Source organism: Cavia porcellus, unplaced genomic scaffold (genome assembly GCF_034190915.1).
Source record: "Cavia porcellus strain 051 isolate PalLab524CR breed Dunkin Hartley unplaced genomic scaffold, mCavPor4.1 scaffold_16, whole genome shotgun sequence".
NCBI lineage: Eukaryota > Metazoa > Chordata > Mammalia > Rodentia > Caviidae > Cavia > Cavia porcellus.
Genome location: NW_026947499.1, coordinates 2,957,403 through 3,029,491, shown reverse-complemented (window position 1 = coordinate 3,029,491; position 72,089 = coordinate 2,957,403).

Genomic DNA, 72,089 nt, shown 5'->3' with positions numbered 1-72,089 from the left:
TTTTTTTTCCCCAAGAGGAAGGTTTTTTAAATATCCCACGGTCTGGCAGTGAGTCTGTTGAAAGGCAATGTCAAGGAGGTCCCTGTAGAGACCATGAATGATGCATGGATTCGGAGGAAAAGAGGTGTTGGAGTTTGAGCTGCAACTCTTATGGGATGAAAAGAAGCCAAGTCCAGACCCATATGGTTTGCCTTCTCCATTTACTAAAAATGGAGAAAATGTACCAACCAGTATTTCATTCTTATATGCCTCTGCTACAGTGTCTTGTTTCAGACATATGCAAATATGACGACCTCAAAGACATAAACAATGGGCTCATCTGTGGCCTTTCGTGGGTTTGGGACCTGTTTCTGACATTCCCGTTCTACTGGGTAGTTTTGGCACAATAGGAGCCAGCCTTTTTTTAAAAAAAAACTAAAAGTCAAAAGGTCTTGGAGAACTGAAGGAAATAATCCTTCAAGTAGATAGCAGCAGTGTCTACACGGCCCAAGACCACCAGTGTGCATTGTTCCTCTGGTCATGTGCACATGACTGAGTCGCAGACATGTGAGATGGAGCCAGTGGCATGTGGATGTGGCTCCACGGTTTCCTCTAAGGTTCCCCAAGGAAATGGAGTCCTCCTTGTGGTGGCACCACTGAGAGAGGGCAGAACCCCTAGAGGTGGGGCCTGGTGAAACCCTCAGGAGGGATGAGTGCAGCTCCTTGGGGCAGCTGTGCTCTGTTCCCTGGCATCTGACCTGGCCCTGAGCACCTCGTGCTTCCTTCTCATTGTGTGATGTCGCCTCACTCACGTGTTCCAACCGAGATGTTGCTCAGCATATTGTGATGGAGCCTGGAAGCCTTCACTACAGCCAAACACACCAGAGATCTGCCCTCAGGTCTTCAAAAGTGTGAGCTAACAAACCTTCTCTTCCATATGAATTGTCAGCCTCCGGTATAGTGTTACAGCAACAGTATATGGACTAAAATACGAATCCCTCACAACCAACAGTGGTGAATGGCAATGAATAACCACACTAGGACCCCTTTGCACTGCACTACCACCCTATCAGCCAGATGACCAGTATCAGGACCACCTCTGGAGCCAGCTAATGGTGAGTTGTTAACAGCTGCTGGAGAGCATATCCCAGCTGCCACTTGGTGAAGGACTTCTTGCACTCTTTAAATTTTGTCTAAGGCTTGTTGAAGAATTCAAATTCAACCTCAAATGGAAGGGATTCTTTTTTCCTTTTTTAGATATACAGATGTAGCTCTTCACACAGAAAGCTCACATACCCAGCCTTGCTGTTTGTTTTCAGGTTGAAGCCCATCAGACAATGTTCTTACTGCGTCCCCTGTGAGATCCAGGCTGTTATACTCCCCGCCTCAAATATAGAGGCTGCGAGGCACAGCTGGAGCAGTATCTCACCACTGCAGAGAAGAGAAATAGCAGTGTGATTCCCTACAAATTCCTATCTGTTCTTCATGAAAATTCACTGGTAAGGAACCAGAAAAGCAGAACCTCATCAGGAAGTCAAAACAGCAAGATCCGGAAAGAATGATTTGCAGTATCGTCATCTTTTCTTTCAGACCTTCCCACTTCAGCATACATTCATTCCGTCTCACGTCCTCAATGTCCATCTCTCCCCTTATCAAGACAAAATGATTTCAGTAGTCATTGGCCAATTGTTCAAATTTGTAAGGTGGTTTTTATTTTATTGGTTGCTTTTTAGACAAGTAAGGGTGATCCTTTGGGTGGAAACTTGGGAAAGAGTCACAAGTACGGTGATAAAACACCATGTGAATGCTGCTGCACTTCCCGAGAATCTCAGTGAACCACGAATATCTTGTCACGATGCCTGTGCTCTTCCCTCTCTCTGGCACCTCCACAGGACATGTTCCTGATGAGCCCTGCAAGTGCTAACGTCTTTGGAAACCACTAATCAATGTTTTTCAAAATGTTCATGCCTCATTTAGCCTCTATTCGACTGGACAGCTGGGGAGAGGTCAGAGTAGATCACATGCAGGGAGAATGCTTGCTCGATTTCTATGCATGTTTGAAGCTCTGAGAACCAATACTCATTAGCTTATTAAGTCAGAATAACCCACAGACTCCACTCAGGCCCTGGACACATACACACCATACCACAGACAGCCAAAGAGTGGCCACTGGGAATATTTCCAGCAGTAGAATCTTTGGTATGAAATAATGACACTCTTCAGTTCCTTACAATAAAACTGTGTGGCTGGGAATGGATTGTGAGCTGTTTTCCATATAGAATCCAACAGTTAAAGTTATACAAACACAGAAATATTTTCCAAGTGGGCCAGCTGCACACTTCAGCCCCAGTGTAACATCAGTACTTGTGAACAGTCATTATGTAAATTTCTGATGCATTGCCGAAGTAAAGTTCCTTTGCCCACTGTGATGTCACCACACTGACTGCCAGATCACTGCTTCTGCTAAGAAGCTTGGCAACAAGACTGTGGGGTGAACCAGGAAAACCGCACCTTGGCCCCGGCAAAACATGGAACTCTGTTTCTTGTAATTCTGCCCCATTTGTGTACCCACATAGCAAACATTTATCCAGAATGTGCAATGCTCATCATGAAACACAAGCTTTATATAGTGTGGATGTGTCTGCCTCAGAACAATATTCCAAGGAGGACCAATTTCACACCTCGGTTCTCTCAGCAAACATCTGCTTAGATTTCTGCAGCCAACCCCTGTCGTCAGTCCGCCTGTGGGCACGGGCTCCTCATCAGCCCTCTCAGCTTCCCTACATCTCCTCTCTGGAGTGTCTTATTCTCCTCTCAGATCTGCACTGCAGTCTATGTACATCAAGTATTTGATCCCGCTCGAAGACCCCCTAGACATCCACTGTCTAGATCCCTGTTTGCGCCCCGTCATCAGGAACTGGGCTCTTGCGGTCTTCTCCTCTAACTCAGCTGATTCCAATCAGCTGACAGTAAACAGAAGAGAAGGGAGTAACCATCTCCACTTCTGCTCTCCAGTGTTTGGTAAGCAGTCACTTCTTCATGAGACCCTTCAAGTCAGAGGGCAAAGAATTCCTCCTGTGGAGGGGAACCAGGTGTTGTGAGGCTGCTTTGCTCAGAGTGACTGGGGTGAAAGACCCGCAGACACCGGAAAGCACACCTAAGGAGGTGCAAGTCTGGGATGGGATCAGTGAGTCACAGGAAATGCTGCAAAGACCACCAGAAAAGTGGATCACTGAAAGAGGTGACACACATTCTGTCCCCTCTGCCTACAGACCCATGTTGGCTTCCCTTCCCTGGCCTAATTCTCACTGTCTTTAATGCTAAGCTTTGTGTGTTAACTTCAGAGAAATGACTTCTCTGGCTTCAGGTACCATGGCTAAGACATCGCTGCCGTGCATCCCCCTCCTGTGGAGTCCTGACCTGCCATCAGAGAGTCATTACATTTCCTATGACAACCATGCAGGAGACTGGGTCTTGCAAACCTCATGCATACTGAATACTAGGCTTCCAGAACAGATACAAAAAGCATGCCAGGTAAATCTGCATATCAAATAGACAGCAAATCACAGTTTTGATTTAAGCTTCCTGTGTCCACATCCTATCTGAAGAAAATCTCCTGGACTAGGGCACTAGGCAGGACAGGTGCCAGTCTTAGTGAATGAATGAACAGAGCATTTCAATGATATTCGGCCAACAGACCCAAAGGCAGATCCACACCTGATTTTACCTCACCGCAGTGAACCCTGCAAACCTTTATGCATTACTTTTTCATGCAATGGCAAAACATTAAGGTGCACCAGCCTCAGAAGACCCTTGGGCTATACATTTGATGCCATGACCATGATTCAGAACATTAAGATGGAAATTACAGAGCATTTCAGGCAATGAGGTGGGATAAGCTTGTGGGAGGAATAACCTGGTATCTAAACATCCACACATACCCAGGGTCTTTGTATTAAATCACTCATGGAAATGACTGGATTGAAGCAGTGAGTAGAACAGAACAACAGCTCGCTGTCCCACGGTGATGATTTCCACCCTCACCTGGGCAGCTAGAAGGTCACCCGTGACATCCCATCACAGTCAAGTGTGTCCTTCTCTAGGTAAAAGGTCATGCCAGTGCTGGGTGCAGGCTGGCACTTTGGGAAAATGTGACAGAGGATGCAGAATCAGGGAAGTAAGCAGACAAGCACAGACAATGCGAAATTCAAGCAGGAGTCAGATTCCATTAGCTATTTTCACTGCACATTTACTTCATTAGGGAACATCGTACCCGCAGGTCTTAATCTGTTTTCTTCAGCACAGATTTTCTTGGTCTCTCACACAGAGCTCCTTGTCATAGTTTGCAAACATCCTTAGCTTTCAGGAAGTAGGGACAATCTAGATAAGTAAGTTGGTGGTTACCTAGAGCCATTTAGCAACAATAGTTTTACTTATCAGTTATGTAACTTTTTATTTAATTAGTTTTATTTTGTGACACTTCTTTTTTTAAGAGAAATTTTAGATTCACAGGTAAAGCAGAATTATAGAAATGTCTCATAGAAGCACCTCCTCATGGCCAGGAGAAAATGCCTGACAAATGCAGCTTGAGAGTGAAGTTGCCTTGTGGCTCATGGCTTCGAAGGTTTCCATCCACGGTCACTGTATCCACGGCAGAGCCACCACAGTAGAAGGGTGTGGAGGGGGAGAGCTGCTCCCCTCAGGGAGTCCAAAAGCAGAGTGGGCTGTAAAGAGCCAGAGGAGAAGAGGCCAGGGATCTTGTTCAATGCTCACGACCCATTTTCTCCAGGTAGACCTCACCTCCTAGAGGCTCACTCAGCCGTGAGCTCACTGGTGGTGTGTTTGCTGCTCTCACAGCCCAGTGACCTCCTGGGAGTCCCATGAACAAGCCAAGCTGGCACTCCAGACTCACCAGCACACCCCGTGCTCACACATGCACAGTGCTCCCCCTTGTCAGCCCTCCCATTCTCCATGGATGACCAACATTCTTTGACACTTCCTTGTCACCCAGAGTCCACAGCTGCAGTGAGTTTTGTTCTTGGTGCTGTACTTTCTGTATATTTGGACAAATGGAAAATGACACATACCCATGTATTTCATATTTCAAAAGTTTATGGAGATATAAAAATAATACCCAGCCAGGCTCAGTACAATAAAATGATATCAGCCAGGCTCCTGGCTGTAATCTGAGCTATTTAGGAGTCTAAAGCAGGATTCCTTGATACCAAGGCTTCAAGATCAACCTAGGAAACACAGTGAGACCCTATTTCAAAGTGCCTTGTCTGTGGTTCGGTTTGAGAAAAATAATGGGAAAGGATACTATTGTCATGAGTGTTTGTGTCAAGCCCTTGGAAGGGGTTTGGCATAGCTTCTCTTAGCCCAGTCTTTCCATGAGCCGCTAAGGAAGAAACAGCAATTTTTCTCCATCATTGGAGAAACAGCACAATATGGAAGTCAATCCTAAGGGTCACACAGGAAGTGAGTCTCCAAGCTTGGGTTTTACCATGGTTCTTAAGGATCTGTGTCTCTAAGCACCACAAGGGGAATTCCATATACTTTCTGAAGACCCACCTGGACAGGTGGAATTCTGAGAGTGTCTCTAATTTATAAAGCTCAGTAATCTCTGACCACATCCTGGAAGTCAGCAAAGACAAGGGCCCATGGGGTGAGGGAGTCTTGGCTTGTTTAAGAGGCCTGGTGGATGGGTCTCACTCTGAAGCTGGATTTGGCATTTCTCACGTGTTCAATCTTTATCTTCTTTTCTCTGTCTTACCACAAAGAGTCTGGGACAAATTTGGCTTTTAAGAGGCAAATACTGTCCTTGATTTCCTTGAACCCAAGGCTGAGTGTCCCTCAGGAAGTGGAATTGCTTGATTTCCCTCGGCGTGCAGAAGGTCCAGCCTGCAAAGCTTCTTAACAAGATGATGGCCTCAGAGTCTGAGGGAATCGGAAAGCTCTGGGATATTGGGACTCGTGTGTTTGCCTTACTACAGCTTCACATTAAGGCGCAGACAGGGTACACCAGGTCGATCTGGGCTGCAGGCTTTGCTTGGCTCTGTCTGGGTTAACATCCTCAACCTCTCCCCTGTGCCTGTGGTCCTTGTTCTTCTCACTTGGTTCAAGAATTTAGGATGCTTGAGAGATCTATGAGGATTGCGTGTTTCCTGTCCCTTTATGTGTATACAGACACGCTGGTTAATATTTGTAAGTATTCTCATGTGATGCTTAAATACAAGTATTCCACTAGGAAGACCAGACAGCTCTTCCTTCTTTGGAGATGTTGGGGAGATTCCTTCCTTGATGGCTCCAGAAGAACACTGCTCTGTGCAGACATGGGCTACTGAGTAATTCTGATGCACAGCTGATGTCCACTGGGACACAGCACCCTTGGGAATGAGCCCTGTGGATGGAACTCAAGCTCATCCTCCTTTAAAGGCAGAATAGGGAAAAACAGGCTTACTGAAGCATTGTGTAATCTCTTAAGATGTGACATGTTTAATTTGGTAACTATTACTAAAATAAATGCTTATTAATAAGTGAGGTTTTGCAGCTTGGTGATGAGGTAGCATTCCGTTTTTTTTTTTCAACTGTGGATAATTAACTATGAAGGGAGAAATTATAGATCTTATAAGTAAAAATCAAATTAAATAATTGTATTACTTAGATAAGTATAAAATATTTTCCTCATTCATTTTTATAATTAAGAATACTAACCTAAAACTATTGAATGGCGTAAGAGTATATGATGTAATTTTTTATTTCAATTGTACTTTATGGTCAGGAAGAAAATGAAGACAAGAAAGGCTGACACACATCAGCGTGGAGCTAACATATCAGCCAGAAATCTGGAAATTTGGGTCCAACCAACCTGGAATCCATGACTAGAGAACTTTCTGAAGTCACCCTGTGATCCAAAAGAAATTCAAACTCAGTGATCCCTTTGGTCAAAATTAGGTCTGTGTACAAATCAAAGGGAGAGAGAGAGGGAGAGCGAAAGAGAGGGAGAAAACTATTGCTCCTCTTTTGCTAGTTGAATGAAAATAAGCAAAGTGTAGAAAGTTGAGCAACACAATCAATCAGACACAAATGACATCTGGTAACCGCTCCACACCCAAAGAGCAGGATAAACATTCGTCTTAGGTATGGATGGAGCTTTTGCCACTACAAACCAAACTCTGGGTCCTAAGAGATGTACCAATAAATTCTAAAGGATTCAAATAACATACAAGTTGCATTTCATAGTCTAAATGGAAATATAAAATAAGTCCATAAAGGCTTGGAAATTAAATAACACAATTTTAAAAAAGAACTCAAGCCCGAAATTGTAAAGTATCGTGCAATGAAAAGAAATGAAGAAGCAATATATCAGAATTTATGTGGTAATGCTAAAGCAGTGCTCAGGGGACCTGTGTTTCAAGAGTGTTCAATATGGCTTATTATCAGAAAAATAAAAATCGTGGCCCCAATGTAATAGAGCTCCAGCCCAATCAGAATGAATTTTATAGAAATTCAAAAAAAAATCCTCCACAAAAAACAAAAACAAACAGAAATACAACAACAAATATTGGAGAAGATGTGCAAGGGGGGAAGTCTCATATATTGTTCTTGAGAGTATAAACTAGTACAAATGCTACTGATGACACTAGGGAGGGAGGATCCCCAAAATATTTCGAAGCTTAGCTCCATCAGACAACTGGGTGTGCACCCAGAAGAAAAGAAATGGCTGAAGAGACACCCACACTCTCGGTTTATGTGGCACTGTTCACAGCAGCCGAAGTATGGAGCCACACTTGGGTGTCCAGCTATGGATACCTGCACCAAGAAATTACGGCAGAAGGCCTCGGGGAGCTCCTGTGCAGCCACGGAGTGGACGGAGTCCTGTCATCAGAAACTGCAGATATTATGTGATGTGAAATAAGCCAGGCAGAGAAAAACAAACTCTGCATGATCTTGAAATGTGGAATCTAAAAAGTCCAACCTCATGAAAACACAGAGCATTACCAAAGGCTCAGCAGGTGCAAAGGCAAAGGGGGTGAAGAGGTTTTGATTGGGTACACAGAGAAAAACAAGGTGAGTAAATTCTGATGACCTGTTAATCCCTGGGGTTATAATAATTAACAGAAATGAAGTGACTAGTCCCGAAAAGCAGAAGGGATGAGTGTGAAGATCCATGTGCTAAGGGGACCCCATGCATGAGCAGCCAGATTCACAGCAGAGCCACGTGGCTGAAGGGTGTGGCGGGGAGAAGTGGCTTAGTTCACAGTGGCTTGGAAGCAGAGCAGGAGAAAGGCCAGAGAGGAGGGGGCCCTTGACAGCACAGAAACCCAGAGTTGGGCCTCCGTGACCCCCAGAGACCCTAGAAGTGTGCTCCCCACTCCCTTGGGAACATTCCAAGCCAATGAAGCTGCTGCTCCCTCCTGGCCACCAGGACTCCTGCACACCCAGCTTACTACTTTCTTCCCTAAGACTCGATTCCTAGTGTAGCAAAACAGTTGCCATGGGCCCAGGCTTCAGGCTCCAGCAGACAGCGTACTGTCAGTGACCAAATGCAAGACAAGAGAGTCACACACACCATGTTGTCTTTAATCAGACAGCTGATTTTTGTCCCCAGAGCTCACAGGTTCTGACTTCTTGTGTCCTGTTCTCCAGGAGTGACTCACAGCTTGTCCCCAGCCCACTGAAGAGTTTTGGAGTCGGGTACAGTGTGGAAGCACTGGGCTGGACAAGTCACGGTGGACCCACTGGGTGTAAAGGAGCCCAGGAGAACTGAGGCTTATTTTGTAAACAGGAAGAAGTTGAGGATGTTGCTGAGCGGGGATTGAAGGATAAGGAGGATCTTAGAGTAAATTTAATCACAGTGGAGCTTCCTGTGGGTCAGGAGAGGATGCGGAAAGCTGTCATTCAGGATGCAGACTGATCCAGGGTCTTCCCACTGTGCTACTCCCCAGCCCTTTCAGGTTTTATTTTGACACAAGGTCTCCCTAAATTCCTAAGTATCCAAGCAAGGCTCTGGCTTATGGTTCTGCCGACTCAGGCTCCCAGAGTGCTGGAATTACAGGTGTGTGGCACCAGGAGGAGAGAATGCAGGGGAAGATTAGCTACTTCCTCAGTGTGAACTTCAGCTTCCTTAGGGTGATCTTTCTGCTCATGTCTACTCTAAAGAAATGAATGCATTGTAACAAACATTCCTATCATGAAGTTACATCAACCCATAAGTATGTAACAGGACATTTTTATGTGAGAAAAGGTAGAAAGATGTTTGATGGAAAAATAAAATGAAATTTCAGAACAAAATAATGGGAGAAGAGCAATAGTTAACACATTGCATATTGTTATCTTCAAAGTAGTTTCTCAGAGTACAAGACACAGACATAAAAAATTCTCCAGACAAAAGGAAGTCTTTTCAATACAATTTAGTTTTAAGTGTGGGCAGATAAAATTCCTCACAGTTGCCTGAGATAATCAAGAGCTTGGAAGCTACATTTTAATTAGAAGGGAAAAGGGAGATTTCTTTCCATTAAAAACAAGCTAGCTTGATTTGACTACCAATTATGTCAATTTTCCAGATTAAATGTGATCAGTTAAGGGTAAATTATATTTCACAGTCATTTAAAGAGAGCAAAGTTGATCACTGCGAGGGGGCTTATGGCTATGTGTATAAAGTTCACAATGAGCCAAGTGTACCCTTAAAGTAATATGCAAGGCTTGTGCACCTCGATGGTACTAATTTTACAAAAGCTACATCTGCTTCTGTGGATGACTCAGTCGTGACGTGCCAGGCATCTGTGTAAAATCAGCCGAGATGAGCTCATTTTGGCTGCATTAATAGCTGAATATCCGATGAGATGCATCAGGAAATGATTACCAGAGTCATCCAGAACCTTCTGCTGCAGATGGGAAGCTGCTAAGCAGTGATTCACATATCTGTGACTTTTGAAAGGGATAAAACTCCACGCCGTCTTCGGAGGCGTGAGCCCAAGTGAAGTTAGACAGAAAAGGGCACAGCCGGGTTCCACTCTGATGCTTCCAGGAGCCTCAGTCTACCAAGGGAGAGGTCAGGAGGTTAAGCAGTGTGGGCCTGCTGGACACACTGCAGCCTTTTGCGAAGTGTTGTCCACTACTGTTCTTTAAAAAAAAAAAAAAAACACACATTTATTCATTTTATTTTTGAACATTTTAACACAAATATGCACCTATTAGATAAGTAATTAAAAATCACACACACACAAAACCTTTACGGTTCAGGATAAAAGATGATACGGTACTGGAGAATTTCTCTCTCTAAGCAAATATAAAACACATAGACCCTGAGCATGTGAGCTCACACGTGTGGACTTTAACTGCAGCGATGTCCTCAGTTACAAGCAGCACATTCACAAGCAGCATTCCCAAACAAAAAATGAGGGGGTTTCTCTAAACAGAGAAATCCTTTAGAGGTGACATGATTCATGTGCCCCTGACCAGCTGGCACCACTGTTGTGAGCTCCTGCCTGTCCCTGAGGAAGTGGCCATAAAGCTAGGGCTCTGCACCTTGGTGCTCAGCTAACTCAGCTTCCTGAGCTGCTCTGGAATTAGTCACCAGTAAAAAATCAACCCTGATAAATGCCTCCCTTGGCTTGAAATCCATAACCATTAGCATAAAAATATTTTCCAAGTTCCTCTACTTCAGGTCAGTGTTTCATTGCCCTAAATGGGCTCACCTGGATATAAGCTGACCACCTGCAGGTGACATTTGCCCCTCACTGTACACTGGAGGCTGGGTCAGGTTAGAGAAGGAGACTTTGGTAAAACCACAAGAAACAAAAACGGCACCAACCCTTATTCAAGAAATTGACTAGTACTTCCCAGAATCATTTCCTCTGAAGATGGGCACGCAGGTGGCTGCAGTTTATTTCAGTTAAATTTTACCCTGCCGCTTCCACTTGTCCTTCCTCACTGACAGATCTGTAACAGAACAGCTAATGTGCAAGTGTGTATGCTGCCTCACTTTCTCTAGGCATGTGTTCTTCATCTCTACCCTGGACATTTTAATCAGAAATCTAACTACCATCTGCCAGAAACCTGGGGTGGAAACAAATAATCAATGCATTTCCTTGTTGTTTTAAGAAAAATGCATGTCTAAGTGGATCACTTTTGGAAAATTAGGAGCAGGGAGAGATCGTTTCTATACACTGTGGACTCGAGCAGAACTGTTCTTCTACTCCCTGAGCTATCATTATAACCAACATTGTTTTTTCTTGGGAACGCCAAGATGGAATGCTTAAACTTCTCCATGGTACAACAGGGAGATGGAGTCAGCTCATGCAAAAAATTAATAAAAACTTAAATCTGTGGACAACACTGAACAATCATAAAGGTGATAAGACTTCTCATAGTCTAGTCCCTGGAATACTTTTTCTCCTCTTGCAGAAATAAATGCTCAAGGACTTGGAAAATCAAAGGAAGAGAAGGAATTCACGAGGTACAGAAGGCTGCCACACTGCCCTTGTCTCGTGCAGGTGGGGCACAACTGTGCAGCTGGGATTTCCAATGCAGGGCGCCACCCACACCCCTATCACCACCTCCACAACCCACTCTGCTCTACCCCTGAAGTGCCATCTCTTCCTTCAGCATCTGAGAGGTGACTGCTCAGTCCCGTCCACCTGGAGATGCCTGTTTATCATTGTAATAGACTCATTTATGCAGTGGGGGTTTTTGACCATGGCACTGGTGAGACAGGAGGATCTTCTATTGGAGGTGGCTGTCCTGTGCACTGTGGGCTATGGCACCTCTGCTCTCTGCTCTCTGCCCACTAGAAGCAGTAATCCCTTCTACTTTGTAACAATCAGAACTCTTTGCAGATGTATCGGAATGTCCCTGGAAAGCAGCAAGGACCTAATGTCAGCTACATTGCTGTTGATGACCCAGTCATTGGCTGCGTTTTATCAGATAGAGTTGTGATTCCTTAATGCAGTACAGCAGCTTAGCCAAGGAAGAAGGCCTGGCACTGCACAGGCTTCTCCCAGTTGATAAGGGGAGATGTGTCTCCCCCATTGTGGATTCAGCCCAAGCCGTGCAGCCTATGAAGAGCTGTGATTCAGTCCCCAAATTCTGTGACCACCGTGCTCTTCCTGTAGTTTCACTCCCATGGGGAACTCCATTGCTAAGTTTCTATCTGAAGTCCTGGGTGGATTCTCTTCAGGTGCTTCTTCCTGCTCTTCTTTATGAGGGAAGAGGAAGCAGATTCCTGCAGACACCATCCCCCATGCTGATTCAGTACCTTGAACTTTCCCATTTCCCTTTCTCCCCCGCCCAGAACCCATTAAACTGCAGGAGTCTGTGTGTGGTGCAGGACTTTTCAGATGGCGAAGGCAAATAGGAGATGGCTTTCTACACTGCACAGAGCTTTGTGTTTCAAATCCAGGCTTTGCCTGGTAACTTGGCCTGGACCTGGTAACCTTCCCTGGAGTTGGTAACCTGCCCCAGACCTGGTACCTGGCCCTGGACCTGGTACACCATTTGCTGGCAATGGGCTCAGCAGTGTCTCCACTAACCATCACCTCTGTGGCCTCAGTCACAGTACCAGGATCTGGGAGTGCATGGGACCCTTCCACTCTCTTTCCTCTGGGCCCAGTCCTGTCTTGAAGACTCTCCAATTATATCCTGTCAACTTTCTCTGTCCATGAGTCATTCTGGAGTGTGTAAGTTACTTGTCCTCACACTCAGTGTTTGTCACCACAGCCACTCACTGAAATGCCCTTCTTTGTCCATGTGAACTCCTACCCCTCCCCTCCACATGCTCCCTGGGCCTGGGCCTTTGCAGTCACCTGAGCACCTCTTCCATGGTATACTGGTATTGCCAAGCACTGTGCACAGAAGGATGGCAGTGATCTGTGTGAAATATAAACTATTTCCTTGCTCTCATGCATTTAAGCCTACCGATGATTCTCTCATTGCCTGTAACTTTGTGAGTCCTACACATCTTCTCTGGGGTGCTGGTCACTGGCCTCTCCATTGCACACCAAGATCCTGGATTTCTGCATCTTCCTCAGTCACTCCAAGCTGTGCTTGATTCAGGAATTTTGTATTTGCTGTTCCCTTTTCCTACAATTCTTTTCCTTTCAGACTAGCGTGTCTGGTTTTTGCATCTTCCTTATCTCTGCTCAAATGTTACCTCATCAAAGCAACACTCGACCAAAAATACTACATAAAAGCACCACACCTCTCCAGCCATTTCCATCCCTTTGCCCTCGCTCATACGCTTCCTGTTCCCAGGACTCTCTGGAGTCACGGTCTTCACTGTCTAGCTCAGTGATAACCACACACGAAAGGTCAGGTCCCTAACAGTAGTGACCTTGCTGGCTCTATTCCACTACGTCCCCAACAGCTGACCAGTGGAGAGCGGACGCTTGTGAATATAAGTAAGATGATGACTGTTTTCCAATAAATACATCTCTCGAGAATGATCATAAATTCCTACAATTACCATTAATTCTTCCGGTTTTAGGCTCCTGTCACCGTCTCCTCCCCAGGACAATTAGTAGCCAAAGGCAGCTACCCAGCATGTACTTTTGGAGGCAGATGGTTCTTAGTCATGGCCTTGAGCTGCCTTTGGGGAGGCACACACCATCCAGCAGGGCTGCTTGGCTCTGTGATGTTCTTCCTTAAGTCTGCACACGGGATCTTCTGGTGAGACGGATTCTTAGTCCACTTGGGTACCTACAGTGAGGGCACTTCCCCTCCTAGTAACCAAACCCCAGGTTGAATATGTGGCAGAATCACAAACTACTCTTCATTTCTGTTCGTATTTTGTGCTATGAGTTTGTGGATCTGTGTACCACTTCTCCATCCTCCCTGCATGGCCCTGGACTAAGTGCTGTCTCAGTGTAGTTAACACAGACATGAACAAGACGGCCCCTTTCTCTCAAGGAAATTAAAGTCTGTAGAGAACAATGGATACAAACCCATAGGAGATGCCTGTATGACTCACGCTGCCAAAGGACATCACGACTGGGCATGGTTGGGTTCCCAGCCAGAGTGTGTTTCTCCAAACAGGCATTTACTTTTCTTCTCCAAAAGATTGGGCCATTGTTGAGTATCTCCCCTTCCTGACCTTAGGAAACTCTTTCATGTTTTATGCTTTTATTATCATCATCTACCACATAAATGATGCGAGTGAAAATCCCTGAACCTCTACCAACAAACACACCTGTGGGTTCTCTTTATCCCCTTGTCTCAACCTCCTATGCACAGATAAGATTTAACAAAACACTGAGCAACATCTTCACAAGGGGAAAGAGCATCCTTTGCAATGTTTACAGGTGGTACTGCAAAGTCACTCTTCACTTGGAAATGTATCTATCTGCGTTATGCAGACCTTGGGTTCTGTAAGTCTGTGCTCCTGAATGTACCTGAGAGAAATGAAACATTGCAAGTTTACAAGCACCATAAGACATAATGGAATTAGTAAAATGTATGTGGGTGAATGTGCGGGTGTGCATGTGTGTGCCACTGCGCTCTGAAGCCATGTTGGTGTTTATGTGTTTACTTGGTCACAGATGATCCATCTCACATGAGGACCAGCTCCATAGCAACTGAGACCTTGCCAATCACTAGCCACTGTGCCTTCAATTGTAAGAAAGGACACTGAGGTGGTGAGGATGGGTTTGTGAGGACATACATAAGATGAATGCTTCCTTGGTGGTATTTTTCAATGTATTTGCATAATTATTTTATTTAAAAATAAAATATATCAAAATAAGTGCTATTTCATTGCTTGTCTTAGGTTTCCCATTTGAGAGATCTTATATCTTTAACATCAAGCTGGATAGGAGCAGAATGGACTTTACAGAACAGTTCAGGATGGGGAGTTCCCCTGCTCAGTCTTGTCCGTTTGTTCTATCATCCGGGCCATAGTGACCCAAGGCATTCAAGACCATGTTTGATGTCCAAGAGTGATTGATCAACAGTGCCTCTTGGGACCACTGGAGGAACAAGCAAAAACCATTGTACTATGCATCTTCAACTTAATTTTAGAACACTAGATACTAAATAGCATTGGTAATAGAGATGATATCTCCCAAGGTCTTACGTCATACTAATTTTAATGCTAAAAATATTACAAGAAAGTTCTGTTTCGAAGTAAATAATTGGAGAGTTGAACATACCAAATTGTACCCAAGGATGAAAATTACACCAATTGGATTCTTTTCCTTGGGAGCAACAGGGAACCTATTGAAAACATTAATCTGATAATCTGCAAAGCGAATTAGATTGATTAGTGTACATTTTAAATTTAAATATAATCAGCTGTTATAAAGAGAAATAATGTGTATTAACTTAGATCTGCAGGTAAATGATGTTGAAAGAATCATCTAGAGTATCTTTCTTTTTTAACTATCTCTTTTAACTAGTATGACATTGGTCATGGTGAATTAGTACACATATACAAAAATATTTTGATCTTTTTTGCTTCCACAAGTTTACCTTTTAAAACTAAAGTGATATTTTAAAATTCATGAAAACAACCTTTAATTTATGCCACAAATATAAGTTTGTCTTTACATTCAGATGGAAAAAAGAACCATTATATGGGAATATAAATAAGATAGAACATAAATTTTTAATTTTCCTTTGAAAATGGAAGATTTGACACAAGAGTTTGTTTCCAAATATGAATTCAGAAAGCAAGTGTCTGGTTCAATGATTCCATCATACATCAGCTTCCATGTTTAGCTTTGCACTTTCTTGCAAGCTTGCAGTTGAAAAAAGCAACCATAATTGTTAGGTTCCATCATGCTTAGCTGATTCCCAGCAGCCTGCCCCTTCTAAGACTCACAGGGGCAGTCGTGTTCTTAGTGTATGAGGATAACAGATCACTAGAGGTTGTTGGGGAAAATCATCTCGCAGTAACTTTTAAGTTTCTAGAATGCTATTAATTATTTTGCAGGCAATCTTAACTGTCAACTTGCTTGGTTCGAGAAACAACTAAGGAATTCATCAAGCACAATTTGGAGTGTGCCTAGGGGGTGTTTCTAGAGGTGACTGGCATGGATGAGAGAAAACTGAGCAGGAGACAGCGCAGTCCAACACCCTGGGAGCTGGGTTAAAACAAAAACAGATGGCAGAGGAGGCAGCTCCTGCCATTCCTGCTTCTCCGCCCCCTGTGCTCCTTGAGGTGAGCATCCTCCCCTGCTCTGGCTCCTGCTGTGCTGTTTCTGCCTCACCATGTGCCTGGAAGTGATGGAGCCATCTGGCCAAGGACTGAACCCTCTGACACCGTGAGTCACAACAAACCTTTCAGCCACTATGTTGTTTTTCTCAGGTATCTTGTCACAGCAGCAGGAAACTGGCTGCTGCAAGTATGATCCACAGAACTACCCTTAATCTTTAGTGCCCACTCCCTGTGTTTGAATTGCTGTCCAGAAAATAGCTTCCTCCATGCATGTGAATAACTTCGTAAGCAGTGAAATTCACTTTTGTAGATATATAGCAAATGCAAAGAGTCATACTAAGTGATCTGAAGACATATTCCCTATTTTCCTATACTGGTGCACTCTCTGATAGGTGTTTTCTGACCTTAATGTTTCTTTTGCTATTTATCTCATTCAGGCTATGCTTACAGAGGAACCACCTGTGCTCTGTTGCATGTGTACTGTGGGCTGTTATTTCCTATAGACGTATCTACAATTATTTTCTACTTCAAAGTGAAATCTCCAATTTCCCTAGCTGTGCAGAATCACCATCATTCCATCGTGCACTCTGTGCAGCTCTCTATCATCACAAGACTGAAGTTCATCAGTAGGATGCAGGAACACAATGCATGCATTTTCTGGCCCTCAGTTTTGAAAGATAAAACATATTCTCCTCTCACTCTGTTCCCATTTCCTCACTAGCTATAAAAAGGAAGCGATGACCATCTAGGAAGGCTTATGTAATGATAACAGAGGCCAAACCACTCGGAGCTGGTGGTGATGTCAGAATGAGAAGTCAGACTTCCCACCAGGTCTCTGGACAGGGTGGTGACAGAAACAGATAACAGATTTTTGGAAGCCAACCATGGTATCATTCCTAGGAGAACCGGTATTTCATCCTAACCAGCAATGCAGGAAGCGGTGAGATGATCCGTCTGCATTGAAGACAGATTTAAACTCCTGGATAACCATCAGTGTCTCAAATCCCACGAACATCACTGGAGTAAAACCCCTCCCTCCCAAAGCTGTCTGCCGCAGCAGGCAAGGCTACTGCTCAGGGTCATGTCGGGCAAAATAAAAGTGAGAGAAATAAATTTACTTATGTTTCTTTGTCCGAGACCATATTGGGGAAATAGCTTTCCCTTTCCCCATCATGAAGCCCTTGCTTTGTTCATGCATGGGGTGAACATGGGTAGTGTCGATCAACACACAGTACTACCTGGGGGCAGTGCATTTTTATAGAATCAGTGAGGGGAAAAACAAATTCACACACACACACAAATGCACATATATAATACCTGTCCATCTATATTAATCTGTCTATGGTCTGTCTATAATATTTATTTATCTAATATACATATATATAATATCTATTATCTACCTCCCTAATATGTCTATATATCTCTTGATCCACCCACACACTCACCTATTTCTCTCTCTCTCTCTCTCTCTCTCTCTCTCTCTCTCTCTCTCTCTCTCCCTCTGTGTGTGTGAGAGAGAGAGAGAGAGAGAGAGAGAGAGAGAGAGAGAGTCTGGATTCCCCTTGATAAGTTACACAGCTGAGAAAAACACTCACAGTCACTTTGCACACCATGTGCCCTGCACTATCTTAGAAGCAGAGCTCTCTGTGCATTTGCACTGAGCTATCATTTGCTTTAAGACCATGTAACAAAGATGCTAGAACAGTGGAGATCAGTAAATGCCCAGACAATGAATTTGCATGTGTACACAGAAGACCAAGTGATAAGAAAACACTCACTGTGGCTTCACTGATGTTTAATATTAGTTATTATTATTTTTGGACCAACTGTGAAATGATAACCTATTTTTTAATTGTAAGAAACAAAGTCATCTCAATTTTCATCATAGGAACTCAAATAAGAGATAATTAAGATATGTCTGGGAATAGTGTTGTGCATAATTTCTACTGTTAACACTTTATTTAGAAACCATTCTTAAATCAATAGCTTTGTCGCTTCAGAGATCAAGACTCCAGGAATTAAGATTTTCCTTAATTAGAATACAGAGTGGCTAAATTAAAATTTTGTTCTAAGGAAATCTCACCATTTGTTTACAGGAGGCCAGTTTTGAACAGTAGGATGAGACAAGCGTTCTAAACCCATTTTAAATAAATTGAGTGCACTGTGATTCATAACAGATTATTCCGCTGTGCATGGTAAATAGCTCCAGTGTGACGTGCTGCGTGGAAATGCAAGAATGAGAAGTGCAGGCATCTGGGCAGCCCGGTGATGATGATGGTCCATGTGTGAGACACTGTGAGGTGTTAACATGCCTAAGCAGGAGTGAGGAGGGGGAGGAGGAGACAGGAAGGGATTAAGATGTGGTGTGGACGTGCGCCAGCTCTCCACCAGGAATGTAATCACGGTGCACTGCCCACACGGACAAGAGAAATTAAAATTACAGAATGTGGCGATCAGGCTTTTCCTGCATCTTTCTGATGTGTGTTGGTGCCCTTCAGTTCACCACATTGTTGTGGAGATTAATAGAGGGAGGTTGGCCCACAGGGAAACAGAAGAACCAGCACCTGAGATATCGCTGTTGCCTGTGTGCAGGGAAAGCTTGGTTCCCGCCAAGCTGAAACCTCTGCAGGGATGTTTTCACAGTGGCGCCAGCAGTGATCTTTGTGCTGCACCGAAACGGGCAAAGCACAGTGACCCGCCCACGCTCAACACAGCCTGCATGGATGGGAGGAGGTGATTTTTTCGCATGATGTTTTAAGCCTTTGATTAATTAGGAATTTATTAGAATCTATTTCAGGGTGGAGCTGGGTGGGATAAGGCATATGTGGAGATGCTTGGTGATAAATACAGAGCAGCTTTGTCTGTGTGGACTTGGATTTAGACCCTGCCGATGGTTGAACTGATGTCCTCTGACAAATCGTTAGATTTCTGAAACTCACACTCCTCATCTGCAAAATGAAGCTGGGGGCTCATTCGACTTCCGTGATTCTTCAGCTCACAACACAGCAGCAGGGGCGCTAATGGCTGTTTCCTGCCCTGTGTCCTTTCTCCAGGGACACCGTATCTACCTCTCCTGTGACTCTGCTGCTGCTCCAAGTTCTATGCGGTGCAGCCCATTAATTAGCAACATCCACACTATCCCTGGTCCCCAGCATCAAGTGTTTCCCCCATGCAGTTCAGCAGTTTTCTGTGTCCGTGTTTATTACCCAGGTATGTGCCTCATTCTGATTCAAGTACTTTGCAAGGATAAACATTGTTTGCAATACATAGATTTTGTTTGTTTTTTTTTTTTTTAAACACAGCAGTTTTGTTGGCCTCTTGCCTTTGCTGTTCTAAGTCCCTTTTCACGAATGTTCCTCAGGACACTTTCCACATGAAGAGTTTGCGTTTGCGGATTTGTCTCAGGGCTTCATCATGAAGGACTGGCAGATAACGCATCATCTAACTTACTCCCAGTTCACAGAAAGAAAAAAGAGCCTCCTGCTAGCTCAGGGAGGAGAGAACCTTACCACCCTCCTCCTCAATCCCTCCCAGGAAATTCTCTCTGACATGCAGCCCTCCACAGCTTAGGTGTTTCTGTGGCTTCAAGATACTCAGTGACCTTGTCCTTTAGGTGGTTCTCAGTGGTTATCCATCAACTCCTCGTGAGTTTAGTTCCCCATCTCTGTGGTAAACCATGAATTTCTTCCTTGTGACACCCTATTCAAAATGTAAGGCATCACATTAGGGCTTTAGGGATAAAACATCCCAGTACTGTTGAAGATTTGTGGGGAACCCTTTGTCTCCCTCCTCTTGGTGTGTTCACCACCCTGAATCGAGCACTAATCATGTTTGGTAACCTGTTTAACGTTGCGGTTTGGTGTGTTTCTTGGCACAAGAGCTGAAACAATCACTCACAAGAGGAAATGAGAGAACCCGTAAAGGAGAGATTTTGAGTTTCAACTTACAATTACCAGGCCTTATGCACTTTAAACTTTAATAAAAGAGCATTACAACCTAATTTATTTGACCTACAAATCCTTGTTCCTAGCCTATGCTGACAAACTCAGCAGACTTTATAAATCACTGGTCAATATCATTTGTTATAAATTCATTCCGAACTTAGAAACAGGCCCAGGAGCTGATTTCATACTTCTTGCAAATGCTCCATAATTCAGAATTATGACTTGCTTCAAAAGTGGCAGGTGTTTGATTTTGTAAAATGGTGAAGTTTGCAAAGCACATGGAAGTGTGTACGGGCATGGAATTACACATGACACAAACATTTCACTCTACACACAGGTGTGCTTGGGTCAGGGCTGCCGGCAACGCTTCTAAGGACACGGTAGGGGAATCAGGCAGGGTTTAGAGAGACAACAGTGCATTTTTCCAGGAGCCTCACTGCTAGGGAGAATTCCCTTTGTTTACTTCAGCAAAAAGATGTTAGCTTAAATTTTAAGAGTGTTGGTGGTTTGTGACCTAGAAAAACTTTTTCTGTCAGAAGCTAAAATGTATTTCAGGTGTTCGGGTAGGTAAATTGAAAGCACTGGGAATGTTTAATGCCATAAATTCGTAACGGGTCTTTGGAATGAGTGGGAGTCTATTGACTTGTGTCCTTCCTTTATACCCCGGGAGGTTATTTACTGCGCAATGGCACAGTGCATTCGATAGCCAGGATGTGATCACAGTGGAGAGAAAACCTGTGCCCTTGTCCCCCGTTGGGACAGTTTACTTTCCCTCCAGTGTGTGGAAATGTCTTGATAAATAAGTCACTGTCTCCTGAACTCAAAAGAGTGCAAATTAGTTAAGCTTCAGAAGCTATAGCAAGTGCTTCTTTGTTAAAAATGCAGCACTAAAACCAATGTGCTCTCTGGAGGATGGAAGGCTGACGGGTAGGGGATTTTTTCTGCAGAAACACTGTTATTGGGCTACTGGAGGAGACAGAGAATATTTAACCAGGTGACCCCCAATCAAACGACTGTGATCTGTGCTGCTATGGCCCCTATGCCTGTTCAGAAGGAATCTGGCCAAATTCTCAGTCAAGTCTTCCGACCTCAGAAATGGTATCTTTATTTAAACAAACACATGAGTCTCTCCACCTGGCAGCACATGTGGAATCTGCTGATTGCCTCCAGGCTAAGCGTCACTTTAGAAAGCCACCGTGGTCAGTACTCTGTTCATTTGACTTGGTTAGTATTTCTAAGAGGGGCACAGGCTTCTTTCTAATCAAGTAGAACTCACAAAGCATAGGGGCCTGTGAGTGGGTGACCAGTGTGGAGGGCAGTGAGCAAACAGGCCGCTGGGGTCAGGCTCTGATGATGGTTCCCTGTGCTCTGGGGCCCTGCCCAGCAAGTGTGTCCAAGGCCACCAGCACAGGGCATCACAGCTGTGTCCAGCGGTCCCTTGAAGGCCTGGGTCCTCAATGCACTGCTGCCAGGGGGAGTAGGCCCCTGTCCATCTGCTCTGCAGGGCTCTACTGCCCTGGCTTCCTTGTGGGGAAAAAGTGGACCCCACCTCCCACTCATCTTTCCAAAACTGAACAGGAGGCTGTTCCCTGTGACTGGAACTCAGCATCTCCGCAGGAGAGAAGGGGGCAGTTCTCTAGGAGGGAGGCTCGTGGCAGCTGCCCTGGGCCAGCACCAGGAGTCTGCAGGGCTGCAGTTCTGCTTCAGGGGCTCCAGGGGAGGGGATTCTGCTTGCCTCTTCCAGGTCCAGGAGGCTGCCCACCTTCCCAGGGCTGCTGCCTTCTCCTTCTGTCTTTGTCTTCTGTCCCCTCCCTTAGCCACAGCTTCCTCGGTCTCCCCTCTGGAAAGTTTCTCCTCTTTCAAGAATTTATTGGTCCCACTTGGGAATCCCAGGTCTTCTTGTCTCCAGGTCCTAAACACAAATCACACCCACAAAATCCTTGTTGTCAAATAAGGTTCAGCGTTATAAGTCCAGAGACTGGGGTACAGACTGGGGCGGGGGTGATTCCACTTGATGGGGGGGGGGCGTGATTCCACCTACCCCAAGCCGTGAACACTTATGGGTGGAAGCACAATTCCGTGGGTGAATGCTCCACGCCCCTGTCCTGAGTGGGGACAAATTGTCACCAGCGCATCTGACACAGAAAGCCCAGAGATGGCTGCGGCCTGGAGGTGCCCATGCTGGCAGCAATCCCAGTACCCAGGCTTCGCATCCTTGTCCTCTCCTCTGTCTCCCTGTTTCCCTCTGCCAATTCCTGCTCTGCTGGCCACCCTAACATCATTCCATTTCTGAGCTGCCCTCTCAGGCTCTGCCTTGGACAGACCCTGAGCGATTGAGTCCCAGCCACCTGTGCAGGCAGGTGGAGGATGGTCCTGATTCCTAGTGGGGACACCTGCCATGCAGCCTGGTCTACACATCCAGAGCAGTGTAGCCCAGGAACCGGAGAGCCTTGGGGCAAGGACAGGGCCTGGAGCTGGGGAGCACTTTGAGGTGGCTGTTAGCGCGCTTCCAGATCACCATGATATCCTGCTCACAAGCCTTTGAAGAGATTTCTCTCTTGGTCTTTTTCCATCCAGTCAGACTCATCTTCACACAGGTCAAAGCTCATGACTGCTTTCATTGCTCAGAGAGTATTTAATTGTGTGACACAATTCCAGTCATAGGAAGGCTGCAGAAACACTCTGGAGGAAGTGCACCGGTGAGCAGTCTGTGAGTACAGATAAATTTCTATGTAAATTAGATTAGATTTATGAAAGGAAATTAGATTTATGAAAGGAAAGGTATTAGATTTATGAAAGGCAAAGTGAAGATTTAAAAGTTATAAAATAAGTTATTCTGCAGAAAAAAGGCCCTGTCACTTTTTAAAGGGCCAGGCTTGTCTGTTAAGCTTCACTCTGCCCGTGGAAGGCAGCATACCAAATTCTAGGATGGCACAGAATCTGAGAATATAACTCACATCAGACGATGTATGGTGTTTGATAAAACAAGTGATCCTGTGGGACTGGGTAGGCTGAGCTCTACAGAGATTCCCTGTGGATATAAAAAGCCTTGACAGATGAATTCATGGGAACAGGAAGCTGTGTAGACACTCATTAAAAGTGGGTGAGTGAGGGGCTGGGGATTTAGCTCAGCGGCATAAGCGCCTGCCTTGCAAGCAGGCAGTCGTGAGTTCGATCCCTGGTACCGATAAAAAAAATGAAAAAGACAAAAAAAAAAAAAAAAAAAAAAAAAGTGGGTGAGTGGAGGCCTGGCCCGAGGAAGGACCGCTGACCTGGTGCTGAGTGGCCATAGAGCTGTGACCATAAAGCACAGTGAAGGGATTCACTTCTACAGATTTATTCCAGTGAAAGACACACGGCTGTGAGTGCTTCTCACAGTTCTCTCCCTCACTGCAGCCACCTTCTCCCATGGTTAGTGCCGCTTTCTGAAGCAGCTCTGAAGTCTTCTTCCCAGAGAGTCTTTAGTTGCCATGTTGTAGTTGCTTTGATGTCCTAAATCTCTTTAAAATGTTTGCTCTCCATGACGATTTTGATCTTAGGATAAAGTCAGAAGTGTCACAGTGCTGCATCTGCTGAGTAGGGTACACGAGGACAGTCCCCCAGGTCTGTATGAGCCTGCGTTTCTCAGATGACACCTGGTAGTTGCATTCACTGTATTTATGCTCCTAACTCCCAAAGATGCTCACAGAAAACGATTTCCAGAACTTCTTCAGTTATTATTCTTACAAAGTGATGAATGTTTTTAAAATGGAGGGGAGTATTTTGAGAGAGATCCGTGGCCATGTGTATTTTACTGTAACAAATGTCATTTCTTTTGATTACAATGTGCAAATGAAGAAAAGAAATATGAAAATTTCACAGGTCTGTGTTGTTCATTCCAAAACCTCAGCATCTTGAATGGAATGACATGGCACTTATTTAACTGTCTATTTATTTGTCATTTATTTATAGCTCAAGGTTTCAGCTATGAGTGTCAATAATCAGCCAGATGTAATGCTAATTTTCAGTCCCCAAACTCCCCCATATCTCTAAGGCCTTGTTGTTAACAGCACATATTTGTGCTGAAAAACGATGTTCTCAGAGTGCAAAGGATGACCCCTGAACTCAGATTCTTGTGTTTTTGCCAACTCAGCATTTCTAATCAGTCACCAAAAAGAAGGGAAAATACTACGTTTATTTGGAAAAAAATTGAATGTATGTAACTAGCTGTGATATTACAACTGATATTGCACCAAAAGTTTCAAGTATGAAAATGTTTACTGATGTCAAGCACTGAAAAACAAAATCAGAAAAACAAGAATTTCTGGTAACCATGTTTCTATAAGCACTGTTTTCTGAGTCTGACAACAAGACAAAACACAGGCTTGTGAACCAGTTACTTGAGGAGTCTCCTGAATGCAGTGGAATCTTGGCTCACAGACAATCTGTTCCACGAATCTGAGGGAGACAAGTGAGTTCATGTCAGCACTGAGGAAATGGCCCAGCCAGCATTCATCTCCAAATGTGGAGTTCACAAACGGAAGCAAAATTTTGCTGAACGTTTCTGTTCATGAACTGAACTATTGAGGGATGGAAGCGTTAGTGAACCGAGTCATTATTGAACAGAGGCTGAAGTCTGACAACCTCACAGAGAGGACTTTCCTGAGAAACATGGGAAGCTGTGCGACACGGTAAAAGTGTCCATGACATGCACCTGAGATGACAGATGAAATAAAGAGAATTCCTACCAGAAAGACAGATTACATTCACAGTTGGAGATAGGTAAGTTTAAAATGATCTCTTTGGAGTACTACCTACAATAAAGCAAATAGATAGTGTTCAGAAGAGATGATTTTAAAGCTTCTTAAATCCCTTTTGGGGCCTGGAATCTATGCTTTAAAAGGCTACCCTTTTTAGGGTACACTTTGTGTACAGAAAATCCATTTGGCTTCCTGGAACCAATTTTACCATGCTGCACAATTGGATCAATAAAAAAGCTTATTGATCAACCAAGAACATCTCACAACTGAACTAGAGATGGAACAGATTTCTTGTTTCAAGATGCGTGGCCAAGAGGTCATCTGATTTTCCAGACACAATTATTAACATGAAACAAATAATATCTGTACCCAGATGCAGCAAAAATAAACCAAACACGGAAGAGCACCAAGAAGTGACAGGGGACATCAGGCAGCTAAGGCTGCACAGTTCACAGAGAAAACCACCAGCAGTGTTGTCTGCAGGGTTCAGCAGAATGCACAACAGATCTCAACAGTATTCCTCGGGTCCAGCTAGACCTCTGTGCTGTTTGACTGACAAATCCCTTTGCCTTGTCACCCCAAGCCTCTGGTAATCACCCCCAAAATAAGCATGGGTGATGGGTACAGTGATCAGCCTGTTTTAATCACTCCATAATGCATACATACACCAAAAGATCACATCATATCCCAAAAATGCATAAAATCATGGTTTATCAATAAAAATAAAATGAGTGAGACATAAAAGACCTTATCTGTTTGGCTCCTTAGCCAAAAGACACAAAGACTGAGACCCACAGCCCCTTTGAATGTTCAGCATACCTGTTCCACAGATAATCACCCAGGGAACGTGCCCTGGCTCCCATCACGCACATACCCACTAGCCTGTGGTCTCACTACATCAGTATTATAAGAAAAAGCAAAGTGTTGGGGCAGAATCCTCACTAAGACATAATTTTGATGTAGTATTAGTTCTCAGAGGAACATAGTTTTGATACATACAGTCACTTGATTTTACTGTTCCTGGAAACAAAAGGTTTCTGATCCTGCATTGCCTGACAGATTCTCTCCTTTTGATCTCACAGCATCCTGATTTGTTTTCCATCTGATATGATCTGTGACTGCAGGAGAGAGAGAAAGAAAGATGGAGAGGGAGACAGACAGACAAACAGAGACAGAGAGAGACAGCCAGACAGAGAGAGACAGAGACAGAGAGACAGAGACACACAGAGACAGAGACAGAGACAGAGAGATCCAAAATATCTCACTCATCAAGGATGGTCGGGTTTAGGAATCCAAGGCAGTGACCCATCCCCGTCCACTCCTGGCTGTGAAGCTAAAGTGTGGCCATCTTGTGGAGCACAGAGTGTCCTGCATTCTTTCTGTCCTGTAGACAGGTCTGAGGATCCAAGGACAGCGCAGAGCATGTACCTAAGAAATCAGGGCTCCGCCCAGAAGTAGGTTTATTGCTGAATAGTCTTCAGAACTTTGGTTCCTGGAATTCCGCATGAAATAACATTTTTATTAAATGTTATTCTAGGAACAGAGCCATTATTATTCTCTAAATTGTGGCTGGGAAAAAAAAAAAAAAAAAACCTATGGTCTAGGGTGTGCTGAATGTCATCATTGTGCTCCAGAACAAAAGGTTCTGAAATTAGAAGCTGTGAATAGCCATGCAATCACCAGAGGCCCACTGTTATAATATGTATGATATTATTTCGTTTTCTGGAATTTGAGCTGGGCTGAAATTGGTCTCTGTGATGATCCAAAGAGCCATAGGAAATGTACAAATTCCAGCCCAGCATGCAGGCTTCTGGTCTACCTGTCAGTCATCAAAGATGAGGATGCGTGAGAAGCAGATGTCTGACATCTCCACAGCTGGCCTCTCCAAGATCTCTCACATCCTCGGGTGTGTGGCAGTTAGCTTCCTCCCTGGGATTCCCTTAGCTTCCTTTAATCACCAAGCACTCTTAAATATGTTTCCTTTGGGGAAGTGTATGGCCATCACCCTGAGAATCCCTGAATGTTTTCAGCTTTCAAGAGAGGAAAATTGGGGATTCTTAGGAAAGGAGATTTCAGATACTGAACATCAGCAGAAGGCCAGGCACATAGAGTGAAAATAACCACCTGTGTAAGATGTGTAAATATTACACTAGACATTTAAAATGATGGATGCTTTGTCACACTCGAGGGTCAGTTATTTGAATAAAATCAAGACTGTTGTTTCCTCTGTCTGTCTCTTTCGCATTCTCAGAAGGAAACGAAGCACCAAAGTGTAGGGGAAGGAAGGGAAGAAGAGGAGAGGAGAGGACAGGATCTCTGCCCTGGAGTATTTTGCCTTTAACCTTGTCAAAACACAGCTGTAACCCCTTCAGGGAAATAATTAGCATAAGTCTTGTGAACCCCACCAAAATCCACCTCCTTGCAGGAGTATATTGTTTCACTCTTTGAGAGTATAATTTTTCATTAATCCCGACCACAAAAGTAGTACAAGAAAAGATGGAAAGGTGGAACAGCATCTGAGTTGTCATGATCCGATGAGCTGCTCCTTCCCTGGGAACGCTGCACGTTTACGTAATTGTTTAAGATTTTAGCGTTTCAGTTCACACGCTGTCCGTGAAATGATAGCTACAGATGCGCGAGTTCATACATCCAGCGCTGTTTAGGATCACTGCTTCAGTGGTACACTTTTCTCTAAGATGATGCTTTGTGGGCAACACAAGTTCATGATATTTAGGCTGCAAGACCAAATGCAGAGAGCTCACGATCCACCCGGATGTGGGTCTGGGTAACTGTGAGACAAGAGAACGGGGGTTTTGGCAGTGTGGTGGGAAGCCCTTTGATCTGCAGCACAGAGAAAGATACAGGTGTATCAAGCAGGAACACCTGGGCGGAGCTTCCCCTGGACAGTACAGACGTAGCCTGCAGTGCACAGAGGAACAGAGAGCCTCGAGGCCTGAGGTCCCGGATTGTCATGCCTGCCCCCTGTAAGCTCTTCTGGCTCTGCACTGCTGCCCCAAGAGGACACTGTCAGGTTCCCATCGAGCCGTCTGCGAGGGAATCCTGCTGCTTCTATGCTGGGCTTTTCTCAAAGAGGCACAAAACCCTTCAGCTTGTGAGCGCAGACTTTGCTCCTTTTTAGTCTCCTCTTCTTCATGCTGGTGTAACTTCACACTGTCACTTTCAAAAGCAAGGGAACGAATTGTTTGTTTTGTTTTGTTTTGTTTAAAATAAGCAGTTGTTTTTTTGTTGCCAGCTCAGAGGTTTTCATTATTTTTTGCTCTGTGTAATCATAAAGAGCCAAAATCTGGGAATCCGTGTCCGTGCAGTGGATCACCCATGATGGAGTTCTAAATATCTTCCACTTGAATCCAGGACAAAGCTTCTACAGAAGTTTCTCTTGATGCACGAAAAACAATTACATTTAATTGTCTTTAGAAATGGAATTGCTGCTGTATCGCATTAGAACAAGCTTATTTATCAAAATCCTCTGATCCAAGTAATTCGCATCTCTGCTAAAATTACTTTCTGAAATACTAATGGGATTCAGAAGGAGGAGGCTGCTTTCACAGCACCATGGGACACCATGGGCTCAGACACAGTGCATTTTGTTTTGGGAGCTTCTCTTGGGCAGAGCACATGGCTGTGGAGACTGTCACACTGCCAGCTCAGTCTCCTTGTTCCTTACGTGGACTATTCAGCTAAAGCCTAGATATTAATCCTGATGCCTCTTACTTTCCCTTCTTCCTTTCCTTTCTGTCCTTAGACATTATATTCTAGTATCTCCTTACGTTTGAAATTAAGATGATTAATATGTAGGTTCCTTTGGCATCTATCAGTCAACTCTCTTCTCCTTACAAGTGATAAATGTCTATACCTGGCTTAAAGTAAAAGGAACATTTTCATCTCACCTAGTGGCCATCTGTTGAGTGTTCAGTGGCAAATACAGCTGTATCCAGGGTCTCAGGTGATGTCACTTCTGTGGCTCTGTGCCCCTCCTTTTCTCTCGCTGTGTCAGCCTTGCTGCAGACAGGGGCTGCTCTACAAGTGGCAACATGGGCTGGCTGTAGATCTGGACTGAATTCACTCTAGATTTACCTTGAGTTGGGTAGGGTGGGGGATTTTTTTCCTTTTATTCAGCAGTCCCCACCCTATTCTGGGATTCCCTGATTGGAGGGCAGACGGAAGGGTCTGCCTTAGTCCTGCTTTGGTCTTGAGTAGATAGTGTCTGTCCAAGGATTCAATACTGTGATCAGCAGCAGAATGGACTGGGTGATCTGATATCTGCTAATAATCGTGCATGACCTACGGGTAAGTGAGGAAAACAGCACCGGAAGTGTAGCGAGCAGCTGAAAGTGAACTTCGGGATTGGATTCCGATAAGAGAGCCAACCCAGCTGGCAACCCAGGAGATCTCTTTTGGTGATGGTAAACTAATTAATCAGGGGGCATCAGAGGGAAAGTTGCAGGGACTAGAATTCTAGCAACCAGTGACATATCCCAGACATCTGCACATTATATGGAATTCCAGCATTTCTCATTACTGGGGGCTTACTGAACTGTACTTTAGTGTTTTGCTATGCAAAGGGTAGAGTTCTCAGGTTCCCTGTCCTCTCCAGATCACCCTCTGCTCACTGTCACTGGTATCAGTGGCATCCCTAACTGCACACACCATTTGGGGTGCTGGCGGCAGAAGGCGCTGTGGGCCTCCCTGGTCCAGGGGCTCTGTTGTCTGGGGAAGAAGCAGTTGTGGCTGTTTCTGGGCACAGCACTGCCCAGGGCAGGCAGGGGCTGACTGCTCACAGAGTCGGGGCCCAGCTTCCTGTCATCTGCGTCTCCATCCATTCTTAGGGTTTCTTTTGTCTGTGACATCAGCCGATGGGTGAGACAGACTGATGGCTGAGAAGGCAGGTCCCTCACTCAAACTCAGCTCAGGTGCATCATGCTGAGACCTGTGGATGTTTCATGGTGAGAAAATGTTTTGTGTTTCCTGTGACATGGGGCAATGGGGGAAGGTGATCATGTATGCTTCAGAGGAAAGTGCAGACTATGGTAAGCACTGAGAGAATCTGCCACCATGATGTACAACACGACACAAATGGTACAGTGAGGGTCTAAGTGTTATAGAGGAGGCATGACTTAAAATCCCCACAGAAATAATGTGCCATGGGCAGAGCATCGGAGGATTTCAAAACCTGATCTGTAAATTTTGAATGAAAAGACATTTGGCCAACTATTATTACCCACAGAAGGTTTTCTTTTCCTTTTGGGGGTGCTATCGAAACCTGTAATTAGATTAATGATTGATTTAAATACAAGGACCTTAAAACATTGCAAAAGAAATGCAGCTTTCAATGAGAAGGAAAAGTGATGCTTCTCTCAGGGAGAAGGCAGCAGCCTGCGGTGGGCACCGTCTCCCTTCTCCTGCTCCGCTCCCAAAGGAAGCCGCAGTTGTTGGCAGGAGACAACATGCCTCGGGGTGCAGACTGCACTTCCAGCCTCCTCACAGCTGGGCTTGGGCGTGGGCTTGGGGCCTGCCATGGGGACGCAAGGGCTTCCATTTTAGGGGTCCTCTTAAAATTGGCGCCAGAGCCTGAAGATGCAGCTATGGTAATAGCTGGGGAACAGCGTACTTATCACGGACAACAAGAGGGAGAGAGGATGAAAGGGAGGCAGAGACGGTTACACAAGACGAAGGGTTACACTTCTGGGGAGTGTGGTGGTGGCCTCCACTTCCCAGACCGTGCTGTGTTTTTAATGAGTGCATAATAATCAGCTGTTTAATCCTTTCATTTAGATATATATATGATTTCAACATTATATTTTGTGATTAGTAAAGATATGTCAGCCAACCTCTCCACACATATTGAGCATACCTCTATTTCCCTAACATAATTCAAAATCAACTAAATCGCTCAGCTTAGGATATGCTCTATTCTAAGTATACTCTTTTTCAAGAGTGCAGAAACCTGCCTGCCAGCCGAAAGAGTTGAAAATCACTTTTATATTTTGGGAAACTATTAGCTCTGTGGTTTGCATAAACTAATGGCTGGTTATTGGTTTCAAGTATTTTCTGTCCATTATTACTAAAGTTGACTTTTAAAAATACTTTTGAAACAGGGTCTCACTGTGCAGTGTAGAGTGGCTTTGAACTCACTTTGTAGCCCAGGCTGGCTTCAAATTCACAGAGATCCTCCTGCCTCAGATTCCTAAGTGCTGGGGTTATAGGCATGCACCACCACACCTGGCACATTTAAATTTTTTCTTTAATTTGAAAAAAAAAGGAAAACATAAAAATGGATAGAAATGGTACCGAATTTTAAAAAAAATTAAGAAATCATGACTAGTTGATATGCTACATATTGTTATCTTAGAAGCAGTTTTTCAAGTCACAAAATCAAAGCATAAATACTGAACAATTAAAAAATTGAAATTAATAATAATATAATAGACATTGGAATAATGAAAGGAAAAGAAAGTGCTTGAAAGGAAAGAACAACTTGTACACGTACACTTATAACTGTGTGTGCAACTGATACCCGTACTACTAGTACTACTAGTAGTTTTTTACTAGTACTACTGGTAGTTTTTGATAGGTCACCAAACAGGATAGTTTTAAAATGTGTCCTTTTGCGTTTGCCCTTTGCCCCTTGCAGATCTCTTATTCAGTCCCTTTGCAGTTTTGTCCACCTTCCTATTGTGGGACATAGAGCAAGGTGTTGTTTTATCTCCTTCCGACTGTGTCTCAGTCCTGCATGAAGTGCTTTGTGCAGGGTGTGATCTCTGTAGCCAGTTAGTACAAGAGAGGAAACCCCCACCTTCCCCAACACTGCATGTGGAGGCCCGAGGACCTGAGCTTAGAATCGTAAACCCTGTAGTCACTCTTCCGGAGTCGCCTTATCTGCTCTGTCACTCCTCATCTACAAACCGCCCCAGCCAATTGCTGGGCCAGGTAGTGAAGCAGGAAATACACAGGAAGTGGGGCTGCCCTTGTGCTTGCAGTGTGGGGGTCAGAGATGTGCATGGGGTGGTGCTGGGGTCTGTTCCAAGATCCCCAATCTCCCAAACGAGTGCACGGCAAAGGCCCAAAGGAATGAGACAAGCGGCATAATCTTTAGGGCTCCATGAGGACTAAAATCCTCTGCATAGTTTGTAACTCTGCTAGCTGACCAACTGACTGATGCTGGGCAGCCTGTATTTAATCAGAACAAGCAAGGAGCTGAGTGGACAGTGGAAGAAACCTGAGCAGGACCTTGGGAGGGGTACAAGGACCCCTCAGAGCAATAGACAATGCTAATTAAGGAAAACTATCCAGAACGTCTCCACGTGGCCTCAGCTGTGGCCTATCTTGCCCCCTGAGGTGTCTCCTCCTTCTTAGTTCAGCCATGCCTGGGCCTTGCCACAGGCCTGCATGTGTATTCAGCTTCAGCAGCCCCAACAGGGTGACATGGGGTGGTGGGCAGCATTGGCATGGGACAGGAGTCCCGACAGGACTCACTACCTGAGCAAGCCCTGACCTCTCTACACATTCCTGCCCTCAGCTGCAAGTGGAGGAAATTATATCCTTCTTGCTTACCTACTCCCAGTGACAATCAGACCAGGATGTCAGGAGGCCAGGAAAACAGCATCACGGAGGTGTGGCCATAAAACTAGGGGTCATTATGAGGAATAGCGAGGCTCACTTTCCTCCGAGTTCCAGCAAATGATATACTGCATGGGAAGTGATTTTGAACTTAAGAAATGCCCAGTGTAAATGCACATGTGCCTTGATTATTAACTCTGCGGGTAACTGTGCTGTCAGGCTTAATGACATTAGTGAATTTATGTGTGGTATAGATGGTTTTACATGCCATACGCTCATCTTCAGAGGCCAAGTTTCTCTGAAGTCAAGTAATGTGAACTCAGTGCTCTTGGAAAGTGAGAATTCGGTGAATGTTGAAGGTTTTCCTCAAATGAGAGAGATATTCCTTTTTGAAGGTGACACAGAGCCCGCTGCTTAACCCGGCATTCCATAAACTTGATGTCTGAACTCAGACCCTCCCAAAGAGCAGGAGCCAGCCCACAGGCATAGGGTCCTCACGTGCTATTTTTTTTTAAATTTTATTTAAAAGGAAAAAGAGAAAAACACAAAACAAAACAAAGCGGTGTAAGGGTACACGTAATACAGAACTACAAAAAAAAAAAAAAAACAGTAAGAAATCACCTGTTAATAGATTACATATTATGAAATTAGAAATAGTTGCTCAAATCACAGTATCAAAGAATACAAAGTGGACATTCAAACCTATTAAGTCGGGTTATTTGGTGGTGAAGCACTAGGTTGCTGAAACAGTCATGCTTTGACCTATATTGTTATATTGTCATGTCCTGTTTTACCTCACGTGCTATTAAAACAAGCATTGTTCCCAGTCTCCAGTTATTGTCTCTTTCCATGACAGCAAATTCCTTCCATCTGCATATGGTACAGTGTACACAAATACAAAATGTCATAATAAATCAAACACACATATGTGACTGCTAAGCTCCTATAAAACCAGAGTTTCAACAAACTCCATTAGGAGGACACACAGCATTGAAAGGTACCCCGTTTAACCTTAGATAGAGCTTCTCCCCATGATGCCGTAGAAGTGCTCCATCTCACCTGTCACACAGCCATATGCACACCCTCCTGGACGCTGAGGGTCAGGGATCCCTGATTTGAGAACTATCTGGTGTACTAGCACATAGCTGCAGTGATGTGAAACCTGTGTTTGTGTCAGGTGGCAAAATATGTCCATGAGGATCATCCCTCCAAGCCACATCTCTTAACCTCGTCTTGGAAACAGTCTGTTCACATTGTTGTTGGTGGTCCATGTGGTACCACAGAGCATGGGTTTCCTCCTGAGAAAATGGAGGCATAGTGTTGGTGTTTGTGACACTCTGATAGTCTGTGATGATGTACTTCTGAACTTGGATCTTTGTAAGTACATAGCGTATGGGCTACAAAGCACAACATTGTCTCTAACCAAAATTTCTTCAAAATTTTTACAAAGAAAATATACCAAACACTGTTTATCACATGCCCTGTTAGGTATCAAAAGGCTTGAGTATTTAAAACTTTTCATGGGAGATTAAATAGTCCCTTTCTTCCTTGTGGATCATTTGCTTCATATTTAAGCCAGTGAACAGCAAACCGATCTAATCTTACCTCCAATGAGCTCCATGACACAAATACTCAGGAGTCTCAGCACAGTGCCTTCCTGGTGACAGCCTGGGTCAGAGCAGGTTTTGCTCCTCGGGGTCAGCCAAGGTCATTGTTAACAAGGTCATTGTTAAAGGCTCTGTGTCACCTTCAAAACGGAATATCTCTCTCATTTGAGGAAAACCTTCTGTGCAGTGGACCCTTCCCTGTTGGGAAATTTCTAAATAAATGATGCTCACTATTGTCACACACATGCAAATGTCTTTTACCATTTTCCTCAAAGCAAAAGGGAAATTGTGAAAATTTGAGAAATGTTTAAAATATTTATTAGCTGCAACTGGTGTTTCCTAGAGGATGAGAAAAAATCTCTAAGTGAGAGGGCTTCTGACTTTCTCTTGGGGGGTTGTGGGGAGAGGATGTGGCACTTGGATCTTATTTCCATCAACGTGCCTTTTGACTGATGCCTGTGTTTATTCCTGTTGATGAGACTCAGCAACCATGCATACACTGGGTGGTAACCAAACCTGGGTAGGTAGCATCTCCCTGGCCTCAGGCTGTCACCATTTCCCAATGGTGAGCACATTCTGTTTCCTCTCTTACTATTCTGGGACAAGTCTTGGGACAGGCCAGGGGCTTAGCTCCCAGGGTGTGGGTCTGTGTGGCCTCTCTGGATATCAGCCTCCCTGGTTTACGGGTAGTCTCTGGCACCCCATATTTGGCCATAGGGTTGCCGCTCACTCAGCATACCTGGGTGGACCCCTCTCAGGCCCTCCTGCTGCCTGCAGCTTTAGGACAGAACTCTTGCTCACTTGTGGCCCCAACTTGGAAGGGAAGATGGGAATACTCAGGGCTGGCAGCACAAGTGTCCCCACTGTACTGTCCTTGTGACCACCTCTGTTGAATGCTTAAACCACCCCCCCCCTTCTGGATCCTCCTCATTCTCAGAGCAACAAGGTGGTGAGTGTGTGCGTGTGCTTGTATGTGTGCATTCTCACAGTCAGTTCCCTTTCTGTTTAAACTGCTTTATTCCAGGTTCTTTTGTACATAACACAAGCAACATCCACCAACAGGCACCGAGCCTTGCTCTTCCCAAATCTGGTTTAGGTAGCATAGAACCTTTCAGCTAAATCTCAAGGCCACTGCTAGGATTTACACTGAAACCAATGGACATTTCATTGTTGGCCCAAAGTTCAATTTACCAAGAAAGGAACAGAAAAAAGAGAGAGGAAGTAATAAAAAATGAAAGGCACAGATGAGCACAGGAACACTCTGCACAGTGGAGCTAGGTTTGAGCATTGGCTCCAGTCGACCGAGCCTGAATCAAGTGTCCTTGACAGACCAGGGGAATAGGTGTGATCCGCTCACCCAGCGGCCCTCTGTGCCTCCTATGGAGCGTGGAACAGAGCAGTGCTCAGTGGCACACATTGAATATATGAGTATGAGAAAGATGAGGAATAAAATACTAGATCCATGCAAGGCAGAAATCCAAGCACATTAATCAGCAGCCCTCCTTGGGATCAGGGTACGGCCCGATCTCTGAACACAGCTCTTCTGGCTATTGATGGCCAAGACAGAGGCTCTCTCAAGGGCATCACAGCTCTGTCTGGCATTGAGTCGTTTCACTTATTTAAATTAGTTTTGCATTTTGCCTATTGAGCCAGAGCACATTTATAAGGAAAGCAATAAACAGATGTCTCTCGGCGCAGAAGAGCTTTAGTCCTTCACACAACTTTAATTTTATTTTTGTTTAATATTCATCAATAAATATTGCAAAATAAGACCCCAGCCCAAACAATCCAATTTCACTGGAAACTGCAGAGCTGAGACAGAGGAGGGGTCCAGTGAACCAAGCTCAACCGGCACACGGCCACAGTTTTAAATTTGTCCTGTGGCCAAATGATGTTTGAAAAAAGTAATCTAAAGAAAACAAAATTTTCAGAAAGCAATGTTTGGCAACTCCTACAATCACAGAAGATCAGCAAGAACAGGAAAGGCCCAGTGTTGACCTTAGTGTGACCTTGAGGTCGCCCAGTCAGCAGTGCTCAGGGAAGGCAGGAAACGGTCCTGCCGACTCTCCAGACTGCACAGTGTGCCCACGTGCACCAGTTAGCCAACTGCTAGTTCCTCATGTGAACCCCTGAAAGGCCAGGACAGCACAAAAACTTGTGAACCACGCTGGCCTGACCAGTTCCTCAAGCGCAAGCTTCCCAGATTACTAAACACACAGCCATATCCTTCGCGTTCTCAAAGAAACAGGAAATACTTGATCTTCTTGGCCGAACCTATGTTTGTCAGTGTTCAATTAAATAAGTTTAAAACTTGTTGCACCTCCCTTGGGACTGTAGTGTCAAAACAAAACAAAGCAAAAAAATCCCAAATATATAGGTGCACTGTGTGTTTCCATCAACTAAGGAGACTGAGACAGAATTATTTGATATCAGGTGTTTGAAGCTAGAATAGGTAAACTAGAGGGAATCTATCCAAAAAGAAAAAAGAAAGAGAAAAAGAGAAAGAAAAGGAAAGAGAAAAGAAAAAAGATGAATGATAAAATGAGAAAGAGTAAAAGCACGAGAAAGAAAGAAAGAAAGAAAGAAAGAAAGAAAGAAAGAAAGAAAAAGAAAGAAAGAAAGAAAGAAAGAAAGAAAGAAAGGAAGGAAGGAAAGAAGGAAGGAAGGAAGGAAGGAAGGAAGGAAGGAAGGAAGGAAAGAAGGAAGGAAGGAAGGAAGGAAGGAAGGAAGGAAGGAAGGAAGGAAGGAAGGAAGGAAGAAGAAAAGAAGGCGGCAGTAAATTCGGTGCACAATAACACGGAGTGTAACATTCGGGCATCGGAAGCGTCTGTGGACTGTGCAAAGCTGAGGGCAGATGCCTGTCTCAGGTTGGCAGCCTCTCCTTGTGCCCAGATAATTGCGGACAGACAGGAACAAGAGCCAGTGGGATCACAGCTCTGAACATCTGAAGTCAGATGAAGATCGGGCCGGGGATTTAGCTCAGTGGCCCAAGCACCTGCCGGACAAGTGCTAGGCCATGAGTTGGATCTCCAGTACCAAAAACAAAAAGCAAAAAACACAGACAAACATGTGGACTTCAGCATAGACTCTTATTTTTTTTCTTTTCTTATTGTTTTTTTTTATTTAAAGAGAGAAGAAAAAAAAGCACATAAAAATGCAGTAAAAGGGTACAAATAATACAGTATTTCTAGAAAAAACATATATATATATATATATATATATATATATATATATAGTATGAAATCACCAGTTAACAGGCTACACATTATCTTCCCAGAAACAGTTGTCCATATCACTAAATTAAAGCATATAAAGTGAACATTCATGCAGTGGAATTGGAGACAGTTCCATTCAATGATCCAACAAAAGCTCAGTAATATGGTTTTCCATCCTACACTCTAGAACATACCTGCGGTTATATCCCTTAGTCCACATTGCTTTCCTCTCTTTTTTACAGTAACAATTAGACTTTCAGGGTTTTATTACTCTCACAGTTCTTATTACTGTTTTGAAGAGAATAAAAACAAATGTGACAAAGCAAAACAGAGTCACTTAGAACAGAAGGGTGGGCATAGCACGTGATGCAAAAAATAGAATAGCAGGTGATCACAAGTGGTTACCATTGTGCCTCTTGCATTTTCAAATTGAGTTGTCTATACCATCAGGTATAATAGAATTGATCAAAACAATATGGAACAAAACCAATAAAATCCACACTGAGGACCTTACAGGACTTCAAAAAAAGGATGATAGTCAATCCATATTGGGCATCATAGTATATCTTATTGCCTTCAAAGTGATTGCCTATACCCTCAAACGTTATACTATCAAACAAAATAGAATATGTAATAATCAGACAGAACAAGATGGGGAGAGCAATACTGGGGTTCAAGTCAGGTTAATAGGACAACAAAAATGTTACTATAATACGTCCCGTTATTCTTTAATTTAGTTTTCCCTTAATTAAAAAAAATGAGAGAAAATAGATTAATTTAAAGATAGGGGGAAGATTGAGATAAGAGAGGATATTGTAATAGAACAATGCAGGGCAGAACCGAGCAATTCAAGCATCATTGTGTTTCACCACCAGATAATCTAACATAATAGTAGTCACCATAGTGCCTCTTTCCATAAATTATTTGAGTGTAACTTCGCATGTTATAATATCAAGCATATCTAGAGAGTGTGAAGCCTTTAGGGAATGCAAGAATTACAAGGTATTGATCTGGGGGGTGGGGCTAAAAAAATTACAGGGTATTTAGAATCTGCTAATAGAAAACAAACAATGGTTTCTATATTATCTCTTTGCCTATAAAGAGTTTTGTTTATACTATAACATATAGTGAAATGTAGTAAGATACAACATGTTAAAAACAGTGGAAACAGATGTATTACAACTTGATGGGACTTTAAAACAAGGCGATATTAAATCAGCGCTAGATTTTATGTTGCGTTGCTTTGTTCAGAACAGCTATTCGTGCTATCATAGATACTAAAATCAAACAACCCAGGATAAAACCACTGCGGTTAATGAGTGAAAACATTATATGGCTTCAAACCAATATGATTGGGAATCATGATTACCACATACTTCTATGTATTCTTACCATTTCTTACACTATGGAAACTATTCGGTATTTATACATGTGAGATTGATTTATTTCACTTATGAGTATGGTCTCAAGCTGTGTCCATTTATTTATAAATGTCTCAATGCGGTCATTCTTTATAGCTGAGTAGTACTCCATTGTATAAAAATACCACAACTTTGTTATCCATTCTTCAGTCGATGGACACTTAGGTTGTTTCCAAGATCTGGCTATTACAAATTGTGCTGCTATAAACATGGGTGTACATATATCACTGTGGTATGATGCTTTCAGTTCTTCTGGGAATATGCCTAGAAGTGGTATAGCTGGGTCATATGGGGCTTCCAGTCCCATTTTTCTGAGAAATCTCCAGACTGACCTCCACAATGGTTGCACTAGTCTACACTCACACCAACAGTGCAGGAGAGTTCCTTTTTCCCCACAGCCTCTCCAGCATTTGTTGTTGTTGGTTTTCTTGATCTAGGCCATTCTTTCAGGAGTGACATAAAATCTCAGTGTGGTTCTAATTTGCATTTCTCTAATGACCAATGATGATGATCATTTTTTCATATATTTATTTGCCATTTGTATTTCTTCATCTGAGAATTGTTTATTCATTTCAGATGCCCATTTTTGGATTGGGTCTTTGAATTTTGTGGGTCTGATTTTTTTTTTTAATTCTTTGTATGTTTTAAACAGAAGTCCTTTGTCTGAGAGGCAGTTCATTAAGATATTTTCCCAGTTTGTGTGTTTTCTTCTCACCACGCTGGAGACTTCTTTTGATGTGCAGAAACTTTTTAATAAGAGGTGATCCCAGTTATTGATTCTGGGAAGTATTTCCCATGCGTTTTGAGTCCAGTAACTGAATTCTCTACCTACTCCTATATCGTCAAGGTTTTTACCCAATTTGTCTTCCAAAAGATTTAGTGTTTCTGTTTTAATATTTATATCTTTGATCCATTTATATTTTATTTCAGTACATGGTGATAGGCATGTGTCTAGTTTTAGTTTTTGACATATGGAGAGCCAATTTTTCCAGCACCATTTATTAAAGAGACTGTCATTCTCCCAGTGAACATGTTTGGCCCCTTTATCGAACACAAGGTAGTTGAGTGTGTTTGTAGTTGTGGTTGTATCTTCTAAACTATTCCGCTGATCTTCAGCTCTGTTTTGGTTCCAGTACCAGGTTGATTTTACTACAGTTGCTTTGTAGTATAATTTCAAGTCAGGGATTGTGATACCTCCTGCCTTGCTTTTGCTGCTTAGAACTGTCCTTGTGTAGGTTTCTTCTCAATCCAGATGAATTTTAGGAGTGATTTCTTGAGTTCTATGAGGTATGTTGATGGTATTTTTATTGGGATTGCATTGAATCTGTATAACAGTTTTGGGAGAATAGCCATTTTCACCATATTTATTCTTCCTATCCATGAGCAAGGGATGTTTTTCCATTTTCTGAGATCATCTTCAATTTCATTTTTCAGTGTAAAATAATTTTCCCTGTACAGGTCTTTCACTTATTTCCCCCTGTACAGGTCTTTCACTTCTTTCCTGAGAGTAATTCCTAGATATTTCACTTTTGGGGATTGCTAGGGTGAAGGGTGTGGTTTCTCTTATTTCTCTTTCTGTGACTTTGTTGTTAGTATAGGAATACTATTGATTTTTGAGTATTGACTTTATAGCTAGCTACATTACTAAATTTACTTATTATATCTAGCAGTCTTTCAGTGGAGTTTTGGGGATCTTCTACATAGAGTATCATGTCATCTGCAAATAATGATAAGTTAACTTCTTCTTTTCCTATCTTTACGGCTTTTTTTTCTCTCTCTTGTCTAATTGCTCTGGCTAGTATTTCCAGTACTATATTAAATAGGAGCGGTGATAAGGGACATCCTTGTCTTGTACCTGATTTTAAAGTAAAGGCCTTCAATTTTTGGTCATTTAGAATGATACTGGCTGTTGGTTTGTCATAGATGGCCTTTATTATATTGAGGTAAAACCATCTATTCCAATTTTCTGCAGGGTTCTTATCATGAATGAATGTTGGACCTTATCAAAAGCTTTTTCTGCATCTATAGAAATAATCATGTGGTTCTTATTTTTGGCTCTATTGATATGGTGTATTACATTTATTGATTTATGTATATTGAACCATCCCTGCATGCCTGGCATGAATCCCACTTGGTCATGGTGTATGATCTTCTTGATGATTTGCTGCATCATATTTACCAATATTTTATTGAGGATTTTTGCATCTGTGTTCATTAGGGAGATTGGGCTGTAGTTCTGTTTTTTAGTTGGGTCTTTCTCAGGTTTTGGTACTAGAGTAATATTTGCTCCCAGGAATGACTTAGGAAGGATTGCTTCCTTTTCAATTTCATTGAATAGTTTGAGGAGTGTCGGCATTTGTTCTTCTTTGTATTTCTTGTAGAATTCTGCAGTGAATCCATCTGGGCCTGTGCTCTTCTTTGTAGGTAAGGATTTAATTACATTTTTATTTCATTAATAGAAATTGGGTTATTCAGTCATTTTACATCTTCATGACCTAGCTTTGGTACTCATATGCTTCTAGGAATCTGTCCATTTCCTCTATGTTATCAAACCTTTGAGAGTAGACGTTTTCAAAATAGGTATTGATGATTTTCTGTATTTCTATAGGGCCTGTAGTGATTTCTCCTCTTTCATTCCTTATTGCATGAATTTGAGCTTTTTCTTCCCTTTTTTAAATAAGGTTGATTAGGGGCTTATCAATTTTATTTATTCTTTCAAAGAACCAATGCTTTGATTCATTGATTTATTGGATTTTTTTTTTTTTTTTAGTCTCTATTGCATTGATTTCTGCTCTGATTTTTGTAATTTCTTCTCTTCTTTTGGCTTTGGGCTTGACTTGCCCTTCTTTTTCTAGATGTTTGAGGTGTAACATCAAGTTATTTATTTGTATTCGTTCTGTTTTCCTAATGTGTGCAATCAGTGCTATAAATTTTTCTCTGAGGACAGCTTTCATTGCATTCCACAAATTCCAGTAAGTTGTATTTGGGTTTTCATTTTCCTGTAGGTTGTGTTTAATTTCTTGTTTTATTTCCTCTGTGACCCACTGATTACTCAAGAGTGTGTTATGCATTTTCCATTTTTTGTCGGAATTTTGTAGTATTTTATCGTTAATTTCTAATTTCATAGTGCTGTGGTCCGATAGCATGCAAGGGATGATTTCAACCCTTTTGCATTTATTTAGATATGTTTTGTGAATTAATATATGGTCTGTTTTAGAAAATGACCCATGTGGTGCTGAGAAGAATGTGTATTCTTTTGTTGTTGGGTGGAATACTCTGTATATGTCTATTAAGTGCATTTGTTCAGAAGTGCGATTCAGTTCTTTCATTTCTTTGCTGTTTTTCTGTCTGGTTGATCTGTCCATTGATGTTAATGGTGTGTTAAGATCTCTTGTTAGAATTGTGTTATTGCTGATTTGGTTTTTTATTTCTGTTAGTACTTGTTTTATATAACTGGGTGATCTGAAATTTGGTACATATATATTTAAGATAGTTATCTCTTCCTCTTGGAGTTTTCCCCTAACCAGTAAGTAGTGACCTTCTTTATCCCTTCTGATCATTATTGGCTTGAAGTTCACATTGTCTGCAAATATAATAGCCACCCCTGTTTTTTTTTTTTTTTGGGGGGGGGTTCCCTGTTGCATGCAGTATTTTTTTCCATCCTTTGACTTTCAGTCTGTGGGTATCCTTTTGGGTTAGATGGGTTTCTTGTAGACAGCATATGGCTGGATTTTGTTTCTTGATCCATTCTGCCAGTCTGTTTCTTTCTTTTTTTTTTTTTTTTTTCTTTTTTTTTTTTTTTTTTTTTTTTTCTTATTTAAGAGGAAAAAGAGAAAAACACAAAACAAACCAAAGCGGTGTAAGGGTACACGCAATACAGAACTACAAAACAAAACAAAACAAAACAAAACAAAAAACCATAACAGTAAGAAATTACCTGCTAGTAGATTACACACTATTTTCTTGAAAATAGTTCCTCAAATCACAGTATCAAAGAACACAAGCTGGACATTCAAACAGGGAGACTGCAAACAGCTGTATTCAATGTTCCAAAAACATTGATAAAGTCAGCTATTTAACACCCCCAAACACACTTGCTGTTATATCCATTAGAGCTCTTTTTCTTTTTTTTTTTCCCTCTCTTTTTTACAACAAAATTTACACATCTTGGATTTTATTACTCCTTAGTGCTTATTACTTTCTTTGGGGGGGGGAAGAATACAGTCAAATATGGCAAAACAAAGCTGTCAGTCAATACCAAGGATAGACATAGCACATGGTGTAGAACAGAGTACAAGTTTATCAACAGTGGTTATCAACGTTGTCCCTTGTTTCCTTAAAAAGAATTGTCTATCTTATTAGATATTATAAAGTTGGACAAAACAGTAGAGAACAAGACCAATAAAACTTAGGCATTGTAAACATTACAGGACTTCCAAAGAAGACAATAGTCAAACCAGAATGGGTATCTTAGTGAATCTTATTGTCTTCAAAGTAGTTGCCTATGTCTTCAAACTTGATGCCATCATATAGAATGGAACAGAGTCTAATCAGTCAAAACAAGATCGTGGGAGTACTACAGGACTTCAAAACAAGTTAATAGGAAATCGAAAAGAGTTACTATTTATATATCCTAATTTTTTTGAATTTTTTCTTTAATTAAGACAAACATAAGAAATGACTAAATAATTTTTTTTGAAACAATAAGGGGGAGATTGAGATAAAACAGGACATAACAATATAACAATAGAGGTCACAGCATGACTGTTTCAATAACCTAGTACTTCACCACCTTATAACCTGACTTAATAGTAGTTACCACAGTGTCTTTTTCCTTGAAATATTTGGGTAAAACTTCATATACTATAGCTTCAAATATTTTCATATCAAGAAGCCCAGAATAAAGCCTTTCTAATTAATGAGTGAAAACTTTATAAGGCTTCAAGGCCACCTAATGGGGAATCATGATTACCACATATTTTTATATATTTGAATCATTACTTACATTAGGGAAACTATTCGGTATTCACACATGCGAGATTGATTTATTTCACTTATGAGATGGTCTCAAGCTGTGCCCATTTATTGATAAATATCTCAATGTGATCCTTCTTTATAGCTGAATAATACTCCATTGTATAGAAATACCACAACTTTTTTATCCATTCCTCAGTTGATGGGCACTTGGGTTGTTTCCAAGATCTGGCGATTACAAATTGTGCTGCTATAAACATAGGTGCACATATATCACTGTGGTATGATGCTTTCAGTTCTTCTGGGAATATGCCTAGAAGTGGAATAGTTGGAATAAATGGGATTTCCAGTCCCAACTTTATGAGAAATCTCCAGACAGATCTCCACAAAGGCTGTACCAGTCTACACTCCCACCAGCAGTGCAGGAGAGTTCCTTTTTCCCCACAGCCTCTCCAGCATTTGTTGTCGGTTTTCTTGATCCTGGCCATTCTTTCAGGAGTGAGATGGTATCTCAGTGTGGTTTTAATTTGCATTTCTCTAATGACTAATGATGATGAGCATTTTTTCATGTATTTATTTGCCATTTTCATTTCTTCATCTGAGAATTGCATATTCATCTCAGATGCCCATTTTTGGATTGGATCTTTGAATTTCGGAGGTCTGAGTTTCTTTAATTCTTTATATGTTTTAGACAAGAGGCCCTTGTCTGAGAGAGAGTTCACTAAAATCTTTTCCCAGTTTGTGGGTTTTCTTTTCACTATGCTGGAGATTTCTTTTGACATGCAGAAACTTTTTAATAAGAAGTGGTCCCAGTTATTGATTCTGGGAAGTATTTCCCGTGCGGTTTGAGTCCTGTTCATGAATTCTTTACCTACTCCTATGTCTCCAAGGTTTCTACCTATTTTGTCTTCCAATAGATTTAGTGTTTCTGTTTTAATATTCAGATCTTTGACCCATTTAGATTTTAATTTAGTACATGGTGATAGACATGGGTCTAGCTTTAGTTTTCGGCAAATGGAGAGCCAGTTTTTCCAGCACCATTTATTAAAGAGACTGTCGTTCTTCCAGTGAACCTGCTTGGCTCCTTTATCAAAAATAAGGTGGTTGAGTGTGTTCGTAGTTGTGGTTGTGTCTTCTAATCTATTCCACTGATCTTCAGCTCTGTTTTGATTCCAATACCATGTTGATTTTACTACTGTTGCTTTGTAGTATAACTTCAAGTCAGGGATTGTGATGCCTCCTGCTTTGTCTTTGCTGCTTAGAATTGCCTTTGCGATTCTAGGTCTCTTCTGGTTCCAGATGAAATTTAGGAGTGATTTCTCTAGATCTATAAGGTATGTTGATGGTATTTCTAGTGGGATTGCATTGAATCTGTATAACAGTTTTGGGAGAATGGCCATTTTCACAATGTTTGTTCTTCCTATCCATGAGCAAGGGATGTCTTTCCATTTTCTGAGATCATCTTCAATTTCCTTTTTCAGTGTATTATAATTTTCACTGTATAAGTCTTTCACTTCTTTCGTAAGAGTAATTCCTAAATATTTCATTTTTTTGCTTGCTAATGTGAATAGTCCAGTTTCTCTTATTTCCCTCTCTGTAATTTTGTTGTTCGTGTATAGGAATGCTATTGATTTCTGAGTATTGATTTTGTATCCAGCCACATTACTGAATTTATTTATTGTATCTAAGAGTCTTTCAATGGAGTTTAGGGGGTCTTCTATGTAGAGTATCATGTCATCTGCAAACAATGATAATTTAACTTCTTCTTTTCCTATCTTTACCCCTTTTATTTCTCTTTCTTGCCTAATTGCTCTGGCTAGTACTTCCAGTACTATATTAAATAGGAGTGGTGATAAAGGACATCCTTGTCTTGTACCCGATTTTAAAGTAAAGGCTTTCAATTTTTGGCCATTTAGTATGATGCTGGCTGTTGGTTTGTCATAAATGGCCTTTATTATATTGAGGTAAAGACCATTTATTCCAATTTTCTGTAAAGTTCTTATCATGAATAAGTGTTGGACCTTATCGAAGGCTTTTTCTGCATCTATAGAGATGATCATGTGATTCTTATTTTTGGCTTTATTGATATGGTGGATTACATTTATTGATTTGCTTATGTTGAACCATCCTTGCATTCCTGGGATGAATCCCACCTGGTCATGGTGTATAATCTTCTTGATGATTTGCTGCATCATATTTGCCAATATTTTATTGAGGATTTTTGCATCTGTGCTCATTAGGGAGATCGGTCTATAGTTCTCTTTTATAGTTGGGTCTTTCTCAGGTTTTGGTACTAGAGTAATATTTGCTTCCAGGAATGACTTAGGAAGGATTGCTTCCCTTTCAATTTCATTGAATAGTTTGAGGAGTGTTGGCATTAGGTCTTCTTTATATTTCTTGTAGAATTCTGCAGTGAATCCATCTGGGCCTGGGCTCTTCTTGGTGGCAAGGACCCAATTACATTCTCAATTTCATTAGCAGAGATTGGGTTATTCAACAGTTTTATATCCTCTTGATCTAGCTTTGGTACTTCATATGCTTCTAAGAATCTGTCTATTTCTTCTGTGTTATCAAACTTGTGAGAGTAGAGGTTTTCGAAATAGGTGTTGATGATCCTCTGTATTTCTATTGGGTCTGTAGTGATTTCTCCTTTTTCATTTCTTATTGCATGAATTTGAGCTTTTTCTTCCCTTTTTTAAACAAGGTTGGCTAGGGGATTATCAATTTTATTTATTCTTTCAAAGAACCAACTCTTTGATTCGTTGATTCTTTGGATTGTTTTCTTAGTCTCTATTGCATTGATTTCTGCTCTGATTTTTATAATTTCCTCTCTTCTTTTGGCTTTGGGCTTGACTTGCTCTTCTTTTTCTAGCTGTTTGAGGTGTAGCATCAAGTTATTTATTTGTATTCGTTCTGTTTTCCTGATGTGGGAGCTCAGTGCAATAAATTTTCCTCTCAGGATGGCTTTCATTGCATCCCACAGATTCCGGTAAGTTGTATCTGCATTTTCATTTATTTTTAGGTATTGTTTAATTTCTTCTTTAATTTCTTCTGTGACCCACTGATTACTCAAGAGTGTGTTATTCAGTTTCCATGTGTTTGTGGGATTTCTGCAGTATCTTTTATCATTAATTTCTAATTTCAGAGCGCTATGATCCAATAACATGAAAGGGATGATTTCAGCTCTTTTGCACTGGTTTAAATATGTTCTGTGAGCTAATATATGGTCTATTTTAGAAAATGATCCATGTACTGCTGAGAAGTATGTGTATTCTGATGTTGTTGGGTGGAACATTCTGTATATGTCTATCAAACCCATTTGTTCACAGGTGTGATTCAGTTCTGTTATTTCTTTGCTCATTTTCTGTCTGGTTGATCTGTCCCTTGGTGTCAATGGCGTATTAAGGTCTCCTGTTGCAATTGTGTTACTGATAACTTGAGTTTTCATTTCTGTTAATAATTGTTTTATATAACTGGGTGCTCTGGAGTTTGGTGCATATATATTTAAGATAGTTATCTCTTCCTCTTGGAGTTTTCCCCTTAGGAGTATATATTGACCTTCTTTATCATTTATGGTCATTGTTGGTTTAAAGTTCACATTGTCTGCAAACAGAATGGCTACTCCTGCCTTTTTTTGGATTCCTGCTGCATGAAGAATTGTTTTCTATCCTTTGACTTTCAGTCTGTGAGTATCCTTCTGGGTTAGATGGGTTTCCTGTAAACAGCATATGGTTGGATTTTGTTTCTTGATCCATTCTGCTAGTCTGTTTCTTTTGATTGGTGCATTGAGACCATTTACATTAATGGTTATTACTGTTAAATGCTGGTTTATTGTAGGAATGTTTTCTCTCTGCTGTTGCATCTTTATCTTTCTGTTCTGTTTAATTATTTGCTTTGCTTAGTGGTTTTTTACTTTGTGTATCTAAACTGTCTTTCCATATTTTTTGCAGGGTTGGTTTGGTGTTCATGAAGTTCTTCAGCTGTTCTTTGTCATGGAAGTATCATATTTCACCATCTATTTTGAATGATAGTTTTGCAGGATATATCAGTCTAGGTTGGAAATCATTTTGATTTAGGATCTGGAATACTTCACTCCATGCTCTTCTTGACTTTATTGTTTGTGATGAGAAGTCTGCTGTGATTCTGATAGGTTTTCCTTTATAAGTGATCTGTCTTTTCTCTCTGACAGCTTTTAATAATCTATTCTTGTGTTGGATTTCTGGGATGGTTATTATTATATGCCTGGGTGTAGTTTTATTTGGTTATGACTATTTGGAGTTCTATATGCTTCACTGATCCTGATGTCAGTTTCTGATCTCATGCTTGGGAAATTTTCAGCTATTACTTCTCTAAATATCCTCCTGACATCCTTCATGTTGTCTCCCTCTCTTTCATTAATCCCTATCATTCTTATGTTATTCTTCTTTGCATCGTCTTGCAGTTGTTGAATTGTTGTTTCCTGATTCCTTGTTATTTTTAAAAGATCTTTCCTTTCCTGTTCACTAGCTGCAATCCTGACTTCAAGGTCTGAAATTGTATCTTCACTTTCATTAAGGCGGTTTTTACAACTTTCAGTGGAGTTTTTTATTTCCTGTATATCTCTGTGCATCTGCATTATGTATTCTGTTTGTTTCTTATATTGCTCGTCTAGGGATTCTATCTTTTTGTTTAGTTCCTCCAATTTTTTATCTGTGTTTTCTTTAGATATATTTAGAATCTCTTTCATTTCTTTTATCATTTCTTCTTTTATCTGGGAGATTATTTCGAGTTTGAATTTCTTTAAAGCTTCCTGGAGTTGCTTGTCAATTTCAGTGGCTATTGTGTCCGATATATGAGGTGGATGGGATATATTTTCTTCTATATACATCACTCCTAGGGTTTCTTGAGATGGGCTGGAGGTTTGAGGTTGTAATTTGGTCTTTTGTTTTGTCATTTTCCTATATTTCTGTGTTTCAAGTGTTATTTGAAAGCTTCCTCAGGATCTGTTGAAAATCCCCTTCTATGTTTGGAGCTACTGGGACTCTGGCGCCACGCTACTCCAAGCCATTAGGCCTACAGAACCAGTGGCCCTCCTCTGCCTGCTCAGAACTCCGCAGTTCCAGACAAGCTGGGCCTCAGGGACACTGTGCGCCCACCTGCCCCTTGGAAGCTCCACAGTTCTTTAATAGCAGCCGGGTTAGGGTACTCACCACAGGCCGCAGTGCTTCAGGAACCTGGGGACCCTCCCTGGTTACAGAGATATCCACAGACCTCCAGACATGCAGAGAGGCCAGTGAGGGCACCCCAGATCTGCCCAGCTCCTCCTCTGCAGACCTATGGCCAGGCACGGCAGCTAAACAGGCTGGGCTAGGCTGGTAGTGTGGGCCAGCCCACCTATCGGGAGCTCAGCAGGTCTCCAAATGAAGCCGGGAATGGGGAGGCTGATGTGGAAGCCTCAAACCCACCTCTCTCCTTCACTGCACCTGGAAGCCTGAGGGAACTCCAGCAGTCTGGGCGCAGAAATCCAGAGTCCTCCAGACACGCAGAGAGGCCAGTGAGGGCACCCCAGATCTGCCCAGCTCCTCCTCTGCAGACCTATGGCCAGGTGCGGCAGCTAAACAGGCTGGGCTAGGCTGGTAGTGTGGGCCAGCCCACCTATCGGAAGCTCAGCAGGTCTCCAAATGAAGCCGGGAATGGGGAGGCCGATGTGGAAGCCTCAAACCCACCTCTCTCCTTCACTGCACCTGGAAGCCTAAGGGAACTCCAGCAGTCTGGGCGCAGAAATCCAGAGTCCTCCAGACACGCAGAGAGGCCAGTGAGGACACCCCAGATCTGCCGAGCTCCTCCTCTGCAGACCTGTGGCCAGGCGCGGCAGCTAAACAGGCTGGGCTAGGCTGGTAGTGTGGGCCAGCCCACCTATCGGGAGCTCAGCAGGTCTCCAAATGAAGCCGGGAATGGGGAGGCTGATGTGGAAGCCTCAAACCCACCTCTCTCCTTCACTGCACCTGGAAGCCTGAGGGAACTCCAGCAGTCTGGGCGCAGAAATCCAGAGTCCTCCAGAAACGCAGAGAGGCCAGTGAGGGCACCCCAGATCTGCCCAGCTCCTCCTCTGCAGACCTATGGCCAGGCGCGGCAGCTAAACAGGCTGGGCTAGGCTGGTAGTGTGGGCCAGCCCACCTATCGGAAGCTCAGCAGGTCTCCAAATGAAGCCGGGAATGGGGAGGCTGATGTGGAAGCCTCAAACGCACCTCTCTCCTTCACTGCACCTGGAAGCCTGAGGGAACTCCAGCAGTCTGGGCGCAGAAATCCAGAGTCCTCCAGAAACGCAGAGAGGCCAGTGAGGGCACCCCAGATCTGCCCAGCTCCTCCTCTGCAGACCTATGGCCAGGCGCGGCAGCTAAACAGGCTGGGCTAGGCTGGTAGTGTGGGCCAGCCCACCTATCGGAAGCTCAGCAGGTCTCCAAATGAAGCCAGGAATGGGGAGGCTGATGTGGAAGCCTCAAACGCACCTCTCTCCTTCACTGCACCTGGAAGCCTGAGGGAACTCCAGCAGTCTGGGCGCAGAAATCCAGAGTCCTCCAGAAACGCAGAGAGGCCAGTGAGGGCACCCCAGATCTGCCCAGCTCCTCCTCTGGAGACCTGTGGCCAGGCGCGGCAGCTAAACAGCTGTTTCTTTCTTTTAATTGGTGCATTGAGACCATTTCCTTTAATGGTTATAACTGATATATTGGTTTATCATTGACATGTTATCTTTCTGCTGTTGCATCTTTGTGTTTTGGTTCTGTTTAATTGTCTGATTTGCTTAGTGGTTTTTTCCTAGATGCATCTAGGCTGTCTTTCAGTATTCTTTGCAGGGTTGGCTTGGTGATCATGTAGTTTTTCAGCTGTTCTTTGTCATGGAAGTATCTTATTTCTCCATCTATTTTGAAGGACAGTTTTGCAGGATACATCAGCCTAGGTTGGAAATCATTTTCCTTTAGGATCTGAAATACTTCACTCCATGCTCTTCTTGACTTTATTTTTTGTGCTGAGAAGTCTACTGTAATTCTGATAGATTTTCCTTTATAGGTGATCTGTCTTTTCTCTCTTAAAGCTTTTAATATTCTATTCTTTTGTTCGATTTCTGTGATGGCCATTACTATGTGTCTGGGTGTAGTTTTATTTTGGTTATGGCTATTTGGAGTTCTATATGCTTCACTGGTCTTAATATTGGTTTATAGTCTCATGTTTGGGAAATTTTCTATTTACTATTACTTCTCTAAATATCCTCTTGACATCCTTTATGTTGTTCCCTTCTTTTTCATTTATCCTTATTAATCTTATGTTGTTCCTTTTTGCGACATCTTGCAGGTGTTGAATTGTTATTTCCTGATTTCTTGTTATTTTTAAAAGATCTTTCCTTTCCTGTTCACTGGCTGCAATCTTGTCTTCAAGGTCTGAAATTCTATCTTCACATTCATTGAGGCAGTTTTTACGACTTTTGATGGAGTTTTGATTTCCTGTATGTCTCTTTGCATCTGCTTTATATAATCTGTTTGTTTCTTATATTGTTCATCCAGGGATTCTATCTTTTTGTTTTATCTACTCAAGTTTTTTTAACTGTGTCTTCTTTAGATATGTTCAACATCTCCTTCATTTATTTTATCATTTCTTCTTTTACCTGAGAGATTATTTCTAGTTTGATTTCCTTTAAGGCTTCCCAGAGTTGCTTCTTTATTTCAGTTACTATTATTTCAGGTATTTCAGGTATGTGGCATATATGTTCTTCTATGCACATGGCTCCTAGGCTTTCTTGGGATGGGCTGGATGTTTGAGACTGCATTTTGGTCTTTTATTTTGTCATTTTCCTATATTTTTGCGCTTCAAGTTTTGTTCCAAGTGAGGTAGAGCGGTCAGCCAGGCTGGGACAGAGGTCCCTGCTCCCTCCTTACTCACTGATTTCGACAAGAAGCCGAATCTTGGGCCCCAGGCAAAGAAAACAGTTCACCGGCCTTGGGCGGGGTTCCCTGCCTCCACTGGTCTTACTGGACCAACAGGGAGCCAGAGGAGCCAGGCCTGCAGGGGAAGAGAATTCCTCGCCTCCGCTGGACTTAAGCGACCCACAGGCAGCAGGATCCTTTGCCCCAGGCAGAGAAAACTGACTCTTATAATTTTAAGTGTAGGTAGTTCATTGTCAATGCTTCCCACCGGGTTTCACATTAGGAACCTATGTTTGCTCACTGATAGGGCGAGACTCACTGCAGAGTCCGAAGTATCCTTTCTTGCCTTCCCTGACAGGGCTTGGGCCACGCAACACAGCAGATCTTTGAGGTCATTTTTCAAGCTTAGTTTTCTCGTGTGACTATATCTCCAAAAAGCAAGTTTCATTTCCACATTTGCTCATTCATTCATTCATTCATTCATTCAACAAATACTGAGCACCAGCTACACGCCAGGCACCACTAGGAAGAGAAAGAACATCACTGCCTTCGGACTGGAGTTATGTTAAGTAAGAAATGAAAGGACCTGTGTTCTAACACTGCACTCTAGTTGGACAATTCACCTTTCTCAAAGTTAGCACCCCTTAGGCTAGTTTAAACGTGTGTCAGTCACAAATAAATGCATAATTACCCTGCAGCTATTCAGATCCTCTTTCTGAACTGTTACTGAAAGAAGAAAGAGACAGGGAAAGAGGGAAGCTGCAGTGAAACTTGCATTATTGAATGGACTTGGAGATGGTGTGCATCATGCATCTCTGCGTCTGCCTAAGAGACAGCTGCACCTGTTTTAAGCCAGATCTCTTGTAGCTACACTCACAGATACTGCACCCATTCTGTGGTTGTAGACATAGATAGAGGCTGTAGATTAGAAAGACGACAGAAAGATAAGCAGGTAGAGTGTGCACACTCCAGTTTGAGTACACAGCTGCGTCTCCAAACTCTGCCAGACAGAAGAAGAGACATCAGAGTAGCGTTGTGCACACACCATGTTTAGTACCATTCTCCAGATGAAATTTCAGGCACCATGGAGAAATGGAGGACCCCATAGCGCTGTCAGGGAAAATACAAGATTCACCCAAAGCATCTTGTGAGATCAGTAAAAATACAAAGTGCTCAAGAAGGATGTGGGTACATAAGAATGTGAAGAGTTCACCCTGAAAGAGCTCTGAATGGTCTCAGGGGGAAGAACTTAAAAAATATAATATGATGGCCTTGCATTGTAACCCAGAAGGACACCTAAAAAACTCTGTGTCCTTATTGGAACAAATAAATTTAAAAATATATTAAAATTAAATATGACTGAAATATCAGTTCTCCCCGAGACTTTTAAAAATGCATGCAAAAGCTTTGGAAAGAGACTAGCAGAGGACTAATAGAGGAAAGGTTTCCTGCATTCTTATTCTCTCTGTCTCTGTCTCTGTCTCTGTCTCTGAGTCTGTCTCTGTCTCTCTTTCTTGCAACTGGTGGGTTGAAGTTTAAGGAGAACTGTAACCTTGGCACACAGTGAATATGTTTCTTCTGAAGTCAATGCTTACTTTACAGAAAGGAGAACTTGTGTCTTTAGTTTGGAGCAACCTGGAAGGCACCTTAACCAAGTGACTGAGCTGAGCGTGAATGAATTCCATGTACCTAGACTGCAGTGCACCTAAGAAGGATCTGTCTGTTCTGCTTTCCTGCAGCACAACATAACTAACAAAGTCAGGAAAAGAACTCTGGAGCACTCTCTAGAAGTCTCAGTGTCATCAGAAGCAAAGGTGAGTCAGGGGCTATTGGAGAACAAAGTCACACTGACAACTAATTTAAATGTGGACTCTGGAATAGGATATTGGTGGAGAAAAAACCTGATCCAATTCAAGTACAAACCTGTAATAATATTATATCAAAGCAATTGATGCCTTTGGTACCATTACATGACAAGTCTATGTCATGTTTCACGTCTCCTCTACATCTTAAATTATATTTAACAATCAGAATTGTTGGAAGGGCACAGTGCCCAGGGAAGAACAACATTCAGGGCACAGAGAGATGAAAAATGTCTGTGTTCCTCCCTGTCTCCCTCCCACCGCTGCCCAGCATTGTCTGCCCTAAAAGAACAGCTGGCAAAGTGACATGAGAAACCCGTGTGGGCAGCAGCCTGTGCGACACAGGGCAGAGAGCAGGGAAAGGGGGAGAAATGGTCCTGAGAAGGCACAGGTGACCCAGCAACACCACGCGACCCTGAATTAGGGGCGTCCTCAGACATTTCCAGAGCGGACTTTGGAGCCATCTCCTCTGCTCATTCAGGGAAGCTGAGCTGCTTGGTCACAGGTGGGGCCACGTGCACACCCTGTTTCATGAAGACAGAGAGACCCTCAGTCCCTCATCTCCCAGCCTTTGGAAATGTCTCCCAGTTTTGAGATGGCGAGGCTCCATGCAGAAAAGGCCAGGGAATTTGGATCACATCATGGCTGATCCCATGTCTTGAGTCTGCTGGCTTCTCCTGGTGGGAAGATGGGTTGCAGGGAGCATGATAAAGGCTCACACCTCAGACTCTCTCCACCGCAGGTGTTGTGTCTTCAGATCAACACAAGGGCTCACATCAGTCTTGGGCTTTTCTACGAACTGAATGTTTCTACCACCAAAATTCACAGATAGAAATCCCCCCAAAAAAACCCAGCAAGGAAGCCGTGCAACCCCCCTTTGTGGCAGCTGATAGAGGACCTACTGGTTGGGGAGAAACAGCAAGGAAGCCACCTCTGCCTCCCACGAGCCCCCATCTGTATGAAGCCAGACGTGACACAGGCTGAGATGATGCTAACTGAGGTGGGGAAGCGACCTGACGGTGGTGTTGTTTGACTGACTTTGCAGGCCTGGGGCCAGTAGACCGGGAAACTAGAGAGTAACAATGTGCAGGGTAGTAAGGACGGTGGATTCCCTGCTGTCCTAGCACCGCCTGGTGTGTTTCATTTTACTGTTCTGTTTTACTGCTTTTAAAATAATAATTTAAAAAATACAAAACCATAAGGAAAGGAGAGAGAGAGAGAGAGAGAGAGAGAGAGAGAGAGAGAGAGAGAGATCCCCAGACCACATGTGGCAGTATTAGAAGACAGCCCTTAGAGCATAAGGTTGGCATCGCATGGACAGGCCAGGTGCCCTCACAGGACAGGGAGAGAGCATACATGCTGTCTGCTCCCCACCTTGTGAGGATGGGAAGATGCCCCTGTGCCCCCCAGGGACTGAGCCTCCCCAGACACTGCATCTTCTGGCTCCTGGACCTTGCCTTTCCTGCCTCTGAAAAAAGAACACAGAATGTTTGCTGTTTATACAGCCTGGCACAGGGAATTTTGGAGCAGCGCCCTGAACTGACTCAGCCAGGCTCAGGTAGGGTTTGCTTACAGCAAGTGAGTGTCTTTCTGCCATTTTGAACTTGAAAAAAAATCAGGAAAATCAGGTATTTAGTAGGAACACAGGCACTATTACAGTCAGGGGTTGAATTGTGTTTCCCCGATGATTCCTATGTTTTAATCATGTCTCTCAGATCCTGAAGTGTGCCTATTTGGAGACTGGGCCCATAGAAATGTAACCTGCTGAAGAAGGGATTTTTTAGGATGGGTCTTCACTAACATGGTGGGCGTCCTTAAAAAAAGAAGGGACTTGGACACAGACACGTGCAGAACAAAGACCATGTGCAAACACAGGATGCAGATGCGGGATGCCATCTATGTGCCAGGGAGAGAGAGACCCCCAAACTAACCTTGTCAGAAACCTGACTTTGGGCTTCCGACCTCCAGAGTCCTGGGGAGGTAAATCCTTGCTGCTCACCCACAAGGACTACAGGACTTTCTCACTGCAACCCCAGCAAGCTAAGACAAAATTGTTCTCTGCTCTCTGAGAACAAGGACCCTGGTTCTGCAGCTTGGCAAGAATCCACTGACCCAGCATCCTTTGGGGCTAAACTGTGAGATGTGCAGGACAGAAGCAAAGGCGAGACCCAGAGAAGCTCCTCCCTTTCTATTGTTACCATCAAAGCAGTGTGCATGACATTGCCCAGGGAGGCACTCCTATGCCCTGCATGGGTCTGACTCCTCAGAGGAACATCTCCTGAAAACATTTCAAAATTTCGTGACTTGGAAATTCACATTACAGTCCCCTCACCAGTGTGTTAGCCAAGGGCATGCAAGGGCTGCGTTGTAAAGGAAACTGAGCTTTGCTCCATTTAATGACGGAGGAGAAATGGGCTCTGTGTTGCCTATGTGGTTTCTTGTGAAGGTTCACTTGTTTTTCTTTAACTTACAAGTCCAGCCTCTCTCTCCCTGCACCTCACACCACAGTGTGCTATCAGAGCCAAAGCGTGTGTGTTCTTTCTTCTTCAGCTCTGTCTTTGGAAAACTCAGATTTGAATTCAGTTTGTAGTTATGTCTTTTAGACCAATCGAGCTGCCCCATTTGGGGGAATGTGGCTGGATAAATGTGGGATGGCCCTGTCTCAGAAGCCTCTTTTCACTGGTTTTCTGAGAATGACTAGACACTTCGCTGGCTGTGTTGTGATACACAGCGGTCTCCTCAGAATGGCCCTGGGAGACGCATGGATTCCCTGGCTGGCTTCCCTGTCCTACACAGGAAGTGACTGGAGAGTCCTTTCACTTTGCTTCAACATTCTTTCAACATCAGTTATAGCTTAGCACAGAGCTGGGCGTTTCCTTCACCCTGGAGGTGGCGATGGGCATCACTCTACCTCTCTTTGTTGATAATCTTAGGAGTCTCAGATCTTCCAAGCTCAGGGAGGAGCCCAGTGCTGGATTCCTGCCACCTTCCCTACCTCAGTCTCCCCACACACCCTCATTTAACCCCATGAGCCACACATTTATCTCAGGCGTTTCTTTCTGTCTGAGTTACATGCATTTAACTAAATACAGAGTTATTGCTCTGAGGCTGTAATATTTTCAGTTCATATCCTTGCTTTTGTTTCTGTTTCCTCGGTTTATTTAGCTCCAGTTTTGATTGGCAGAATCTCTCAGCACTCAGAAGAAATAGGGAAAATCCCACAGACACCCCTCAGCAGACCTTCCTGCTCTGCCTGTCACACCACAGCAGCAAAACAAACGCAGTTATTTCTACAAATAAACCCTGAGTGACAGCCTCCCTCACTCAGTGAGCTTCGCCTTGGTTTACTTTTCCTCTCTGTGCTCCCCGCCACTAATTCTCTGTGCCGTGGATTTCTTAAAACAAGCAAATGTTTAGGAAGGAAAATCTTTCAGTGTTACAAAATCATTTGATGCCACCTTTTGTTTATAGCTTGAGGGTTGCTCGGTCAAGTGAGCTCTCTGGGCCAATTTAATAGGAACAAATTATAAATTATCCCTCACTCCCTGAGTCACTGCCCTGAAGAAGGAAGACTGCCATGGCCATTCTGCAACACTGGCTGGAGGTTTTCACTTACTGTTGTCTGACATAGAGAAGCCCTGGAGTAGGCTGGCTGCCTTTCCTCTTGGGAGGAGTAGGGTGGGGATAGATATCCCTCGGCCACACCCTAAACTAACACTAACACCCAGGTTTACAGGGTATTCAGGCTAGACACCGACCATGATAGGCCAGGAGAGGCTTCTGTCACTGGGCCAGGGTTCTGGGTGCCTCTAGTTACCATCAGTGGGAAGGATCACTGTAAAATGAAGGGAAAGATGAAGGGCCCGGTTGCATGGCCTTCTTCCTCTTTTGTTACACTGACACATTTGTGCAGCACACTGGCAACTGTGGCCATTTAAGAGAGGCATTTCGTGGCATTCAGTGTACTTGTGATTGTTTTCTGCAGGCCTTACTATGATCTAGGTCCCAAACTTCTTCAGAGACAGAGGAAGCTGTTTCTCCCTTTCTCCCGCCTCCCCAGTCCTTGGCAATCATGAGTTTGTTCGATGTTTTATGGCTTTACCTGCTCAGAAAGCGGCATGTCCACGGACTGGTGCAAGAAGGGATGGTGCTGGCTTCACCGGCTTAGCACCATGTCTGCAGGAGTCACCGTGTCACAGCCATGTCTGTGGGAGTCACCGTGTCATAGCAGCCTCCATCTCAGTGTGAATACCACACCACTGTATGAATAAGCCACTTTAATACCACTACTCTCTGGCAGACACCTGGATTTTCCTTTGTGCCGTCACTTTGAGCCACAAGCCCTGGAAGCTCTCTAAAAGTGTTCTTCTCAGTGGGTGAGCTGTTCTTGAAGCCAGGGTGGACTAATTCTAATTTAGTGGAAGGGAACAAAAGCTCCTATTTTGAGCCTACTGGAACAAAACACATATGACAATTTTTAATTCTATTTTATCCTACACAAATGTCCATCTACGGCTAGACCAGTGTCTGCCTTTCAGTAGCACACAATGCTTTTGTTCACAACTGTGAACAAGATGTCCAACATTACATAGTATATGCTAGTTAAATATTTGATGTATTAGAAGATGAAGCAAAGTCGATCTAAAGTTTATTTTCTTTCCTTTATTGCAGATACTAAGCCATGTAGTTTGCTCTATCATTTGTGTGTGTGTGTGTGTGTGTGTGTGTGCACACATGATGTAATGTGTGTGTTTCTGATCAGATTCAATGCCAACAATACCCAAATGCTTAGACAGCTCCTACCTTCCTACTCTACACTTCTGGAGCTACATTCTGAGCAGATCCTAAAACATAGTTCAGATTTATGTGGGCAAATGGAAGAGGCTGCCTTGGGAGCCAAGCACAGAATTAGTAACTGCTACATATTTGGAATAACCAGACCCAGACAACAGACCATAAGATAGTGTGGTTAGTAACACATGTGTTTAGCAGCAATGACAAATTCTGACTCTGTGCCCTTGAGTCAGGAGAATTTTTTAAGATATATTTTTGTCAGTTTGGTGGTCATCAAGGGTGGTCATCAAGGATCTAGCTCTGCTCTTAACCATATTTGTTTATTTTATGCAATATTGTTATTGTGTAATTGAAAGAGGGTGATCACAACTGCAGTTATCTCATTCTTCTGGAAAATCTCACAGAACAAAATGAATGAGCAGGGGAGAAAAGGAGATGATGTTGCTTTGATAGTATTTGGTTAAAAAATGAAAGCTGTTCCCTGAAACACACATAACACTTATTCTTAAACCTCATTGGCCAGACTCAGGACACTTGACCCGGGCCTAAGCCAATCATAGGTGTATGGGGATTGCACATAGAAATGTAGACATACTGTGATTCTGACAAGCGTGAGCCATCAAGTTCTGCCCCCAGCATCTGGGGGAGGGAGGGACAGCATGCTGTTCATCACGTATCTGAACAAAACAAAGGGTGCGTGCAATGGGTGAGCATCTAACAATGCTGGCATCACAAATGTCCTCTGGGAGGAAATGAGATCATTTTACATGATGAGACAGAGGGTTTTCAGTGCTTTTAGTCTTAAAGGAAATTGAATACATTTAAATATCGTAGTGACAAATCTGTTCTTTTTGCAATATTTTCTGAGCTTCTCTAATTGTGTTAGAACAATTTCTATTTTATTTTTTCTTCTTTTTAATGCTAACCAACCCTTTTAACAGAATGCAACTCTTCTTGGTTCAAAGCTGTACATAGGTGGCAGCTTCAGATCCTGTCTCCATGTTACTGTGCTTATTTTACTATAAAGACTCATCATAATGACTGTAGCTTTTTAATGTTCTTAGTGATAACAGAAGTTATCTTAAATGATGTATTTCGTAAGACAAGTACTATGGTATCATGAAATTGTTCACACAGTTTTCAGGAAATCTGAAAATGTCTTAAAATTGTTGATCATTAAAAAATAATGAAAGAGAAGATTCCTAGAACAATTGAGGACCTAGAAGAGAAAGATGAACGTTGAATTTAGGTTCATTTTAAAGCAGAATCAATGGAAAATTTAAAAGTGCTACTTTGCTATTTCTTGTCCTTTGATGTGCCAACTGCTGCTGCTTCAGAAAAAAAACCTAAAGTATTCAAGGCATGGATGAAAAACATGTGGATCTCTTGCTTCATGAATTAGAGTTAAAATAGCATAGGAAGTTGCAGCTCAGAGAGAGATAGAAAAATAGATGGTACATATATATGCACAAAAACATGATCAATACTGAAAACATAGCAGATAGAAAAGGCAGGTGTGCCTCTTCCTGAATGGACGTGTTAATTACTGATTCAAGCACTTAGTTAGACCTGCACCTAGAAAGAACACCGTGCTGTTATCTGAAATATTTCCGCCACTAGGAAAACCAAAAGTTCTGTACCTCTACAGAAGCCCAGCAGCACCAATATCGACTTTGTGCACCACATATTAGGGCAGTGTTATTGTCAGCATGGAGAGAGTGCTTGGGCACTGTGGCCAAGGGGAACCTGGTGTTAGGTGGTGTAAAATCGGACACTGGGTAGCAGAGATTCACCTAGCAAGAAGCAGTATTTTCTTCATTTTTTCAATCATTTCTATTATCTCCAAGAAAGGGATGCCTGAATGGAGATCTTTTAAGCCTTGAAAATCTCCCGTGTCTCCTTCAACAGCAAGGGTGTGAGGAGTCTTCAGATGGTAGCTCCCTAGAAGCTGAAGGATTCTTGTCCATTCTGGGTACAGGCATGGATCAAGCTGTATGATGACAACTTGGATGTCTAAACATCTTGGACATCCCCAATCCCACACAGCCTCACAACTAGGAGGAAGGCATACAAAACTCAGTATTCCTTTTTTTTTTTTTTTTTTTTTTTTTTTTTTTTTTTTTTTGTCTGAAATTTTCTTATTCCTTAGATTTTATCTCCAAAAGCCCCAGCCCTTACTCCCTGTGAGGTCTGAGAACCACACAGGATCTCATGCTGTTCGGGGACCTGGAGCCTCCCTAAGTGGATCCAATATAATTTCTTAGACCTGACATAAATTTGGGGTTGGCCTCAAGGATGGGGCAAGGCTGGAATGGGGCAGTGAAGGATTCTGCTGCACTTATTTGTAACATTTTTCTAGGTGTACAATGTGTTTTCTCTAATTTTCACCTACAGCAGTGATTTAAAGCCAGAAACGGTGAATTCTATTAAAGGACAACCATCAGTCATTCCCCGGCAGTGTTGGCTGGCATATGTAGGGTGAGAGGCTATGTAAAGGTAATGAAGGGGTGTGGATATACCTCAGCGATGTCAGTGCTGTGACATTCCATCTTGTCACGGAGGATTGAAATCCTGAGAGTCACAGCCTGCAGCTTAAAGATGTTAGAAGTCTAGAAATTATGTTACTTCTCAAAATTTTGAATTCTGATTGGATGTGGGGGTTCAACTCAGTCACACAGCATCTGCCTAGCATGTGTGAGGCCCTGCACTCCATCCCCAGCACTGCAAAACCAAACAACATAACAGCTAGTGACAAATAAAACATAGTTTTATGTGGGTCAATATTCATTCTGTGAGGGTGAGCTTGTAGTGGTTCCCTGTGGGATCGGGCTGCAGCCTGGCTGGCTGGTTCTGCACATGGTTTTCCATCTGCCTAGCAGCTGGAGCCCCACCCCAGGGACCCACCCTCCATTGCTTTACTCTCCCCTAGTTGCTTCCTCCACCTCATTAGCCCCTCAGAAACTCCCAGGAGGGGTGAGGCTGGGGAATGAGACTCCAAGAACATGGTGATGAAGAGCTTAGTCAGAGACCTCTCCCCAGAGACCCAGGACTACAAGGCTTCATCACGAGTGTCCAGCAGCTCCTTCCTCTCCTCTCAGGGACAGAGGCCACGTCCAGTGTGACTAGCATCCAGGTTTCTGTAGTTGAATCCCCTCACCTAGGGACTCCCTCAAACTGGATGGTCAGGTCACCTTATCCACCTTCAAGCATGGAGGTAGCATGACAGATTTTCATGATCTTGGACTCCTCCAGGAACAGCTGGCCACCCCATACTGTCCCAAGAGATGTGAGGGGACTGTTGATGACCTCTCCTCTAAATGCTTTCTGCTGACAAGAAGTACAGACTCAGCCTGTCTTCAGGGTGAGGGCGTACTATTCAAAGCAATAGGAACCATCTCGTAACTGTAGAGAAGAGATTACCGGCTAAGATAATGTGCTGTATGTAATAAAAAACCAACACAGAAAGAGCCTGGAGCCTCTAAACCAAGCAAGGTCTTAGGGAATATGGACAAGCACATCCCCTCCGCTTGCACATCCAGCCACGTGGAACTAGTGCCAACAGCGCTTAGTGACAGATGATCTCCAAGAAAATGATTTTCAAGTCCTTAAAAATGGTAGTGAAATTGGGGGATGAATTTATCTTCTCTGGGGTCAAATTCATCAATCCGAAAGAGAAAGCACTGCACATGACATCACCCTTGGCAACCACCCCCACTTAGCACAGCCTCTGAAGTCTTTCCCTTGAATGTGCAAGTCCTTGGAAGCATCACACATGGTCCCACAACTCCAACCTGGAGTCAGGGCAGAAGCCTCTGTTTACAATCAGCCAAAGTCATGGGGTAGATGCAGCCAGTGAAGAAAGAAGTCAAATGCAGGGAAACCACAGAGACGTATTATTGAATGACAGAGCCAGGGGACTCATTCTGGTTTGTCTCTGCTCGCCATGAAGAGTACAACCACTCACCTCCACCATCTGTCAGAAAGTATCACATGGAAAATACACATGTTCAAGTGCATTCTGTTTGACTGATGGATGGCCATACAAAAGCCCCAAGTCCCCTTAGCGGACTGAAAATATTAATGATTATTTTCCAGTTCACATCTCTCTACTTGTTCTCCAAACGCTGGCTGAATTCAGGCTCACTTTATTAGGTTTGCTCCTGCATTTTTGATGGCCTCAGACCTCCCCAACCAACCCATCTGTTTGATAACAAGGAGAGCTCCCTGAGCCATTGCTCTATCTAAGGCTGAGCAGATGCAGCTCAGTGAGATTAAACGGGCCTGCATTTGGTGGTAGATGGTGTTTACAGCAGTGAGCAGTGTCACAGAGGCAGGAAATGCTGCTCCGCAGACACCGAGCCATTTCTCAGTGAGCAGGGATTCCTCTCCCCACCAGGCAGCAGATACATGGTTTCTGGGGTGACAAGTTGCTAGAAGTTAGGCCATGTCCCCAGGCCTTCTACAGGAAGGAGCCTCGTTGGTCATCCATGAAATAAAAGTTGACTTAGGACCTTGGTCTCAAACCTTTCCACATGAACTTATGGAGCTTTTCATTCCTAGCGAGTGGGTCACACTGACTGCAGAAATTGCAAGGAAGAGCTGTCTCTGGTGTTGGTTATCATTGTTTTCCTGTGGCTTTGGGATCTGATGAAGAATTTTAATTTTCCATGTCCCACTTCCCTCTGCAAGCTGTCCTCTGCTGAACCATTTGAAGTGACAATGTTCATTTCTGTTGTTTGAGCTGAATGGAACATTCCAACGTCAAGGGCATTGGCTTGGAAAACGTGTTGCCTTGGCCTGCTTCTCACAGCCACATTTGCTGTTCTCCTAGCCATCAGGTTTATAGTGGGCCCAGGGAGGCGCTGGAATTACTGGGTGCCTTTAATCTCACAGTCACGGCAGCCTCATTCCCCGTATGGCAGTGGGCAGCAATAAACATCAGTATGGGGCTGGAGAAGTGGGCGGTGATGTGGACTAGCCCTAAGCCATGGCATTGCTCATGGTCAGCGTGGTTGACTTTCTCCCCCATAAAATGAATACAATCCTCTCCTCTGAGCCTAGGAGTCATGGAGGCAGAATGTGAGTGAAATAGTGACTGACGTAGTATAGAAATGTAGTGCATATTCCTTTCCCCTATCTGAATGCAGGGCCCCGGTTTTATCTTTGGTTCCAGGACTCTGAAGTCCAGAATAGATGGAGTCCAATCCCAGCCCTGCTCTGACATCACTGGGACAGGGGTACTACAGAGAGCATGGAGCAGAGAAGGAAACAAGCGGTGATGTTTTCACTGTGGTGTGGCCCTCAGCACAAGGCCATCTGCAGCATCCACATCTCTGGGCACACGACACACTGACCTATGGAATGGCTGGGTCCCTGGGTTCTGCATGCCACTGTGCCTGAGTTACTTTCCATGCAGGCCATCTCTCAGGCTGTGTGCACTTGGAGCATCCTCAGATCATAAGTTGATTTCCCCTCCCGGGAAGACCACTGTGCTCCGTACACACTGGAGAAGTGGGAGGTGCCCTGCGTCTGCTCACCTCAGCAGCAGTGCAGGCCACACACACACACAGTGCACACTTGGGGTCTCCTGTGTTGCATCTGTAGCTGTTGGGGTCTGGGAGCCAAACTGAACTGACGTGGGGCTCCTGCTTGCTGTGCTTTATATGGCAAACCCATGGTCTCTGACCCTGCAGGCCCATGTCTTCTACTGGAGTCCATAAAATCACAGTGGACTCTTTTATTGGTTGGACAGTAGGGCAAACTCGCAGACATTTTGAAATTCTTGATTGTAGCATATGATTAAAAAAAACTTTATATAATTTTATCTCCCCAATATTCCTTCCGAATTTATTAAGTAAATACATTAAAAGCTGCAGCAAATCCCTGGTCTTTTCTGCTTGCTTCTAAGTATTACACTATCTTATGAAGAATTAGTGCCCTGAATACAGTCTGTATTCATAATTAAAATATGAATTCCATGAGACTGTAAATGCTCACCATTTAGCATTAATAATTCCCCACCAGCATCACCGCTCAGGCTGCCTCAGGTTTCCCTGTGTCCCTAGGAGACACCGAACCCTTCCCCTTCCCAGACCCTTGCTCTGTGTCAGGCTAAAGATCTTTGCATCTTTATTATCCCCACTCTGGAATGAAGCCACCCCGTATCAATGCCCCCACCCCAGTCAGTCACTCTGGACCTTGCAGTCTTACCCTGTGCTTACAACTCCAGCTGTGCTACCCTGTTGCAGTAAGACTGTAGCCATATGCTTATAGATTTGCTTTCTATCTGTCTGCTCTTGTAGCTTTGAAGGACAAGAATATTGTCATTGTTTGACTCTTCTACCTCCAGCACCTAAATCAGTGCTTGGGTCACAGTAAGTGTTAATAAATATCTGTTCAGTGATGGAGACTTTAATGTATCAAGGCAGACTTGTTTGATCACCTTTCTGAATATGATTGTTATTGCACCCTCAATTCCTGTCCCTGTTGAGAAAAAGACATACTTAAAGGTATAAATGGGTGACAAGGGTAACTAAGTACACCAAAAAGCACAGTATACGTGACTCTGTGCAAACACATGTACACAGGTACATGTATGAAGTCACATGAAACATGAGTCCTGGCGTAAGTACAGATGACCAGGCGATGCAAGGTCCGCACCTGAGCGAGTGAACTCAGCAGTTTGTCCAGCAGGCAGACGCAGCAGGGACTCTGTGGACATCCAGGGAAATCATTCATTCTCGCACAGGTACAGAACCAGCCAGCAGCTGTTGGGTTCAAGTCATCTGCCAGTGATGTCACCTCTCATGAAATTCCCTCAGCATTAGCCCCATAACTAAGGTAAAGGAAGATCCTCAGCCCTAACCATGGATTCACTCAATGCCTACATTCTTGAGTCAGCCCTAACCATGGATTCACTCAATGCCTACATTCTTGAGTACTTTCCATGGGTTGGAGACTATTCAAGCAGGTAAGGATAAAGAGACAATGTAGAATAGGTAAAATTTTTCTTCCTTGTGGACTGACATTCTGATAACATGCATGCATACTTGCGTGCACACACACACACACACACACACACACACGTGCACGCACACACACAGAGGAGTCTTGGATCAGATAGCAATGCAGTCTGGCAAACACTGAACACTGGCAAAGCAGAGCAGGCTTTTGCGGGCAGTAAAATCACATTAGGGTGGTGAGGTGAGGTTCACTGAGTTGGTGGAAAGAACAAGAAAAATCTTATGAGAATAAGAACAGGATATTGTGCATTTTGGAGGGAAATGCTGATGATTAACACAAACAGAAGAGAGAGTTCACATTGAGAAGGAGATTGCATGGCAAAATAAAGGAAACGCCATGAAATCAGTTACAGTGAGAACACTGGGTGAGTGGGCAGAAGGAAGGGAGGAGAGCAAAGAGTAAACAGAGAGAGCCAGCTAGTGGAGAAACTTGTTGATTAATGTGAGTAAAACAGAAGGTAACTAGAGTGCTTGCAGAAGAGTGAAAGCAACACATTGTAATTTGAATTAATTATTCCAGCAAGTGTAGGGAGGGGAGTGTGAGAGGAGGTGGGGGACTCTGAGGACTCTGATGTCCTGAGGTAAAAGAGAGATGAAAGGGATCTGAATGAGGGCAGTGATGGCACTATGAGGGGAGCAGTCCAGGTAGAGGGGTCCTTGCTGCAGAGCTCCCCAAGGTCAGAAGGCACTAGCTTGTTGGGAGGAGAGGGCAACACTGAGGTTGGCCTCGACCTGGAGGACTCAGAGACAGAGAACACTTTCAGTGAAGCAGTCTAAGCGTAGTAGTGGTGAACTGTGAGACACAGCTAAGTGGGGAAGCAGATGAATTTGAGCTCCTGTTGAAGAGTCAGGCTGAGCAGGTACATTCATTCAACATCAAAAATGTAAATTCATGGAAAAGTAGAAAACATGGAAAAGAGAATATAGAGGACTGGACATCGAGTCAGTCCACACAAGGATGCTCAGGAGAGTTAGAAACAGAGAATGAATGAGAAAGGGCAGCCAGAGAGGCAGACGGGAATCCTGGAGGCGGCAACTCAGACGCCAAGTTGAGAAACTGGAGCCAAGTTAAGAGGGCGAAGGCTCCCGCTGCATGAAGATCATGAGAAAGTGCAAAGAGAGCGGAGACTGGACCCTGGGCTAACAGTGTGCTGAGAATAATGCCGTCCAGAGAGACTGAATCCGCCTGAGGTCACCAGTGTGTTAGCAGCGGGGATAAGGACCAGGCTCTGTCCCTGACCCATGGTCTCCTTGCTCCCACGTGCAGGAGGGGACATCATTACGAATCCCACGAGATAAGACAACGCACACATTTCATGGCCTAGTTGCCTCGGACACTTGCAGAAATAAATGATCATTGCTCTTTTTCTGGTGATTCCAGCAGTCATGCCAGCCAGGGAAAAATACTGAAATTGCTACTGTGCTTATCATTAAAAATCTCATTATAGAAAAGTGTTCCCAAATGGCATGCTGCCATGAATAACGATATAAGCAAAGTATTTCTATGAGCAGAATATTTCCTGGAAAAATGGGAAATAAGTGGAGTGCAATGAGTTTCTATCTGGGCCAGACTGTTGCTCATATTCATCCTCAGAGAAAATGTCATCATCACCGGCACTGCCATCATCTATCTTCACCATCAACATTGTCGCCATCACTATCACCACCACCATCAAAACCATCACTACTATCATTATCATCACCATCACCACCACCACTATCATTATAATCAGCTCTTCACCATCACTGCAGTCATAACCATCACCACCTCCATCATCACCATCATTGACATTTCACCATCAATACCATAATCACTGTCATCAGCATCAACATCACTATGTTCACCAGCACCACCCTCATCATCACTGCATCATCAACACCATCATCATCACCATCATCAGCAGCAGCAGCATCAGTGTCATCTTCACCACTGACACCATAATCACCATCACCCTCTTCACCACCACCATCAGCAGCAGCATCTTCACCGTCCTCATCATTGACCTGGAGCTCCAGGGGCCATGGTTATTTCAGGTTCCTTAAGGAACCTGGAGCTGTAGTCCTCTGGCCAAGGTTCCTGAAGAGCCACTCATCTCCACGTCACCCAGTGCATCCATCCTCTGCAATGTCAGCTCTCCTTGGCCTAAGGGAAACAAGGCAAGAGGTGAGATTTATTTCCCCATTAAGTACCAGGAATTCCTGAAATGATCTCTTCTCTAGGGATTCAACTAAAACAAAAGATATGTTGGATGTTAAATCATCTCTAGGAGATGAAAAGCTAACTATGAGAAGGAGCCTGAGGGGCCCCAAGCTGTAGGATACAGACTAACAGCTGGTCAATATGATTGCCATATAACAGATGCCATCCATGATGCCAATCCATGAGCTAGCATCTGGTGCCATGATTATTCAGACTTCTGCTTCCTTATCTGCTGTGTGGCAGCTCTGAGAAGTACATTTGCCCAGAAAACAGGAACCCAACCACCACCTCTCTGTCACTTAAGATGAGACCCAGAGTTAGCGAGCCTATGCAGGAAGGAGGGTACATTCACAGATAAACCTGTGTTTTCTGAAAGGAGTAGCTACCAAGGTCAGACCTCACACTCAAAAGTAGTCTACCCAAGAGGCACATTGTTAGACCTGAAGCACAGACTAAGGAGCAGAAATTGCTCAGCGGGCTGCATGTATTTATTCATGCTGCAAGCCTACACAAGAACAAGCTAAGTAAATTTTTAATACTTTGGAAACAGCATGATAAATTATACATGCACAGATCAGCAAAGCACAGGCACTGGAATGTTTCACAAGCTGAGCACCACACAAACATTCGCTAGGCATATAATGGACAAACAGGCAGCGGAATTCTTCACAATGATATCAGACACAGCCATGCAGGTGAGTGAACTGGAAATGCACGCAGTGTTATAAATGCACTCAGAAAAATCATATCGAGCAGCAGAAATCAACACAAGTGGCTCTGTACAGTGTAGTTCACAGTACACGAACTTCCAAAACTGCCGAAATTACTCTGTGTTGCTAGAAATTAAATCAGCATTCATGGGCAGAGTGGGCTTGTGAGCGAGGGAGGCCCTGTGAGGGAGACAGTCCCTTGGAGCAACTCTTGGCTGGGAATACAGCATGGCCTACATTTAATGGGCATGTGCCCTTCTGTATGTGTGTGACACAGCAAAAAATAAGAGGAAAAGGTAAACCATCAAGGCAACCACACACACAGGGCAGAATAAGCAATTCACACTTTCATCTTCAAGGTGAAGCCTTTGGTACAAAGGGTAGCAAACCTACAGGGACTGAGTTTCTTTACACACTCAGAAATGTACTGATACATGTATTCACTTGATAAATGGGTTTTGTTGTAGTCTGGAGTTGTGCATAGGACAATTAGAACCAAGACATGGAGTTCATAATATTTTATGATGGTCACCCACAGTTAACACAAGAAAGTTCAGGAAATCTATCAGCAACACCAAAGACATAGAATATTTAGTCAAGGGCCTAAATCCCACAGCAATGTTCCATATGAGTCCAGATGAAAACCCAGAGCTCATGACAATGCCTCCCATGAGTCCAACTGAAGGTCCAGACCCACAAAAAGCACTTGTGCCAGTCCCTTTTATGGATCTGTGCTGGGAAGGTCCAAAGGTCAGTAGTGGAAACCAGGAAGTCTATGCCAGCAGGATGAACGAGCTGTGCTGGTGGGATGAAGGTTCTACGCTGGAGCTGAGAAGGCACACTCACCACAAAGTCTAGGGTTGTCCTAAAAAGAACCACAGCCATCCTCAGCAACACAGAGGCCCCTTGCTCCTCCAATGACAAGCACAGTCAGGTACACGTCAGGGAGCCAGCATGATGAGTTCATCCTGGTGACCAAGCAGCACACATCTTCCCCTCCAGAGCCAGGAAACAATACTCAATGTGAAGACCAGAGCTTCTCCAGGAGAACCAGTGGCTCAAACAGCAACTCTAAGGAGAACCTACAGTGCTTCAACGCCTCAACACAATAGCATCTCTTTCTCCACATCGCTGTTTATGCTGGCAACTTGCCTGAGGTGGGACATCTATGCTCAGTTCCATGCTGATGTAATCCAACTGGAGTTATGTTGACCATCACTTTTTTTTTTTTTTTTTTTTTTTTTTTTGTAACTGAGATCAAACTCAAAACCGTGAGCTTGCAGAGGAGGCACTTATGCCACTGAGCTAAATCCCCAGCCCCGACCATCAGTTCTTAATCCGTAACTGGTTTCTAATACCTGAGGCCATTGGGAAGATGTCTGTAGGTTCTCCGGGGAAAATCCCTTATGATGGAGACATTCACCCAGCCAGAAGGTGTTTTAAGCTGACAATAGCAGGTCAAAGTTTATACCTAGAGAATACTGCTCAGGAAGACCAAGGAATATCCTATGTGTTTGTGTCGGGACACAGCCTACACCACAAGCTTCCCAGGACAAGGGAGGAACTCAGTGAGACCAGGCAGGCAAACCTGGGGGGCTCCGGCTCTCAGGGTGGCTTGGATCTCCAGCTGCCCCTGCCTTTGCAGTGGTGGAGCCCACTGCCCTTGCTGGGCTGGGCAGCTTTGTGGCATCACACACATGTGTGGGCACATGTGCTCCCACCTCATGGCTTTGTCATTTGTCCATCCAGAGCCTGTCCTCTGATCTCAGAATCTGTGCAGTCCTCCTCCTTCCAGTGACTCAAGGCTGCATCCAGCCCTGGGACCACAGAGCCTGTGGTCTCTCCCTTCTCCAAGCTGGACCACAGCCTCAGGCATGGGAGCACATGGAGGCCTGCGTCCCCTGGAGAACGGACAGCCAGGAGGAGGAGAATCGGACAACCCTGCTAACAGCAGCAGCCAGAGATTGACAGCAGAGGTCTTGGGCATTCCAGACCAAGTGACCTTCCAGCTGAGTGTGTCCAAAGAGTGATGCAGGTGGACCAGTACAAGAGCAGCATAACCACCAGGCTGGCATCACTGGCATCCAACAGTCATGGCTTCCAGCCATGAAGTGCTGAGGGGTGATGTGACAGTGTCCCACCTGGCATAGTCCTGATCAAATGGATGGACCATTTGAGCTGATTGCCTAGCTGGTGTGAGAATGAGCTGTGATCTCCTTTCAGGATGGAGAAGAGGGCTTTGGACTTACATCATGACAAAGCATTAGTGACTGACCGTCTGCTGACCGCAGGGAACCTCTTCTCTCATCTTGTCCCTGGAGCTCTGAGAGCTGGAAACAGAGACAGATAGGAAGGAGTGGAGAAGGACAAAGCCAATTCTGTTTGTATCTGTTAGAACCTTAAATCTCTGGGTGAGGTCCCTGCTTGATGTTGCAGTTAGAAACACTGGTCACTTTGGAAAAATTGACAAAGCAAGATGCATTCACCCTAACTTCACTTGCTCTGTCTCACCCCTTTCAAGACTAAGACACTAAGACAAGAGTAACTAAAATGACTTTTAGGGTTTATGGAGACACCTCAGTGCCAGATTCCACAACGTCCAGCTTCAGAGTCCCCTGGAGCAGCACCCAGAATTTACCAAACCTATAATCACTCGGGTCCCAGGAGAAGCAGAGCCTTGCAAACCTCTCCATGGTGCCATCTCCTCCTCCCAAGCAGAACCAGTCACCCCATGACACAACCAAGACAGGGACAATCACCCTGCAGGAACCAAAAAGCCCTGCAGACAGAAGGATTCCACTAGAAGAACGGAAACCAGAGCTCACACAGTGGCTGACCGGATCTTTGCCCGCTTCAGCCGAGCCTCAGCAGCTGGCCCTGGGCTTTTGTGAGTGGCCAGTCTGCATCCCTGCATCAGATTGCGCCTCCTCTGGGCACTCATACTTGGGTCCTGTTCCTGTCCTCCTGACTTTATAATTTGGGGTGACTGATCCACATTATGCTTCCCACTGACCATCTGAAATCCTTTACCCATGTCATGTGATGAGAACCTACTCAGCAAGCTGAATCAAGGTCCCCGTCTTCTGTTTAGGGACCCCTGGGCCCATCAAGTGGCAGCTCCAGGTGTGGCGGTGCTTTTGTGCTCCTGTTGGTTCAGGGTGCCTCATGTCCCCTGATGTCGCTTTAACTCTCCACATCTAGGACATCCCTCCCTCACAAGGTCCTTATTGGCATCATCCATGCTGGATTTCCAAGTTGGATTTCCACATTGGATTCTGGTAAAATCCTGTCCTGGTCCCACACAGGGAACATGAATCTCAGTGCCAGGGCATCCACTGGCCATGGTTCCTGCAACACCATAGGATGTGGGGGTCCATGTGGCTGCCATCTGACCTCTGCAGTGACCCCAACACTGCTGCTGCTCTGAAGGCAAGAAGGACATTTTGCTCCCAGATAGCACGGGCTCATGAGCACTTTAATTAATCATGACCAAAACATGACTAATTATTTTACTAGGGACAACAGAGCTCCTTTCATGCTGGGCTGCCACCCTGGCACCGGCCACCATATCTCTGGCGCTGGCAGCACACCCCTGGGAAAGCAAGAGGCATCTGTCAGGAGCCGTGCCCCATGCGGAGGGTGTTGGTAATGTGGGGCATGCATATTGCAGGGCCCCGTAAATCACTGGGGAGAAGGCACAGGGCTGCAGGTTTGGTGTCCCGCAGAAAATCCAATGTCATTCATGAATGTAGAACAGACAGATTCCTCAAAATGGGATTGCTGAAGTGAGTACCTGATGACAACATGGGCACAGGGACCTTTGCAAGAAATGGAGTCACAATTTACACTCTCCAAGCGATGTTTCGGCTGCTTGCTGTGTGTGAGTGCATGCATCTGTGTGTGGCAGTGCTTGCTGCTTTTGTGAGACAACTCCTTTTCCTTCCTTTGGAAGGATATTTCTCATCTGAGTAAGACCATGAAGGGGACAGGTGA